Source organism: Eubalaena glacialis, chromosome 5 (genome assembly GCF_028564815.1).
Source record: "Eubalaena glacialis isolate mEubGla1 chromosome 5, mEubGla1.1.hap2.+ XY, whole genome shotgun sequence".
In the NCBI taxonomy this organism is placed as follows: Eukaryota; Metazoa; Chordata; class Mammalia; order Artiodactyla; family Balaenidae; genus Eubalaena; species Eubalaena glacialis.
The window spans coordinates 94009301-94072499 of record NC_083720.1 but is presented as its reverse complement, the minus strand read 5'-3'; the positions used below and the strand labels follow the sequence as shown (position 1 = coordinate 94072499).

At 38.6% G+C, this 63199-nt stretch overlaps 1 protein-coding gene across 4 annotated transcripts; it reads left to right on the top strand.

The window, feature by feature from the left end:
- The first annotated feature begins 12506 nt into the window (after window positions 1-12506).
- On the top strand, window positions 12507-49358 carry CDKL2 (cyclin dependent kinase like 2). 4 transcript variants are annotated; one of them, XM_061192378.1, is made up of 14 exons: window positions 12507-12958; window positions 15199-15397; window positions 24534-24728; window positions 27225-27403; window positions 28803-28915; window positions 30099-30238; window positions 32464-32552; window positions 34387-34522; window positions 35523-35821; window positions 36422-36515; window positions 40316-40439; window positions 40669-40775; window positions 46149-46237; window positions 47230-47317. In XM_061192378.1, the coding sequence occupies exons 2-13, from the start codon at window positions 15230-15232 to the stop codon at window positions 46212-46214; spliced, it is 1710 nt and encodes a 569-aa protein (XP_061048361.1). In that variant the 5' UTR covers window positions 12507-12958; window positions 15199-15229; the 3' UTR covers window positions 46215-46237; window positions 47230-47317. The 4 variants fall into 4 exon arrangements, 3 of the variants coding, with proteins under 3 accessions (XP_061048361.1, XP_061048362.1, XP_061048363.1); XR_009701111.1 differs by lacking the exon at window positions 40669-40775; XM_061192379.1 differs by lacking the exons at window positions 40669-40775; window positions 46149-46237 and having other exon boundaries at window positions 47230-49358.
- The last annotated feature ends 13841 nt before the right edge of the window (window positions 49359-63199 follow it).

Below are 63199 nucleotides of genomic sequence, written 5' to 3'. Positions count from 1 at the left end.
GTCATAGTTATGAATATATACTTTAAATGAGTAATGAAGTCATAAGGCATATGTAATTTCAGAACTTTGTTAAAAGGGGTGATAAAAGTGAATTTTTCCTCATATATTCATAACACTGTTTATGAAGATTCCATAAATCGGTCTTCACAGGTTTGTACTGAAGAAAAGCCAGAACAACCATTATTTAAATACTCCTGGGCAGTAAGACTTAAGATTTTTATAAATGTATATTAAATTCCTTTCAATGTTAATTATAATGTATAATAACATCTAATTTTATGGCTGTGGAAAAAATTTTTAGAAGGGGTAAAATGTATATGCGACACTGATATTGCAAACAGAACCAGATCTGAAGGAGCAAAATATCATTTGGTCCAGGAAATTTATATGGAACAAAATATTTGAAAGTTTTACCCATACAAGATGCTACATTTAACTGTGTTATATGATATAGTCTTTGTATAAAGTGAATGAAAATTTAGTGGATATATGTTCATATTTTTCCTTTAAATTAAGACAGCTTGCTCATCATTTATATTTAACTACAGATGAAGACTTGATTTTTTTTCATTCTGTGTTCATAAGACTTTCTAATTATTAAGTCTTGATCAATTTAATGCCAGAATTCTAAATTATTTTAAATTACTGGATAAATGAATTATTTATTATGTCCTGAAAGAGATTTCCCTTCGTGATGGATTTCAGTGGGTTCATATAGAGAGTAATTGTTTTAAAAAATTTTGCATAATTAAGTCAGAATTCCTAAGTAATGAAGTTTCTGGGTATTTTTGACAAAGACTGAAATCTTCCTATCTATGTAGTATATAAACACCTTATACTTCAGAATAATAGGAAATGAAGTCTGTTTTTAGCATTACCAAATACTGGGCAAAATACTATAAATGTGGGTTTAGGATTAAACATTCACAGAAAGATTACCTCAGAGTTTTGATAAAGCTGATTGCCTACTTGGAATGCTTTGTTTTGTGACATTAATAATATTCTTTTAACTGCTCCTGTTTTCTGTACTCTTTATCACCCCATAACCACCATTATCCCCCCAACACACACACACACACACACACACACACACACACATCTCTTCTGTCCTCAGTCTCTTTCCCCACAGATTTTCTCTGAATGGTTTCATTTAGGCCAGGAAGTACCTTAGCTTCAGTATATTGTCCATTCAGTAGATTCCATATAGTGTGATGGTCAAGAGAAGGGCTTTGGAGACAGCCTGGCCTTGAATGGCAACTCCACCATTCAATGGTTACATTTTCTGAGCTCCTGTTTAACTCATTTGTAAAATGAGGTGGATGATTGTGAGGATTCAGCGAGTTAATACATGAAGCACCTAAAACAATGTATTGGGCACTCAGCAAGTGTTACCTGATACTGTTTTTTACTCAGTTGAATTTCTACTGCCTCCCTATTCTGTGTTTCAAACACTTCTGTTTTTAATCCTTTTTTGCCTTGTCCCCTTTTGAAGTCCTTCAGTAATTCAAAATTCGAAAGTCCAAAACAATGTGTTTTCTCTTTCTAAGTGACATGCATACCTGGTTCGCTGATAATGAACATCTCTATTTTTCTGACCTGTTTAACCTAGAAATGTTTGGAGTCTCATCTGTTCTACTTAATATTTTGTTTGTCTCCCTTCTGTCCATTTTTCAGGCTGCAGGAAGATCTGTTCATGCTCTTCTGATTAACTTTCACTGCCTCATTTAATTCATTAACTATTGAGCTTCTGAGTGCCAGGTGCTGTTCTAGGTACTGTTGATAAATGATGAAATGAACAAGGTTCCCCGCTCTCGGGTTAAAAAGGTCTAAAAGTGAGTGTTTGCATATTTAAGAAGGTAGCTAGGGGGCAGACCATAAGGAGGTTGGTCCTTATCCCAAGAGCAATAGGAGGTTGAAGGTTTTGTTGAGTGGCGGGAAGGTAATTCTACTTTGAAATCTCTGGAGTTCAATAAGTTGGGTCTCTGGGTTAACTGAAGGAGTTAAGTAATGAGTAAATGAGGTGAAAGGATGCAGTAGGAGTTCAGTCAAGAGCTATGAAAGTTGAATGGTTATAGTAGCTTGGACTAGAGTGGTGATGTTAGAAACCTAAAGAATTTGAAAGACTTAGGGTGTAAAACAGCCAAGTCTTGGTGAGGAAAAAGGTGGTATCTAAGAATCTGAAGTTGTTAACTTGCATAATTGGAAAAGTAAAGTGATACGTGGAACAAGTTACTGATAAAAAACCAGGTTTCATGATGGGGAGGCAGGAGTGCTATTGGAACCTCTTGGCTTTTGGTGTGAAATGGACCTGAAAAGAGGAAGCTGTATAGGACGGTATGTAATTGTGACTTGTGCCTTTTAATTTCAAAAACAGTGTATAGGGTGGCAAGTTTTATGTATATTTTATTTTACGACAACACAAGAGCATGGTATGCACATCATAGAAAGTAAAGAGAATCCAAAAGAATGAACATCCACAATTCAGCCTGTAGATGATCCCTATAAATACCTTGGGGGTGTGTGTGTGTGTGTTTTCCTTTATACTATTAAACATTGCTTTAATGAAGACAGACCACTTAATGGTGTTTATCAAGTGTTTATTGAGCACCTCTGTGTGCCAGGCACTGTTCTTGATGTTGAGGATACATGAGCAAGACAAGTCCATTGGTCTCCCTCTGAGCTTATGTACTTTACAATGGAGAAGAGTAGTTGTAAATGCGATGTAAAGTAAGATAAAACAAAGCAACTGAGTGGCAACTTTAGATGCCTAGAGTTGACATGAAACATAGGAGCTCTCCACTCAGAGGGACTACATAACATGTAAAGCTTATAGAATTGGAAAAACTTAATGAGAAGCTGGGATAGGTGGATTTGGGTCAAGGGGGGCAAAATGCTAACAGGTGAACTAGACTAGATCATGTAATTAACCCGCATAAGCAGTTTATTTGGATTTCTTTCTAATTGCAGTATGAAGCCATTAAAGAGAATTAAGCATAGGAGTGATATGCCATGTAGAGGCTAGATGGTAGGATAAGAATGGAAACGAAGCTGTTGTGGTAGTTTAAGACTACTATATCTGAGGGAGGGAAATAGATTTAGGTTATTTTTTGGCAGCTGAATTTAGGTGTCTGAAAGGAACAGTGATTCAAGTTCTGAGTAGTTAGCATAAATGTACAAATCAATTTCCACTTTAAAATAGTGTAACCAGTAAAATAGTTATCTTTACACCCATTTTTATTTCTAAAATGATTTTCCTCCAATATTTGAGGATATACTGTGAATCATACTGCTGGTAGCTTTACATCTGATTTCATATTTAGGCAAACTAAGGTGTAGTTATCTATTTTACAGTCAGGGAGACAGGCTCAGCAAGTTTATTATGGTTACACTAGTACGAAATGATTTGAAATACTGGATTAGCTATAAGAGTTGATCTACTTTAAAAGATGAGTGATTTTAGGAAAAATGGGTTTTAAGCACTAAAAGTTTAAACTTTGCAATGTATTTTATCCTGGCTTTATTTCAGAAAATTGGGAAGTCACAGCCTCCAGCATTAGCAGGCCTAAAATTAATTCAGGAACTACTACATTCAGGAGAAATACAGCGTTAAGCAATGAGGCAGAGTGCAGACTTGGAACAGAAATCAAATAGCTGTTAAATACTGTGAGTCTGAGCTGAGAAAAAGGAATAATTTTTGAGGGCTTGTCATTTCACACATGCTATATCTTAATCTGATAACCCTATTAAGTTCATCTATTTATTGTTTGTTTTTGAAGAGGTGAACTAAAGCTTGGAGAGGTAAAAACAAAGCTCTGCCTGGCGTATGGTGACGAGGATAGTGACTTGGAATAGAAACATGTGAGACATTTCAGTTGGATGGTGACTTATCAGAAAGGAGTAGTGATGTTTCAAAGACAGCACTAAAGTAACCAGTACAGGAAGTGAGAAAGACTTGTATAGCAGTCAGTGAATATTAGCTTCTAATATGTGCCAGAAACCTCCCTAGGTGCTGGCTGGCAATACAGCAAATACAGCCTACCCTCAGGAAGCTTGTAGTTTTCGAGGGAGGGAAGCAACAAACAAGTAATTTCAGTCCTGATTAGTCCTGGGCATAATACAACTCATTTAGTTCCAACAGCAATCCCGTGAGGAGTACTATTTATTTTACAGAAGGATACATTCAGGCACAATGGGGTTAGTTACTTTTCCAGTAGCACCTGGCTAGTGGGGGATAGAACTAGTAGGGAATGTAATAGTAACTAGAGATGGGGCTGTTCCTTAATCACTACCGGGGGTGGTAATGAAAGGCCTCAAGGTACATGTGAGATCTGAAATGAAGAGAAGGCAGCTTTGAGGAGGAAGAGCGTTCCAAATAGAACAGATGCAGAGGCCCTGTATTTGGAAGGAGCTTGGAGTGTTCAAGGGCATTAACGCCAGTGTGGCCACAATAGTAAGCAGCTGATGTCAAGAGATAGGTAACAGCTAAATCGAGGATGGCCTTGTAGTTGGATTTTACTCTCGAACTGGGATTGTAGGGATCTGAGCAAGGAAATGATGTGATCTGAATTAGCAGGGAACCAGTCAGGAAGGGCTGTTGGGTGATGTCGATGGTCGCTTGGATTAGGGTTGGAGCAGTGAAGATGGTGATAAATGGTCAGTTAATAAGATAATTTGGGATACAACCTACAACACTTTATTATGAATTGGATTTTGAATGTGAGGGAAAGATAATTTTCAAGGATGACTCCTAGGATTTTTATGCAACTTGGTGTGGAGGGCAGTACTCTTACTGAGATAGAGAAGGAGCAGGAATGAAATGTGGAGGGAAGATCAACAGTTCTCTTATATCCATGTTAAGTTTCATATGCCAATTGAATATCCAAGAAGAAATGTCAGGCAGTATGGTATGATTTTGGAATTCTGAGGAGAGCTCTGTGCTGTGATTGGTCAGCAGAGGTCTTTGCAGCTATTGGATTAGAGGAGATCATCTAGACAGTGTACAGAAGAGAAGAGGCTGAGGACTGAGCCCTCCGACACTCCCAACATGTAGGGTTCTAGAACAGGAGAACCATGCAAAGAAGACAGACAAAATATGGCAAATATTGGTGTCTTGGAAAGTATAGAAAGTTGTGTCATGCTGCTGAGAGGTCAAAGAAGGTGGTGAATTAATTAGGGTGGACTAACTGCTAAAATAAATAGACCCCAAAATGTCTAATGGCTCAAACACAATAGTTTCCCCCCCCATATAACAAAAGGGGGAGTGGTCATGAAGAGGTCAGTAGTCTGGCTCCCCCTCACTTAATCATTTAGGGACCCAGATGAATGAAGGCTCTACTAACTTCACAGTGTGGCTTCAAGATCACATTATACTCATCTCCATTACAGCTAGCTGGGAGGGAAAAGGAACATGGAGGATCTTTTTTTTTTTAATTTTATTTATGTATTTTTGGCTGCGCTGGGTCTTCGTTGCTGCAGACAGGCCCTCTCTAGCTGCGGCGAGTGGGGACCACTCCTCACCACGGTGCGCGGGCCTCTCACCTCGGCGGCCTCTCCCATTGCGGAGCACGGGCTCCAGGCATGCGGGCTTCAGCAGTTGTGGTGCGTGGGCCTAGCTGCTCTGCAGCACGTGTGATCCTCCCGGACCAGAGCTCCGTGTCCCCTGCATTGACAGGTGGACTCAACCACTGCGCCACCAGGGAAGCCCCAACATGGAGGATCTTGAACGGAGATTTTCATGGGCCAGGTCTGGGAATGGTACACATCTCATATTCCATTGGCTTGAATTCAGTCGCATGATCACCCCTAACTGCAGTGGAGATTTCAGAAAATAAGCAAGCTATACATAGAGAAAAAAGGAACCAGTTTACTGTGAGTAGCTAGTAATCTCTGCCACAGATGGCTTTGTGTAGGTCTCAGTGACTTCTGGGAAGAGCTATTCCTGTGAAGTGATAAGGATGAAAGCCCAAGAGAGAACAGGATGTAGGAAATGAACAGACTTTTTTTTCTGTAGTTTTGCTATGAATACGAACAGGAATGCAGCAGAGGCTGGAGGAAGAGGGAACATCAAGGGAGAGTTTATAAGAGGCTTGTTATCAGTGCAGACAGAATGTATACTATTTTTAACATTTGAGGAATGGATTCCCAGGTTTACATTGTTATGATATAGCTGTGTTGGTGACTGACAGATAAAATATGATGTATGCTGAACTTGACCAAATAAGTGGTGTATTGTACTTTAGGTTTCCAAATCTAATTGTCTTTTTTTTTTCATTAAAATTTTACTTTTTTTTAATCACATGGAATACACTTCAAAAGGTACAGTTTTGTAAGTGAAAAGCCTTCTTCCTCCATCCACCACCACAAAATTCTACCTAGAGGCAACCATTTTTTATCTAATTTTTTTGTACACCTTCCAGAGATCTTTCTATATCCAAGAGAATACAAATATACATTTTTTTCTTTTTAGGCATAAGTGGTGGCCCCCTGTACAAATGCACATTACTTTTATTATTTCACCATATATCATGGAGGTCATTACATATCAGTAAACAAAGTGCCTGCTCATTCTTTTTTACAGGTGCATAGTATTCCATGTTTTTTTAAAAAAATTTTACTAGCGTATAGTTGATTTACAATGTTGTGTTAGCTTCTGCTGTACAGCAAAGTGTATCAGTAATACATATACATATATCCACTCTTTTTTAGATTCTTTTCCCATATAGGCCATTACAGAGTATTGAGAAGAGTTCCCTGTGCTATACAGTAGGTCCTTATTAGTTATCCATTTTATATATAGTGTGTATTTGTCAATCCCAGTCTCCCAGTTTATCCCTCCCCCCTGCCGGCTTTCCCCCCTGGTAACCATGAGTTTGTTTTCTATATCTGTGACTCTATTTCTGTTTGTAAATAAGTTCATTTGTACCATTTTTTTAAGGTTCCACATATAAGCAATAGCATATGATATTTGTCTTTGACTTACTTCACTCAGTGTGACAATCTCTAGGTGCATCCATGTTGCTGCAAATGGCATTATTTCATTTTTTTTTTAATCAATTTATTTATTTTTGGCTGTGTTGGGTCTTCGTTGCTGCGCACAGGCTTTCTCTAGTTGCGGCGGGCAGGGGCTACTCTTTGTTGTAGTGCGCCAGCTTCTCACTGGGGTGGATTCTCTTGCTGCAGAGCACGGACTCTAAGGTGCGTGGGCTCAATAGCTACAGCACGCAGGCTCAGTAGTTGTGGCTCGTGGGCTCTAGAGCACAGGCTCAGTAGTTGTGACGCACGGGCTTAGTTGCTCCACAGCATGTGGGATCATCCCGGACCAGGGCTTGAACCCATGTCCCCTGCATTGGCAGGCAGATTCTTAACCACTGTGCCACCAGGGAAGCCCTATTTCATTCTTTTTTCTGGCTCAGTAACATTCCATTGTATATATGTACCACAACGTTTTTATCCATTCCTCTGTCAGTGGACATTTAGGTTGCTTCCTTGTCCAGGCTATTGTAAATTGTGCTGCAATGAACACTGGGGTGCATGTATTGTTTCAAATTATGGTTTTCTCTGGATATATGCCCAGGAGTGGGATTGCAGGGTCATATGGTAGGTCTATTTTTAGCTTTTTTTTTTTTTTTGGCTGCGTTGGGTCTTCGTTGCTGCGTGTGGGCTTTCTCTAGTTGCGGCGAGCGGGGGCCTCTCTTGTTGTGGAGCACAGGGTCTAGGCACACGGGCTTCAGTAGTTGTGGCACACAGGCTCAGTAGTTGTGGCACGTGGGCTCTAGAGTGCACGCTCAGTAGTTGTGGCGCATGGGCTTACTTGCTCTGCGGCATGTGGGATCTTCCTGGATCAGGGATTGAACCTGTGTCCCCTGCATTTGCAGGCAGATTCTTAACCACTGCGCCACCAGGGAAGTCCCTATTTTTAGTTTTTTAAGGAACCTCCGTACTGTTCTCCATAGTGGCTGTACGAATTTACGTTCCCACCAACAGTGTAGGAGGGTTCTTTTTTCTTCACACCCCAAATCTGATTGTCTTTATCACTTTTAAATGTAGTAATGAGGTCATTGAATCAATTACTAGATTGAGAACAGAATTCTCTCTTCTAAGGCAAATGTCCTTCCATCAAAGAACAAGAACTTCAAAATGAGTCAGTCCATTTTGTTAACAGAATGTCAGAATGTATTCATAGCTGTATGCTCAATAAGATAACTGAAAATAAAGAACCTTACCTTTTGTAGTCTGAAGATTTTATGGCCCTTCCTTTCACTTGGTAACTCAACTGAAGTGTGCCAAAAACCCATGATCAATCAGTATCTCATGAGACCTAAGTGGTGTTTTTTTTTTGTTTTTTTTTGTTTTTTTGGCAAGAAACTGACTGAAGCACATTTTTGGGGGGATGTCCAGATATGTAAAGAATGATTGTTGCCAAGAGTTACTTAACAGAGATGATTGCTAAGGTGAGAAAGAGAATTGGGCTACTCTAAGCTAAAATGTATAAATTTACTGAAAAAAGATTTCTAGGCAGGCTATGTACCTCTTATCTTCCTATATTCACTGTCTAATTCCAGAACATTTTCATTAGCCTAAAAAGAAACCCCAGGGAATTCCCTGGCGGTCCAGTGGTTAGGACTTGGCGCTTTCACTGCTGGGGTCGGGTTCAATCCCTGGTCGGGGAACTAAGATCCTGCAAGCCATGCAGTGTGGCCAAAAAAAGAAACCCCATACCCATTAGTAGTCACTCCTCATTCCCATCTCCCCCTCAGTCCCTGGTAAATACTAATCTACTTTCTGTTTGTATGAATTTGTCTATGCTGAACACTTCATATAAGTGGAATCACATAATATGTGATCTTTTGTGTCTGGCATCTTTCGCTTAGCATACTTTTAAAAATATATATATATATATATTTATTTATTTATTTGGCTGTGCCAGGTCTTAGTTGCGGCATGTGGGATCTTTAGTTGCAGCATGTGGGCTCCTTTAGTTGCAACATGCGGGCTCTTAGTTGCAGCATGAAGGATCTAGTTCCCTGACCAGGGATCAAACCTGGGCTCCCTGCACTGGAAGCGTGGAGTCTTAACCACTGGACCACCAGGGAAATCCCAGCATACTGTTTTTAACATTCATCCATGTTGTAGCATCTATGAGTACTTTATTACTTTTTAAGGGGGAATAATATTCCATTGTATGGATATAGCACAGTTTATCCATTCATCAATTGATGGACATTTGAGTTTACCTTTTTGGCTACTATGAAATCAATTCATATGAATATCAGTACTGCTGTGAACATTCATGTACAAGTTTTTGTATGAACATGTTTTCATTTTTCTTGGGTCTATACCTAGGAATGGAATTGCTGGGTCATATGGTCCTTAGTCTCTTTTTAACCTTTGTTTCTTTGCCATCTCTCAGGCTTTCTTCTTGTTGCCAATCTCATATACTCCCACAGTGTTTTCTTTAGATTTTTAGAACATTTCACTTTCTTTAGTGATTAAAATCTGCATTTCAACCTCCTTCTGTATTGTCCCACTTGTTCATGTTACGATTTTTTAGGAAAAGTTTATGACTTTTCATACTGCGACCTCAAGTTTATTTGAATTCAGTTCCAATGACATTTTTCAATAAACTTCAGCTACCCAAAGGAATGGCCAAACATTCCACTCTTTAGAGCTCATCATCATCATCATTTTGTGCCATTTCCAAAATCTTAAATTCACAACTTGCTTTCTTTGACAGTAACTTTTTCTCCTATTTCACTCCCATTAAACTTACTCTTCATGCCTATGATGAGCTCCATTTTCTCAGTGCCCCTGTATTTTCAGCTTATTAGTTAACTTGTCATAATTTGTCTTCTGATCTAGCTGGAACCACGGCAAACCATTTCAATTGTGCTTTCTCCATCATCCCTGATTTCTTAACTTTTTTGTTTAATCTCCTTGCACTACCACTTCTCTAAGTAGCTTATGTACTGTCTATTTTCTCCATTCTTGAACCTGAGGATGCCAAGTCCTATGAAACAGAGTCAGTTGGTTTCATTGTAAATTCATGGTGTCCATGCTCAAGTGGGCACATTTTACTATTTCGTATTCCTTTCATATCAAAATTTCTTCTTTCGTAACTACCTATTTCAAGGAATTTCTGCTCACATATCCTTGAGCCTCAATCTCACCATTATCTTTTTTTCTGCAGAAATTTTTTTTACAGAGAAGATCTAAGCCAGCTAATGTGTCTGTCCTACACTTTTCTGTTTTCCCTCTTTTCTAGAAACTTCTTCAAGGCTAAGTCCTTTTCATACTTTATTACCTTCTCTTCACTACCTGTCCTTGGTTTTTCATTAATTATTCCTTTTCTTGCCTCTTTAAAGCCTCTCTCTCTCCGTTCCTTTTCCCTACAAAGATTTTCTTGTTTAAAATTTCTTTTTAAAATAAACAATAACCCAATCCCGCTTCTACCTAATACTACCTCCTGTTCACCAAACATGTATCAATAGATGACTTTACCCAGGATGTGTAATTCTCTGCCTCCCCACCCCCGCCCCCCAGAAGATTTGAGTTTTATAGCAAACCGTATTGTACAGACCTGGGGCCCAGGGGCTCAACCCGGCTGGGTCCCCCACTTGTCCCCTGTCAGGTTGCCTCCTCCCCATCCCCCCAAGCAGCCCCATCCTCAAGCCTTTTGAGATCCCCATGACCCCCCACCCCCGGCCTTTGATCTGTGCAGTCCCTTCCCCCATCTGCACACCTCCGTTACCTGAGGTATGTGAATAGATCCCCCCTTCCCTACATGGTACAACCTGGTTCCCGGGGGAGGCCTGGGCTGAGGGGCAGGACTGGGCCACCAGGGATGTGTAATTCTTGAATACCCTATGCCTCCTTTACAGTTGGCTTTCAAACTCAATTCTTTTTGAAATTGTTTTCTCAAGCATTATCTAGTCACCAAATCCAGTTTTTTAGTCTTTATCCTTTTGGTTGCTTGTGGGATATAAACAGGTTATTTTAAACTTCAGGGCCTTTTGCTTAGAGGTACCTTTAAAATGTTTATGTTGTTGAATATTTTTGTAAAGTTACAAAAGTAACATATTTTTACATTCTTCTTCTCAAGCTTCAGGCCTAACAAACCCAGATTTGCCACTTTATAAAAGGGAATCTGCTTCTCATATAAAAGAAGTTCATCACATTCTATTATAGCCTATAGAGATAACTAAATGGGGCATGGCTCCCTCCAACGTGGTCACACCTAAGGATAGAGCTAATTACATCTTGCATTGACTAAAGAATTATATTCTTTCCATACCCAGGTCCCAGGTCTGGTCCTCATTATTACAGTTTCAGGAACTGGACTTTAAGCAGTTTGATCAAGGTGATCCGGCACTGGAAGATTAATTCATTCTAAGCAAACTCACAAAAGCTTATTTATAAACCAGAATGTTTATTTCTTTGTATACAAGAAGGAATTAATACCTTAATATTGACTATGGGTATAAATACCTGCTATCCAGGACACTCTCCTAACTGGATCATGGTATTATGGAAACCAAATAGAATTATAAAATGGTTAGTTTTTATGATTTAACATGAAAATACTGAGTGCTTAAGGCTTCCTCACTGCAGAGGTATGGCTTAAACCCCAAATTCCTTGAAAATGAGGAAAGCCCTGTTTCTTGTGTGACTTCAGCATGTGCATGATTCTGACCTACCAGTCTTACCTAATCATGGATTGAGTTGGTCTGTGCCTTAAACATCGCATCCCCAGCTGCACCCTATTTGGCTGTGTGTCATACGCCAGTATTGCTCATGTCTTTTAGTTCCCCAACCGTCTTAGCCCTTTTCCTCTTACTTCATTCATGTCCTCTCTTCCCCTTCCGTTATCTCCAAGTATTTCCCTCACTTTCATTGCCCAGGCTGTCCTCCCCAGGGTCCCTTCTAACGCCAGTTCTGTCATCGTTTACCTACTTTCACCTTGCCTCGCCTACTTACCACTTCCTAGACTGTCACCCTCATCTCCTACCTGGCAGACTGACCCCACTGCCCAGACCGGAAAGGAAGCGTCGAATCGCCGTCAAGCCCGAACATTCCCGGTTGAGGGGCTTCAGAGCCCACTACCCGGCCCAGCCGAGGAGCTTGAAGAACGCTTCATGGCGCTCTTTGCACGGTCACCCCCTTCCATTTTCACCCAATCCTACAAAACCACCACCACTTTTAGCCTCTCCGTGAGCACCAGAATCGCCTGTTGTCCTCAGTCGCGAAGAGCAGTCTCCCGGTGAAGGCAGAAAGGTGCTTCCTTACTTGAGAAGGTAGGTGTGTGCTGATGCTGGCGTCTGCGCATCAGTGATCAGAACCTGAGCCAAGCCCCAGGTGAACTGGATGGGTGCCTGGCGCTAAGCCAATCAGAGATCTCGACGACAGAACCCAGCCAATCAGAACACGGGAGGCTTGGCGCACTCGGGGGCGGGCCCGGGCGGGTGAGGATCCGCCCCTTGCAGCTTGGTGGCCAAGCCTTGGCCCAGGGCTAGCTAGAGCCGAGCAGGTTCACAGACTGCAGGGACCGGGCGCCTTAGGAGCTGGGAGGCGGTGCCCTAGCACCCCAGCTAACTTCCCTACAGGCCTTGGCCTTAACAGGTATTGGTGCCTGCCGTGGACGCATTTAGACCCCGGCCTTTTCTCTCTGGAGACTTTGTGCCTATGGTTGGGGACAGAGTGAGGTCGTTGCCTTGACGACGACAGCATGCGGCCCGCGGTCCTCCTGAGTGTGAACTTGCGGTGGGTTGAGGCCAGTCGGCCTCCTTGCCTGCTTCACCTGGGACCCCTGACTGTGTCTGCGGAAGAAATCGCGACAGCAGTAGAATTGCTAGTTTGCTAGTCAGCATCTTTTAGACCTGCGAACGAGATGCATTTCACCTCAATTTTGTTTCCAAGTTGAAAACCTTTGGGTATTTCCACGCCAAAGGATTTAAAAGAAACAGTAAGTATAATACTTTTGAAAGCTTCTATTATCTCGTTCTTTTATCTATAAGCGATTTCAACCTGTCTTTAACAAAATAAAAAATAGCATTTTTTTATTATCTAAATTATTAATATGAGAACCATATGCTTCCATGACACATGTCCAGAACTATCACATTGCCAATTGGCCAGGTTTCCTTTTAGTTTGTATAACCCTTAACATTCCCAAGTAGAAGGCATGAGAAGTTATGGTTTATGAGTAACTGTTTCAGGAAACAAGAGGCTTTTTAAGCCTTGATACTTTTAAAGTATTTATGGGAAGTGCCACTTGAAAAAGCAGGTGTGTTCAGTGTGCTGTGACCAAATGTGCAGTTGGTTGGAGAATACACTTGGAGTAGTCAACTTGCAGAATGTTAGCTTGTGACATGCTTCAGAACCTCTTAGACATGCTTAAGGTAATTTTAACTGTGTTCACCTTGCATTTCCAAATATTGCAAATGTTTTAAAATGATCCAGGTTATAGATTCCAGCTATTTTTGTCCTTGGTATGATAAGCCTAAAGTCTAGTCCTTAATAAAATATGCTGTTTTAGTGGAAGGAAAAAAAAATTAAAGAAAGGAGAGAGAGAATACATTGAGAGATTTTTTTCAAACACTGACATTTTATTTAAAAATAGTTAATAGAGGTTAAATGGAAGTTAAAATGTCAAATGTATAGAAAGTAAGTGTCAGAGACACTGTTCTGTAAACAGTTTATAGTAGAACCTACTATCAAAGCTGGTAGTAAAATAAGGAAATAATTGGGTTGGTGTTGACTGGGATTTATTTATTTTTTCCCTCCCGAAGATCAGTCTTCTGACTTTCCATGTATATATACTATATATATATAACTATATATATATATATAAAACTATATATATACTATATTATTATATATATAATAATTATGTATATATCCCCTAAATTGTCAAATGTAAACTGTTGAAAATGTATTGTATACATTGGATTATCACAGTTTGCTAGAACAAAGAGGATATTTGTTTTGTCTTTGTCATCAGTGTACCAATAGGGAAGCAAGGAAAACATCACAATTCACAATCTGGGTAAATTAATTTTAGGTTGCCGTAGGTACACTACTAATGTTATAGGTAAGAATTTTTTTTCTTTCCAAGTTTTATGAATGAGTGTTTTTATATTATCAGGTTAAAAAAAAATTCAACTATGAATCATCATTTGAATATATAGTTACCAATAGACTATTTTTTTCCTCCCAAAACTTTTAGAACCACGTTGGGATTAACAGAAACATTTTTTATTCTTTGCTTCTGGAATTTAATTTCACAATCAGATTGTAAAAATAAATTTAACTTTGAAGTTGTAGTTTATTAGCTTTTATATTTCATGGCGATCAAAACTTATGAATTAAAATCTAACCGTATCTGGGCTGAAAAGTTTTTTGCTATACCAAAATATGTAGTGGAATGATTGCTGGTCCTTCACCAATTATTAGTAAAATAAGAAAGATTTTGTTAGGATTGCCTTCATCCAGAAAATGTCATATAATGGGATGTAAAAGAATTCTAAACACAAAATTCAAATAATCATACTTATAGTGATTAGTCATTAAAAGGATTTTTGAAATACTGTATTTGGTACACTAACATTTAATTATTAAAAATCTGCTTACATACTGTGATGTCATTGCTGTTATTTTATATGTTCAATATAGGAATTTAATTACTATGGTAATAAAAGTAAAGAAAAATAGTTGATCAGAAGTTGTTAGTGTTAACTTGGTAATATTTTTCCCAATAGACCAGAAAGCGCATAAAGATCCTTAACTTTGATCTTTTAAACCTGATGTAAAAAAATAAATTTTATCTTCACTGTAACCAAATACACTTGTGCCTTTTTCACCTTAAAGTGAAAAGGAATTGTGTTTTTCTAAAGTAAACTGTTATTGTTTTGTATAATAGTTCAAGTATTGCTTTATTTTAATTAAAAATACATTGAAATTTCATTAACATGACATTTAGTAATTTAAATTTGAAGTTAATGGCTTCAATTCCATTTGCCTTGTCTATTATGAACTGTATGTGAATATTTTGAAAACATAACTTAGATGCAGAAACATTACACAGGACAGCCATCGATGCAGTGTCTGCTCTAATATGGAAAACAGGTGTGGAAGAATTAATTTGGGAGGGTGAAGGAAATTAATATACTCAACATAATTAACTCTATGTTTTGGTTTCCACAGCAAGAAAAATTCCTACTGGTTTTTAATTAAAATGGAAAAATATGAGAACCTAGGATTGGTTGGAGAAGGGAGCTATGGAATGGTGATGAAGTGTAGGAATAAAGATAGTGGAAGAATTGTGGCCATTAAGAAGTTCTTAGAAAGTGATGATGACAAAATGGTTAAAAAAATTGCTACGCGAGAAATCAAGTTACTAAAGGTAAGTTATCACATATATTGAATTGAAAAAAAAATGAGTTGTTTCTTGAGTGACAGTAATTTTTTAAAAAAAATGCTGTTTTTATATTTGTTTTATTTCCATAACTTGGTTTAAAGTATAAATTTCTTCTTTTTTGGCAGTAAACAACAAGATTACATATACATATTCATTTATCTCATAAATATAAACATGATTTTAATATTATTTGTTGCTTCTCTCTTATCTGCCTATCTATCTATCTATCTACCAACAACTGTGTTGGGGGTCTCTAAGACCACCGCAAGGTTTGATGATTCACTAGGAGGACTCACAGCACTCAGCAAACAGTTGTACTCTTGGCTATGATTTATTACAGAGAAAAGATATAAAGGAAAATCAGCAAAGGGAAAAGGCACATGGGGTGAATTCCAGAGGAAACCTGTCACTTTTCTTCCAGTGGATTAACACAGGATGCACTTATTTCCTCCAGCAATCAGTTATGACAACACGTGTGAAATATTGTCTACCAAGGAAATTCATTAGAGACTCAGTGCCCAGAATTTTCCTGGGGCCTTGTCACAGAGGTACCCCCTGCCTGGCTCATAACAAAATCCCAGACTCTCAGAAGAAATGCAGGTATTCAGCATAAACCATATTGTTTGCACAGTGAGCCACTTTATCAGTTCTGGAAATGAAGGAACACTTCTGAAATCCAAGTACCCAGGTAGCAAACAAGGGCTCACTTTGCAAGCCAACTTTCTAGGGATAGAAGTCTCAGACCTGCTATGTTAACTCCCTCCCGCCACCAACCCCCCATCAGTCTAACCTGAAGTTTATCAATTTTATTTATCTTTAGAAAGAACCAATGTTTGGCTTTCTTGATCTTCCCTGTTGTGTATTTCTTTTCTATTTCATTAATTTTTGTTCTTTAGTATTTCATACCTTCTACTTATTTTGGGTTTATTTTACAGTTCTTTTTCCTAAACTTCTGAGTTATATGCTTACTTCTTTAATTTCTAGGTTTTTTTTCTCATATATGCATTTAAGGTTATAACTTTCCTTCTAAGAACAGCTTGGTATGTATCCTAGAAATTTTGATTAGCAGTTCAAAATACTTTCTCATTTTCCTTAATTGCCAAACATGTGGAAAATTTCTAGGTTTTTCTCCTTGGTTATTTACTTTTGACCCAATTGCCCTGTGATCTGAGTATATGCTATGTAAGATTTTATTCCTTCGAATAAATACCTAATATTTATCCTTTCCACTATTTATCAATTATTCCTGAGTTTCTTTCCTTTTTTTAAAAAAAATTATTTATTTATTTATTTATTTATTTTTGGCTGCATTGGGTCTTTGTTGCTGCGTGTGGGCTTTTCTCTAGTTGCGGCGAGCGGGAGCTACTCTTCGTTGCGGTGCGCGGGCCTCTCATTGCGGTGGCTTCTCTTGTTGCAGAGCGTGGGCTCTAGGCACACGGGCTTCAGTAGTTGTGGCTTGCGGGCTCTAGAGCGCAGGCTCAGTAGTTGTGGCACGTGGGTTCAGTAGTTGTGGCTCATGGGCTCTAGAGCGCAGGCTCAGTAGTTGTGGCGCACGGGCTTAGATGCTCCACGGCATGTGGGATCTTCCTGGACCACCAGGGCTTGAACCCGTGTCCACTGCATTGGTAGGTGGATTCTTAACAACTGCGCCACTAGGGAAGCCCCTGCTATATTTTTACATATCCCTTGGATTCCTCTTACCCCTCTTAGGGATTAACTACCTTTACTAGTTAACACTGATCTACATTAAATTTTCCGTGTCCTGGTACAGGCACACTACCAGCCCAGTGCCTCCTCAGTAAGTTCAAAGTACTTGCTTAGAGTGTCTTGTTTTCTGTGTTCTTCATTATTATTTATATTGGATATTGGTTTTGGAAATTTATTTGTAGAAATGTTTTGAGGCTAAGATAGATAAAAGTTATCTTCTTCCACAGAGGATATTCATTTGCTTCTGCCAGGTGCATGGGGATGCTCCCAGTCTAGTATGTTAATCCAAGTTCAAGGTACAGGTGATGTGAAGCCTGGACTGGTTCATTTCCATTCATTTTCACTGGGGAAGGTGTAGTCCTTAGGGTCCCAGCTTAAACTGGAGGTGGTTTCTGGAAGACCCCGCCTTTGCAAGACATTTAGACTTGACTCTTCCTTCCCTCTTAGTCCCAAGAGGACACAAAAATCTAACCTCAGTTCCATATCTGTTACTTCATAGCAAAATCAGCTTTGAGTCCTGAGATTAATTCTCTTTGCTCTCCTGTTATTGATTTTGACCCAGTTCTTCCTCGCTATCTTCTTAGGTCTATTTCTATATGCTTGAGAAGATTTTCAGTCCTTGTTCTCTTCCCTTTTTGGTTTTTGAGCATTCTACTCAGATATCCTCTAGCTCAGAGATTCTTTCATCAGCTGTGTCCGGTCTACCAATAAGCCAATCAAAGGCATTCTTATTTTGTTACAGTGCTTTTGTTTTTTAAATTTTTTTTATTTTTTAATTTTTATTTATTTATTTGGCTGCACCGGGTCTCAGTTGAGGCACGAGAGCTCTTAGTTGCCGCATGCGGGCTCCTTAGTTGCGGCATGCAGGATCTAGTTCCCTGACCAGAGATCGAACCCGGGCCGCCTGCATTGGGAGTGCAGAGTCTTAACCACTGGACTGCTAGGGAAGTCCCTGTTTTTTGTTTTTTTAATCTCCAGCATTTCTTTTGATTCTTTATTAGGATTTCCATCTCTCTGCTTACATCGCCCATCTGTTCTTGCATGCTGTCTACTTTACCCATTAGAGCCCTAAGCAAATTAATCATAGTTGTTTTAAATTCTTGGTCTGATAATTCCTACATCCCTGCCATGTCTGCTTCTGATGATTTTTCCGTGTCTTCAAATCGTGGTTTTTGTCTTTTGGTATGCCTTGTAATTTTTTTCTTCAGAGCTAGGCATGACGTACCAGGTAAAAGGAAGTGCTGTAAATAGGCTTTTGGTAATGTGGTGGTGAGGTTGGGGGAAGGGAAGTGTTCTGTAGTGCCATGATTAGGTCTCAGTCTTTCAGTGAGCCTATGCCGCTAGCCTGTGAACTTTACAAGTGTTCTTCAGGTTTTTTCTCCCCTCCTTAGGTGGGATAAGATGGCTACAGTAGGCTGGAGTTGGCTATCTCCCTTCCTCAGCTGGTTAGGCTCTGCTTAACTAGTTCCCCCCAAGGGCAGGCCTTGTTAAGGACAGAGTGCTGTGGCATATTTCCAAATGATTCCTTTTTTCCTCTCCCTGTGAAAGCTGAAGGAGATTCTTCTCCGAAATTTACCATCGGAACTTGGCTGAGCTCCTAGAAATAACATCTTACAGTGTTGTGTGGATGCCCCTGTGACAGGGTTTCCCTGAAGTTTTTAACTCTCGGGCTTGGCCACATTGAGCTTCCGATAACTTATCCATTGCAGTTCAGGTTTTGCTACCTTGGCATTGGTTCCCACAGAGCTGTGCCCTCGTGAGTCTCTGTTCCAGTAAGCAGAGACTCCCTGTGTTTGCTGGTTTGTCTCTCCAGTCTTGGAGCCGGTGGTTTGCCCTACGTCCTCTCATCTCTTATGAATCCAAAAAGAGTTGTTGATTTTTTAGTCTACTCAGTTTTTTACTTGTTAGGGTGGAGTGGAGACTTCCAAGCTCCTTACATGTAGAACAGGAAACCGGAAGTCTACATACCTTTTATTATTTTATTATGTTTTAATTTTTTGGCTGCGAGGCTTGCAGAATCTTAGTTCCTCGACCAGGGATTGAACCTGGGCCCTCAGCAGTGAAAGTGTGGAGTCCTAACCACTGGACTGCCAGGGAATTCTCTACATACCTATTAAAATTTAAGTTTACTAGAAGTTTGTGTGTGTGTGTGTGTGTACTTATAATAAAAAACCAAGTGAAACAATAGGCCATTAGACTAAGGTGGCTCTAATGCCTTGGCACCCTATGTAAACAAATCAAAGGAAACCTAAGCCAGACCCAATTCCTGTAAATGCTCAAGGTCAAGACATTGTAAGTTAAGCACAACCAGTCACAAACAGTCAACTAGGCTTTCCCAAGTAAAGCAACCACTTAAGCTGGAACCAATCAAATAATTTACTTGCTTTGCTTCCATGTCTGCTCTATAAAAGCCTTTCCCTTAGCTTCTTTTTTTTCTTTTTAAAATAAATTTATTTATTGATTGATTTTTGGCTGCGTTGGGTCTTCATTGCTGCGCACGGGCTTTCTCTAGTTGTGGCGAGCGGGGGCTACTCTTCGTTGTGGCAGGCAGGCTTCTCATTGCGGTGGCTTCTCTTGTTGCGGAGCACGGGCTCGAGGTACGCGGGCTTCAGTTGTTGCAGCGCGAGGGCTCAGTAGTTGTGGCTTGCAGGCTCTAGAGTGCAGGCTCAGTAGTGGTGGTACAGGGGCTTAGTTGCTCTGCGGCCTGTGGGATCTTCCTGGACCAGGGCTCGAACCTGTGTCCCCTGCATTGGCAGGCGGATTCTTAACCACTGTACCACCAGGGAAACCCTTTCCCTTAGCTTCTACCAGTAGAATGTTCCTAACCTCTTTCAGTATCGTGCTGCCCAGTTCAAATCAATGTTTGCTCAAATAAACTCTTGTCAATTTTAACGTGTTTATCTTTTAACACACTGATACAAATTTTATTTATCTACTTATTTTAATTTTTGAAAAGGTAACATATGAATATGCTATAAAATTAAAATGCATTTCCCTGCCACCTTTGTGTACCAGCTATTTAGTTATACCTTCCATAAGCAACTGTATCCATCAGAGGAATTCTGGTGTGTGTACATATATCAAATGGCAGCATATTCTACACACTGACCTGCATCTTGCCTTTTTTCCACTTAATGTAGCTTAGTGATTATTGCATACCCGTGGACATAAAACTGCCTTGTTCTTTTTAACTGCTGCATTGTATTTCATTGTATGGATATGCGTTAATTCACTTAATATATTTGGAAAGTGCTTTGTGATCCAACCTGGAATCTTTTGTTTTAACAGCTAAGTTTAGCCCATTTATAGTTATGATGTAACATAAGTTTGGTCTTAGTTTTCCTTTTTTTCCCCTCTAGAGTCAGAATGGCTTAGTGGTTAAGAATAAGAAATCTAAAAAAAAAAAAAAAAAAAAGAATAAGAAATCTAAATATTTTGTATACAAGTCAGCTGCAGGTCTGGGTGTGTTTATAAGGCAGATGTTCTGGACATGAAGGAGGAACTAAACAAAACTGAAATGTTTTCAGGAAAAGACAGAGGTTACAATTCCTGGGTTCTAATTCTCCTCTACCAGTTATTGCTGTGTGACCTTGAACAAGTTACTTAACCTCTATGTGCTTTAGTTTCCTCATCTGTAAAACAGGATAATAATTGCAACTATTTTATAGGGTTTTTGTCCTTAAGGTAATGGAACATAGTAAGCATTATGTAGGGGTTAGTTATTATTATTTATAATATTATGTATTTTATTACTACTTTAAAAATATTTTTCTATATAGTCTACTTTTTAAAAAAAATTTATTTTTGGCTGTGTTGGGTCTTTGTTGCTGAGCACAGGCTTTTTCTAGTTGTGGCGAGCGGAGGCTACTCTTCGTTGCGGTGCGCGGGCTTCTCATTGCAGTGGCTTCTCTTGTTGTGGAGCATGGGCTCTAGGCACGCGGGCTTCAGTAGCTGTGACACAAAGGATCAGTAGTTTTGCCTTGCGGGCTCTAGAGCACAGGCTCAGTAGTTGTGGCGCACGGGCTTAGTTGCTCCGCGGCATGTGGGATCTTCCTGGACCAGGGCTCGAACCTGTGTCCCCTGCATTGGCAGGTGGATTCTTAACCACTCTGCCACCAGGGAAGTCCCTAATTACTTTTTAAACATTGGATGTGTTTCCTTTGGTAATTTGGAAAGGCTTTTTTTTTCTTATAAATGCAAATCTTTATTTCTTATTTTAATCTACAATGATTTCCCTGAGTCTTCAGAAGATTAACTTTTACATAAAATATTAAATAACAATTATAAATTATACTTTGTTGGAAAGGTTTTTTTTTTTTTTTTAAACATCTTGATTGAAGTATAATTGCTTTACAATGGTGTGTTAGTTTCTGCTTTATAACAAAGTGAATCAGTTATACATATACATATGTTCCCATATCTCTTCCCTCTTGCATCTCCCTCCCTCCCACCCTCCCTATCCCACCCCTCTAGGTGGTCACAAAGCACCGAGCTGATCTCCCTGTGCTATGCGGCTGCTTCCCACTAGCTATCTATTTTACATTTGGTAGTGTATATATGTCCATGACACTCTCTCACCCTGTCACATCTCACGCCTCCCCCTCCCCATATCCTCAAGTCCATTCTCTAGTAGGTCTGTGTCTTTCTTCCCGTCTTGCCACTAGGTTCTTCATGACCTTTTTTTTTTTTTTTTTTCCCTTAGATTCCATATATATGTGTTAGCATACTGTATTTGTTTTTCTCTTTCTGACTTACTTCACTCTGTATGACAGACTCTAACTCCATCCACCTCATTACAAATACCTCCATTTCATTTCTTTTTATGGCTGAGTAATATTCCATTGTATATATGTGCCACATCTTCTTTACCCATTCATCCGATGATGGACACCTAGGTTGCTTCCATGTCCTGGCTATTGTAAACAGATCTGCAATGAATATTTTGGTACATGACTCTTTCTGAATTATGGTTTCCTCAGGGTATATGCCCAGTAGTGGGATTGCTGGGTCGTATGGTAGTTCTATTTTTAGTTTTTTAAGGAACCTCCATACTGTTCTCCATAGTGGCTGTATCAATTTACATTCCCACCAACAGTGCAAGAGTGTTCCCTTTTCTCCACACCCTCTCCAGCATTTATTGTTTCTAGATTTTTTGATGATGGCCATTCTGACCGGTGTGAGATGATACCTCATTGTAGTTTTGATTTGCATTTCTCTAATGATTAATGATGTTGAGCATTCTTTCATGTGTCTGTTGGCAATCTGTATATCTTCTTTGGAGAAATGTCTATTTAGGTCTTCTGCCCATTTTTGGATTGAGTTGTTTGTTTTATTGTTATTGAGCTGCATGAGCTGCTTGTAAATCTTGGAGATTAATCCTTTGTCCGTTGCTTCATTTGCAAATATTTTCTCCCATTCTGAGAGTTGTCTTTTGGTCTTGTTTATGGTTTCCTTTGCTGTGCAAAAGCTTTGAAGTTTCATTAGGTCCCATTTGTTTATTTGTGTATTTATTTCCATTTCTCTAGGAGCTGGGTCAAAAAGGACCTTGCTGTGATTTATGTCATAGAGTGTTCTGCCTATGTTTTCCTCTAAGAGTTTGATAGTGTCTGGCCTTACACTTAAGTCTTTAATCCATTTTGAGTTTATTTTTGTGTATGGTGTCAGGGAGTGTTCGAATTTCATACTTTTACATGTACCTGTCCAATTTTCCCAGCACCACTTATTGAAGAGGCTGTCTTTTCTCCACTGTATATGCTTGCCTCCTTTATCAAAGATAAGGTGACCATATGTGCGTGGGCTTATCTCTGGGCTTTCTATCCTGTTCCATTGATCTATATTTCTGTTTTTGTGCAGAAAGGTTTTATTTTGTACTTTTTGTTACCTTTATAACTATAGAGTTATATAATATAGTTAATCCTTTGTAAAGTAATTATTATATTTCTGTTTCCTCCTCTCTCCCATTCATCCACCGTCTGATTTTAGAAGCTGTCTTCTTTATCTTAGTGCTTACCATTAAACCTGTAAATATAATTAGACCTTATAATTAAAAATTTCAGGTCAAAAATATAATTCTGTCCCATTGACAAGGAAATCCACATACATACTCTCTTATTTTTTTTTTCATACTCTCTTATTTTGTTTGCATCTTCTCTTCTTTCTCCTAAGTTTGTTACTAGTATCATTTGTACATTGTTAGGTTTTAAATATTCACTCTATTTTGTAACTGTGATACCCACATTTGTATAACACTTAGTCCTACACTAATGGATTTACTGCTCATGTTCAGAAAATTTTCTCTGCTGTCTTTTTCTTGAATGACAATCTTTATGGGTATAAATTTTCTTTCTTTCCTTGAGGATTTTGAGGACTGTATTCTAGTAGTTTCCTCCTCTTTAAAAAAGAGGCAACAGCGAATTTCCTGGCGATCCAGTGGTTAGGACTCTGTGGTTTCACCGCCGAGGGCTCGGGTTCGATCCCTGCTCGGGTAACTAATATCCCGCAAGCCGCATGGTGTGGCCAAAAAAAAAAAAAAAAGAGGCAACATTTTCTGGTGAGTGTGTTCATCTGCCATTTGTGTTTCCTTCTCTTTTCTTATAGTATCTTTGAATAGAGACTGGATCGGTTCCTTTTTGATTGTTTCTTATCTTGTAACAAAGTGAGCCCCTCCTGGACCAGCTATCTGTAGGAGGTTCATTTTCAGGAAAACCTGTGGTCTTGTTCCAGGCTAGCAGGAATCCACCATGGTTCACAACAATGTTCCTTACAACACAAGGCTAAGTGTGGGATTGACTTATGTTATCCTTAATTTCTCTGAAACTTGTAGTTGCAGGTTTGTTCATAATGAATTGTTTTGCCTTCCACTTGGCTTCACTGACAGATTGTTTCCAGCAAATGAGTTCCTATGTGATTATTCAGAGCCCCTCCCCTCCTGTTCCCCGGTGCCATTCAGTTCTAGGGATGGTTTCACTGACAGTCTATGAGCCTTGTTCTCATTATACCAAAGAAGGTTTTTTGTTGTTGTTGTTGTTTTTCTTTTCAGGCTATGTCACCAACTTTGGAAAACTGCTCTGCCAGCTTTGTAGCCACAGATGATCTCTTGGTATCTTCCTAGACTCCTGTTTGACCTTCACAGTGCCACCTCGTTTGCTGTGGGTAGGGGTCATAAATCCTTAGTTTCATCAAAGATGGACCTACATTTCTTTTTCTCATTGGCTTTCTTGTGTTCTCTGAGAGGAAAATAGAGCAGTATGGTCTTTTGACTCTAATTTAAAAACTAAAATATAGTTTCACAATTTATACCGTTTATGCATTTTATTTACATGTTTTTCTCATGCTAAGATCTCTTTTAGACTGTGACTAATTACTAGTAATTTGATCTTGTAAAAACTATTTTGTATTTTTCTTTTTATAACAGCAACTGAGGCATGAAAATCTCGTGAATCTGTTGGAAGTGTGTAAGAAAAAAAAGCGATGGTACCTAGTCTTTGAATTTGTTGACCATACAGTTCTTGATGACTTGGAGCTCTTTCCAAATGGACTAGACTACCAGCTAGCTCAAAAGTATTTGTTTCAGATTATCAATGGCGTTGGATTTTGTCACAGTCACAATGTAAGTGTTTAGTTTAAACAATTATTTAAAAAGTTGAAAAGTTAGAAGAGTGTACAATGGACAACCATATACCTACCGCTGAATTCTATACTTGTTAACACTTTACTATATTTGTTTTATGACATAGTTATATATCTGTTCATCTATTTATCTACTTATTAATCTGTCTTATTTATGCATTTTTTAAGCCTTTATTTTTATTTTTTAAATTTATTTATTTTTAAAATAAATTTATTTATTTATTTACTTATGACTGTGTTGGTTCTTCGTTTCTGTGCGAGGGCTTTCTCCAGTTGTGGCGAGCGGGGGCCACTCTTCATCGCGGTGCGCGGGCCTCTCACTGTTGCGGCCTCTCATTGCGGAGCACGGCTCCAGATGTGCAGGCTCAGTAGTTGTGGCCCACGGGCTTAGTTGCTCCACGGCATGTGGGATCTTCCCGGACCAGGGCTCGAACCCGTGTCCCCTGCATCGGCAGGCAGACACTCAACCACTGCGCCACCAGGGAAGCCCTTATTTATGCATTTTTTAAAGTAAGTTGCAGACTTCAACTCTAAATACTTCAGCTCTGCATGTCATTAACTAGAGTTTGCAGATTTTTTTTTTTTTTGAGGTAACATTTACTGAGTGAAATGCACAAACTTTAAGTAATGAGTTTTGGCAGATACATACACCTAAGAATCCATTTATTTGTTAGTTCAGATTCTCTTGCCTAGTTGTGAAATATGAAAATCCCTGCTATTACTCTGTTGTCTATCACAACAATTTTATATCCTTTGAGAATCATATAAAAGAAATTCTAGGGGACTTCCCTGGTGATGCAGTGGTTAAGAATCCACCTGCCAATGCAGGGGACACGGGTTCGAGCCCTGGTCCGGGAAGATCCCACATGCCGGGAAGCAACTAAGCCCGCGCGCCACAACTACTGAGCCTGCGCTCTAGAGCCCGCGAGCCACAACTACTGAAGCCTGAGCTCTAGAGCCCATGCTCCGCAACAAGAGAAGCCACTACAATGAGAAGCCCGCGCACCGCAAAGAAGAGTAGTCCCCGCTCGCCGCAACTAGAGATAGCCGGTGCGCAGCAACGAAGACCCAATGCAGCCAAAACTAACTAAATAAATTAATTAAAAAAAAAGAAAAGCAGTTCTAGGTAAAATGACACAAAGTATAAAATGAATAACACATTGATTCTGCCAGTTTTACAAAATATTTTAAGTGACATATTTTGTGTGATTATAAAAGTAACAAATGCTAATGGTACATGTGGGGCTGGCCCTGTGACCTTTACCATGCATGTCTAGGATGTAATAGAAATTGGTAGCTTATGCAAAATGCTCAGCAATGCCAATTAGGATGCTGGTCCTCTGAGTTTACAATAAATATATTTTTTAAAATTTCAAAATACAGTTTACTTATATTAGAGAACTAGGCCTAATAATTTGTTTTGCCCAGCTCTAGAATTTTTAACATTGTCTCCCAGTGTCCTGTTTTCTCCTTCCATAGTCTCTCTTTTAGAAATCATAACCAACTGACCTTGTTTTAGCCTCTTTACGTTTATAATTGCTTGATGAGTGCCTCCACTTGGATACTCAGAAATCCACTTAAAAGCCTATACGGCTAAAACTAAACTACTAATTATTCTTAATCAAACCTAACTTTTTCCAGACTTTTCTATTTTTGGTAATGGACCCAGTGTTCTTTTAGATTCCCAGGTTTAAGTAAAATATCTGAGATTACTTCCTAAATTCTGTTGATTCTTGATTTAAAATATTTCTACACTGTACCTCTTCCTTTCCATTCCTTTGAGCCCCAGCCTAGTTTAGGCCCTTATCACCTCCTACTTGCCCCACTGCTCTTCTCCCCACTTCTGGTCCCCCTCTCTGCTTTACCTTGTTCATGGCCAACATCTTCTTTAAACACCTTGTTGGTCATGTCACTTCCATGGGTTCCCATGGCCCTGACACAAGCTCAGACTTCCCAGGGTGGCAGTTGAGGCATAACCTAGTACATAACCTCTACTCCAGAAAAAACATTTCCCCAATATCTCCTGATCTATTCCCATCTTCACTCTTTTGCTCTTTCTGTTACCCTCACTTGGATTGCCCTTTCATTTCTACATTTATCCAGGTCACACTAGTGTTACAGACCTGTCTTAGAGCCCACCCTTTTCCACAAAAATTTTCCCTGACCAGCCCAGTCTTCAATGACAGCTTTACTCTCTTAGTCTTGAGAGCAGTCCTTATCAGAGCAATTGATTTGGTAATTAATAATATATATTTCATCCAATGTCTTTGATTGTTTAAATAAAATTTTAAGCATAAATGTTCTTTTTTTCCCAACTAGGTCCCAGGTTCTTTAAAGCCAGGAACAGTTTTATACACTTTTATTTGTACTTATTATAGGGACAAAAACAGTGCCCTGCATATGACAGGTGCTCAAAAATAATTAGTTTGCTTAACTTGATGTGCCAGTATATGTCATACTCTGCTTTTTGTCTCAGATCATACACAGAGATATAAAGCCAGAGAATATATTAGTCTCCCAGTCTGGTGTTGTCAAGTTATGTGATTTTGGATTTGCGCGGACACTGGCAGCTCCTGGGGAGGTTTATACTGATTATGTGGCAACCCGATGGTACAGAGCTCCAGAACTATTGGTTGGTGATGTCAAGTATGGCAAGTAAGACATCAGCAAGGTGGGCGGTGGGGAGGGCAGATTTAATTCTCTTTTCTTGATAAAATGGAACTTTTTTTTTTTTTTTTGAAGTTGAACATGTTTTCATGTGCTTATTGGCCATTTGTACATTTTGTTTGGAGAAATGTCTATTCAACTCCATTACCCATTTCTTTTTTTTTTTTTAATCAGTCATCAATTTTATACACATCAGTGTATACATGTCAATCCCAATCGCCCAATTCAGCACACCACCATTCCCACCCCACTGCGGTTTTCCCCCCTTGGTGTCCATAGGTTTGTTTTCTACATCTGTGTCTCAACTTCTGCCCTGCAAACCGGTTCATCTGTACCATGTTTCTAGGTTCCACATGAACATGTTTTTAATATGATGAAAGATCCCTCTAACACTGAATGGAAGTTTTCAGTTTAGAGAACTTTATAAAGTTATTTGTAAACATTTTTGGTGCTTCCCCTTTAAACATTCTTGTGAAACAAGTTGGCGTGAGTATAATTATTTTAAAGGTAGGGAAATCAAGGTAAGTGGTCTGTTTTTAATAGTAAGTTAGAAATAGGTATATTTATCACTTGTAAAGAGAGGTAGCATTGACCAGGTAAGTCTGACACTTCCAGTGAGGCAAAGTAGCGTGGGCAAGGGTGAGGGTAGAAACGGAACTGTGTGAATAGTTTTAAAAACATAAATCGCCTTCATAAATGAATTCTTCAAAGAAGAAGGGATTGGAAGTTTTACTGATTTTGATAGAAATCGTTCTAAAATATTTTTTTGTGATTTCTCTGTTTTCAGAGTACACGTCATTTAATATTTTCTTAATTACTCTGAGCTCTCATTTTACCGCCATACTGTCACTTTTGTACCATGTTATAATTCCACTATGGCCTTAAGCAATTTCAAGGTAGTTGTCCCTATGGTAATGATGCTGGAATATTCTTTAAGTTTTTGTGACCGATTTTTAAGACAATTTCCCCCTATTAGCTTTCAGTTCTCCTTGTTGTTTGTGTTCGCAACATCCGTCTCCTTCTGGTATGCTGTTTTCAGCATATAGTGGGATAGACTGATGAACCTTGTCAAAATCATGTGTGATCAAAAAATGAATAGCCACTGAATGGAAACCCAAAAGGCTTATTTTCAGAATAAAGTATACTTAACAACTGTTTTGACTCTTCAGAAGTCATGTCACGTGATTGAAGTTTCTGGAAATTTGATTTATGTAAAATTGGAAGTTAGTACTTTAAGTTTATAGGGAAATGTATTTTGTGGAGTAATTTAAGGCTTACTACTACTTTTGTCAGTACCAAGAATACCAAATAGTAATATGCAGAACAGATTCAGTCATAGTAAACATATTAGGATGCCAGGTTTTACACCACATTGCTTTTCTTTCAGGGCTGTTGATGTGTGGGCCATTGGCTGTCTGGTAACTGAAATGCTCATGGGGGAACCCCTTTTTCCTGGAGATTCTGATATCGATCAGCTATATCATATTATGGTGTGTTTGGGTAAGATTATACGTCTGCATTTTAAATTTTAGTGATTTTTTTTTCCCTATGTTTTTGTTGGTTATTTTACAAGCTGTTGGTACGTTAAAGATGACACGTGTTTTGAATGGATGTAGAGAGCAAGTAGGAAAACCTCATCTATCTCTCTCTTTATATATATTCATTCATTCAGTCATTCTCAGTCTGGCTTTTGTCTATCTGACATATGGTCCTAATCATGCTCTCACCTGCCCTCCTGCCAACTCCCCCCCTAAAGAAAAGAGCAAACATTGTACATTCTCTCTGTACTTTTGCATTCAATAAATCACATGTAGAGAGAATACAAATGATCATATTATCTTTGGGTCAGCAAGCATTTGGTGTTATATGACTATTACCCTCATTCTCATCTTCAAACTGAGAGACACAGGGACTTCCAAAGTAATTTAATCTTGCTGCAGTTCTGACTTTTGTTGCTAGTGCTTTGGACAGAATTTCAAAGCTAGACTATCAAAGTCATCTTACATTTGTTGAAATATCAACTTTCTGTTGGGTGATGGAGTTTGTAAAATGGAAATAATGGGTAATTACTTGAGGGTTATTTAACTCTTAGATTTTAGTTTCCAGGTTAGAAGTTCAATAAACAATACAATGGTTTCTTATTGCAGAATTTTCATATATATTTTATATTAGGTTAGGTATTAAAGTTGAGAGAAAAGATAAAAGTGATCAAATCAGCCCTTAGATACAGATACACTGGGTAAAAATTAAATTCTCAAAGGGTGGAACTTATTTATCTAGATTAGATTCTCACCATATGACTATTAATATTTTCATCTTTGGTCAGCACTTTATGCTTTGTAGTTAGAAATGCAGTGCTGGTACTTATATCTAAGAAATTATACAATGTTCTTTACCTGTGCTTTTCCTATGCTCCCTTGCGTCTTCAGTTCTATGTATAGTAGCGTGTGAACTTTTCTGAATGAGTATGTTGAGATAAGAATGTTAATTTCTTTCGCGTTGACTTATGTCAAAGCCACCTAAAGACTGCCAGGCGCCACCACAATAAGAGCACTGTTGTGTTCGGTTGGTTTTGCATGCGGAGAGAGTCCCCGCTCTACCAGCTGTGTTACACTCATCTCTACTCCACACCACCTGTCCCATGATGCGTAATGACAGAGATGTGTACCATTCTCACTGCCAGGTAATCTCATTCCAAGACATCAGGAGCTGTTTTATAAAAATCCTGTGTTTGCTGGAGTAAGGTTGCCCGAAATCAAAGAAACGGTTCCTCTTGAAAGACGCTATCCCAGGCTCCCTGAAGTTGTGATAGATTTAGCAAAGGTAATCGAACTTTTTCTTTGCGCTTTCTGACAGGGAATTTACATTATGGAGATTTGAATTTTTCTTCTTTTTTTCTTGTCCAGTTGATCTTTCAGGACAACAGTTTCCTCCGATGATTTAAATTTTTGTACATTAAGAGTTTTATTTGGTGGGCATGAGGATGGAGGGACTTCAGAGATACAGACCTGAAAATTTTGCTTGTTTTAAGAAACCATTTCATATTATCTGGCAAGTCTTAAGTGTGAAAACATTCTCATAATGATATGTTTTTAATGTTTAACATTTAAAATGCAAGCCTTGCGTAAGTGGAAAAGAGAAGAAAAATAGGGTAAGAAAATAAAAAGAAGGATAGAGAAGCAGGAAAATATTAAAGTCTAAGGCATAGGATCATGGCCTGTAGTGTATTGTTAAAAAGGGGCTTTTGCTTAACCACTAGATTCACTGAAGCTAATTTTTAAATGATCATCACCTTTGCCTTGTATTTGATTGAGGAAGATATTAGGGAGATTCTCACTGGATCAAATTGTCTCTAAAAGTGGACCTTTTGGAATTATTAGCTCAAAAATTTCTTATTAGTTAGGATTGTCCTAAAGTGTTGATAAACTAAGTATCTCTAAAAGAGCAGGGTCACATAACATTTACCCAAGATATTTTTTGCTTTTTTACTTCTTTGAATAACTCATTTAAAAAAAGCTTAGTAAGCTTATAACTAATTATAACAAGTTCTTAGAATAATACATTGTTACTTTTTTTTTTTTTTTTTTAATAAAGACAGTGAAATAGAGAGAAAGTCTTTATTTATTTATTTATGGCTGAGTTGGGTCTTCGTTTCTGTGCGAGGGCTTTCTCTAGTTGTGGCAAGTGGGGGCCACTCTTCATTGTGGTGCGCGGGCCTCTCACTGCCGCGGCCTCTCTTGCTGGCGGAGCACAGGCTCCAGACGCACAGGCTCAGTAATTGTGGCTCACGGGCTTAGTTGCTCCGCGGCATGTGGGATCTTCCCAGACCAGGGCTCGAACCCATGTCCCCTGCATTGGCAGGCAGATTCTCAACCACTGTGCCACCAGGGAAGCCCTACATTGTTACTTTTCTACATAATCTAACAGATACAAATATTTTTCATTGAGACAAGCTTTATGATCTGTCTGTGAAGAGATTTAAAGGAAATAAAGGTAAAACAATATTGTCCAACTCATGTCCCTTATGGTAGAATCATATAACTTTTTAAACATTTTATTATAGGAAATTTCAAACATAGAAAAGAAAGTAGAAAAAGCAGTGGTGTAATGAACCCTCACGAGCTAGTCATTAGCTACAACAATTAACAATATTTGGAAAATATTTCATCTATCCTGTCCACACACTCAGCAACTTTTTTTTGGGGGGAGTATTTTGAAGCAAATTCCAGATATTATATTATTTCACTTATAATTATTTGTAGAATTTTCTTATTCATTTAAAGCTACTTATTGAGTCCCTTCTATTCTTACTGGCTGAGTGGTTCCAATGAATCAGAACAAGATATAATAAAATCTATAATAAAATGAAAGAACATAGATAAAATAAAATCATCTATGTCAAGTATCTAGCACAGTAATAAGCACAGAGTAGGTTCTTTCCCTTCCATTCTGTAAGTACTTTAAATTTTAAACATTCACAAAAATTCTTTAATATCATAAAATGTCTAATCAGTGCTCAAAATTTCATTAATTTTCTCATAATTTCTTTTTATAGTTTGAATTAGGATCCACATGAAGACTAGAGTTCGCAATTGGTTGATATGTCTTTTAAGATTCTTAATTTACAAGCTCTTCTTCATCTCTTTGTTTTTTGTTTAAACCTTGCCATTTATCTGTTAAAGAAAATAGGTTGTTTGTCCCTTAGAATTTTCCACATAGTGTAGTTTAATATGTTCCTTTGTGTCCTGTATTTTGTATAAACTCACAGCAGAGCTAGAGCTTGATCAGAGTCAGGTTGATTTTTTGGCAAGACTACTTCATAAGAGGTTTGTATATTTCTGTCCAGAGACACTGAATGTCTGGTGTTCTTTCTTTTTGTGATATTAGCAATCATTGGTAGTCATTGTCTAGATTTGTGCTTTATTCTTTATCATTTATTATAGATGTTTAAAATTCATTGACTGTGAAAAGGAATTTTCTATATTTAGAAATATAAACGTAGGCAGTTTTTCTTTGATATGAACTGTATGTATTCCTTGGTTTCCCAGAAATGCTTACATATTGACCCAGACAAAAGGCCCTTCTGTGCTGAGCTCCTGCACCATGATTTCTTTCATATGGATGGATTTGCTGAGAGGTACAGTACTGTGTTTTCTAGGTCATATCAACGTAGAGTTAAAGTAAGGCCCCCATAACACTACATAACAGTAACAAACAGTATTTCTTTTATTACTCTACCCACCTACTATTACAGGAGCTCAAATATTTACCACCCTACCTCCATCCACCCTTAGCAATAATGCATTCCTAAGAGTGGTCCCCTGCATTCAGTGAATTAGGGCTCTTGGTTTTCACGAAGCAGTCCCTCCATGCTTTCTTTCTGTCTCCCCCGGTGACATCTACCACTCAGGTCACTGATTTCTATGTTGCTACCAGCTGTGTGATGCCGTCATCTTGGGTGCTGATGCATTTGCAAAGGTGCCATCTCCTGTTGCTGCTGAACTCATACCACACCCAGTCCTATGACACTGCTGACGCTGCTGATGTGCTGGAGACCTTGATGTGCCAAACCTGTAGGTGCCAGAGCGGCTGGCATGGTCTCCTGTGCTGTTCCAGCTGCTGGCATCAGTGCAGCTGACAAAACAGAAAGTAGTGAGATGAGTGGCAATGACATTGCTTTATATTTTTGCAAATCTATTTACTATCTAGCTGAATAAAAGATAGCTGGGTTCTCATATTTGCTTCTGCATTCGATTAGTTGTGATATGTTGTTTTGGTTGAAATAAATGGAGAAACTCTGGCCTCACACAAATATGTAGTTGGAAAATGGAAGAGTATTTTAATAGCCCTTTTAGATTACTGTGGGTATTCTTCTTTGATTCTATACCAAAACTGACAGTGGTAGTTTCTTTAACGTTGCTTGCATTGTGGAATCTGAAACCATATCAATGAACTTCTTATCCCATTACATTAAAATCCACTTATCTAACTTGCACTTTGAATTGACCTTTTACCCATGCATGCTTTTGTAGCATGATGCATTAGTCATTTGGAAAATATTGTTTTGCTAAGTTATGCAGAGCTTTAAAATGTTGACATTTCATTATACAATATCAAAAAGTCGTATTCTCTCTCATCAGAGAAGTCTTTAGTATTAGGAATCTGCTAAGTTCATGGTAGTGGAGACAAGTTGAACAGGATTCTAATTTTGCATAAAAATTTGAATTTTATCATTGATGCAAATATTATCAGTTGTTTTCCTTGAAGTAACAATCTCCTTTGTTCATTTTTTAAAAAGAAAATATCTGCTGAATACCCCAAGCCTGAATAATAATAATAATTTTTTTTTCTGTCAGTCTTTCAGGTAATAATGTTGTCCCATGAAAAAAGTGGCTAGTTTAGCTTGTATCTCAACCAGTTACACAAGTGCTTTTCTTCAGACAACCATTGCACTTTGATTTGTAGCAGAGGTACTTTATGCGTATTCCTATTTTGTCACACAGAATGTGGAAAAAGATATGTTCAGGGGTTTAGATTTAATTAAATAAATATATATATTTTTTACTGCTCCATCAGGGACATTCTTAAACAAAACTGCCCCCCACCTTTTAACCTGAGAATGTGTGGCTAGGAAGGATACAATAACTGCTAGTAAAGTTTGGTGCCACTGCTTCAATTCTTGGTAAGGCACCTGCAATTTTACCCCCCATTGCTTCTTATACCATCAGTGCAAATGTCAACATGGTGAAAAAGAAGTCGCCTTCGTAATAAGATAAGAGCTTTGACCTCGTGAACCTCCTGAAATGTTCTCAGGGATTCCCAGTTCTGCAGGCTACCTCATTTCTTGTTTTGAATAACACAGTTGAGTTTAATACTCAATTTTTAAAAATAAATATCTTGAAAACCATTTTTTTTCTTGATTTATCTGTCTCATACAATCTTATTTTATTGACAAATGTATTTTTATGTAGGTTTTCTCAGGAACTGCAGTTAAAAGTACAGAAAGATGCGAGAAACATTTCTTTATCTAAAAAACCCCAGAACAGAAAGAAGGAAAAGGAAAAAGATGATTCCTTGGGTGAAGAGAGAAAAACACTTGTGGTACAGGTAAATTTCCATGTTTTAATGTGTATTAAATTCTAAATTTAATATATCCTTAAATTGGGGGGTGGGGGGCAGGGAATAATGAAGATCTTAAAAGTTTCTTGAGTGGCTAACAAGTTAACTTTTAGCTTATTTGTAAAAATGTATCTTTTCTGTAGACATTACCTGTTTAAAAAAAATCTTAGCATATCATGTACTGAGTGCCTACTGTATGCCAGTCTGTGCAATAGGGCTTGTCAGGAAATCACACTCATCCAAGAGCATTTAGACACACGTGTGCACACCCACATGCAAACACATGGACACAAACACATGCACACACCATTTTTTTGCCTTAAATGATAGAAGAGAAAAATACAATTTTTAGAATTTTATATAAAGTAGAGCATTTAAAAATTGAGATTTGGGCACTCAATTTATTTGAAGTTTACTTTTCTTGGTAATTTATCCAGAATCTATTCTTGGTAAGATAATTCAAATCTACCACCAACCCACTCCCATTTTCTCAAGTGAACCCAAAGAAGAAAGAGTCCTCAATTCTGTGTTCCCTGACTCTAAATATATGAGAACAAAAGCGAGCATGCCTGAGTCCTCTTCCATTGTTTTCCACTGAAATATAAATGTGATATGTGTGTATATCATTAAATCTGATATATATATATATCTCAGAGCTAGTGTGAGTCTCATTTTCATTTGAAATAGATGTCTGACTGAGAATCCTGGGTTTAATTATAATTCCATAGGTAGAATAAGAAAAACTGGAGCACAAGCAGGTGATATCTCGGACTTCCCTGGCAGTCCAGTGGTTAAGACTTCCAATGCAGGGGGCCCTGGTTTGATCTCTGGTCAGGGAACTAAGATCCCACATGCTGCATGGTGCAGCCAAAAATTTTTTTAAAAAGTGATATCTCTGGAATTCTGCTTTCGTTGATAAGTACTTTATAGGAAAAGGTGATTTTTCATTCTCCTCAGATCATTAATGTTATTAACATTTTTGTAACAGGATACAAATGCTGATCCCAAAATTAAGGATTCTAAAGCATTTAAAATAAAAGGATCAAAAATGGATGGAGAAAAAGTTGAAAAAGTCAGTCGAGCTTCAAATGCCAGCTGTCTCAATGACAATGGGATGAACCACATCAAAACAGTGCCTTCAACAAGCCTCCGAGATTGCAGCAATGGCAGCATGGGCCACACAAGAAATCCAGGCATGGCAATTCCTCCACTTACGTACAACCTTTCTGCAGTGGCTCCCACTATTAATTCTGGAATGGGAACTATCTCCAGAGTTCAGAGTTACAGGTATGAATTAGGAAAATAAGAACAAAATGTTGTTTAGGGAAAGGACATCTTTACAAATTGCAAATATTTATCAATTCAGCCACATGTATTATTACTCTCAGGTTTCTGAATCCTTTTCATTCTTGTCAGGTTACTGTTTCAAAAGACTTCTTGGCTAATGTGATAAAAATTATTAGCATTTGATCAAAAAATTTACCTGAGTCCTAAGAAAATAGGGGTGTATTGTTTAAGGTGAAGAGCATCTATAGCTATTTAGTCTAATAACACAAAAGGGGTTTGTCATTATAAAAGAGATAATTGGTTTTGAGCATCTGCTGCCGCATGGCATGGCTGTGGGCATTTAATTGTACAAAGAAGCTCCTGTTGGGAATTTCGCGGAAAGGAAGGTAATTTATTGGCATTGAAGGCTGGGTGGGAGGCATGAGGGTAGTGGTAAAGGACAGAATGTTTCACCAGATCTATGAGCATCATATATTTAAGAATAGGCATTAAATTCTGATTAAACTGCATGTCACTTGGTGTTGGGTCTTTTGATTTTGTGCTTGAAAAAAATAATTACTCCTGGATCTAACGCAAATTTTTTTGTTGCTTTTGTTACAGAGTGGATGAGAAAACCAAGAAGTATTGTATTCCATTTGTTAAACCAAATAAACATTCTCCAGCAGGAGTTTATAATATTAATGTGACCACATCGGTAAGTGAACTATTTCAGAGGCAGAAGAGCAAACATCAGTCATTTCTAGACTTTCATTAATAGTAAATATAATAGTGAAGAACTGAGAGTTTTATTGGGAGACGTATCATAAAGTGGAAACTTAATTATGGATATATCATCCCAGCATGTCAAAATCATAAATGTGAAAGACAAGTTTAAGTTTCATAAGTCTGGAAATTTAAATATAAGATGTTATTATTATATAGAATGGATAAACAACAAGATCCTACTGTGTAGCACAGGGAACTATATTCAATATCCTGAGATAATGGAAAAGAATATAAAAAAGATACATATATATGTATCACTGAATCACTTTACTGTACAGCAGAAATTAACCCAACATTGTAAATCAACTATACTTCAATTAAAAAAAGATGTTACTATTAAAATGACATCTGTTTTAATTTTTTCAGTAATGGTAAAGTTTCTTAACCTAATGCTTGGTGATCAGTTCTTTTTTAGAGTAGATGAGAAGATAAGTTGTCTTATCTCACCCACACCAGGTTTCTGGTGGAAATATTCTATTTATTCATTTAATAAATATTGATTATCTATTATGTTTAAGTCACTGAAGAAGAATAAGTCAGTCTTTCTCTTCAGGAATCTCGTGGTTTAGTAGAGAATCAACAAATTAAAACAGTGTCAGATTGCAGTAGTAGAAGCATGTCAAGATTCAGAGGTCTTCTGAAGGTTCAGAGGAGCATTAGTATGCTGAACACAGCTGCCAGAATGCTTCTTTTTAAAGTTAAGTTGAATCTTCATCGTTCTTCCACTCAAAACCCTCCATTGGCTTCTCATCTCTGAGTAAAGACCAAAGTGCTTTTAGGGCCTATTAGTCCCTGAGTGACTCACTCCCTCATCCCTCTATCCCACCCCTGGCTACTCTCATTTTTGGTCACTCCATTCCAACCACATTGATTTCCTTGTTCTTCCTGGAACATGGCAAGACATGCTCCCACATATGGGTTTTTGTACTTGCTATTTCCTCTGTTTTAGAACATTCTTTCCCCAGATAATCCAAAGAATTTGCTTTTTCTCCTCCTTGGCTTACATGAAACCTTATTGTGAGGTCTTCCCAAATATTTTAACTCATTTTGTCTCCTATTATTCTCTCCCCTCCCCTTGCTTAATTTTTTTTTTTCCGTTGCCTTACCCGGCATCCTCTATTCTCTTATTTATATATTGTCTGTCTCTCCCTCCCCCTGCCCACCACCCCGAATGTAAACTTCCAAGGAAGGATTTGTGCTTGGTTTGTTTTCCTCACTGCTCTGCCCCACACCTAGAACAGTGTCTAACGCATTGAAGCTGCTTAAGAAATGTGGTGAATAGATTTTTCTGACAGGGAAAGGGAGGTATGGATGTATTCCCAAAAGAGTATTTTTCTCACAAGTTTCCCTTCTCTACCTCTCCCATTATCCTCAGAGCTGAAAAATATAGCCTTCTTTTCGTATCTCTCATGATTGCAATTGTTTTTCTTTTAACTATTCTTAGCCTATAATTTCTGTACCCATAATACTTTCCTTTTTGATATACCCTACTCATTTATTTGTGGATATTTTTGTGTTTTACATTCCTGGTCTGCTTTGGAAGATTATTTTGATCGGCAAGGCTTTTTAAAGTAGCTGGCTCAATACCATTTTGCTGGAATTGATATTAGCCTTCTTTCAGGCATTGCATAATCAATGCTGGCTGATCATTTTAGATCTCATTTCTGTTTATCCTTCTTTGGAATAGGCAATCAAGAAAGGAGGTAAAGATTAGTGGGGAGAAGACCCACTGGAGTCTTTTCTTAATGAAAATTAACAGAGGAAGAACTAAGGCTAAACTTTCCTCAACTTCTAGGTTGAACATCAATAGCCTTCTCCCATGCTTTATGCCCTGATTCTGAGATGTGAATACATATATTATTATAATCATCTCTTATGTATTTTATGTGTCACTTTTTTTTTTTTTTTGGTAAATTTATTTATTTATTTATTTTAGCTACGTTGGGTCTTCATTGCTGTGCGTGGGCTTCTCATTGCGGTGGCTTCTCTTGTTGCGGAGCACGGGCTCTAGGCACGCGGGCTTCAGTAGTTGTGGAGCACGGGCTCAGTAGTTGTGGCTTGCGGGCTCTAGAGCGCAGGATCAGTAGCTGTGGCGCACAGGCTTTGTTGCTCTGCAGCATGTGGGATCTTCCCGGACCAGGGCTCGAACCCGTGTCCCCTGCATTGGCAGCCAGATTCTTAACAACTGCACCACCAGGGAAGTCCGTGTGTTACTTTTTGAGTATATAAATCTAGTAGTTTGGACTCATTTTATTTTATTGTTTTATACTTACAGATAGTTTTTTTAAACTAATTATTTTATTTTACAGCTGATGTGAACCTTGAGCCTTAGCACTCATTCTATTAAAAGAGCAAATAGAGGGGGCTTCCCTGGTGACACAGTGGTTGAGAATCCGCCTGCCAATGCAGGGGACACGGGTTCGAGCCCTGGTCTGGGAAGATCCCACATGCCGCGGAGTAACTAAGCCTGTGTGCCACACTACTGAGCCTGTGCTCTACAGCCCGTGAGCCACAACTACTGAGCCCATGTGCCACAACTGCTGAAGCCCACGTGCCTAGAGCCCGTGCTCTGCAACAAGAGAAGCCACTGCAATGGGAAGCCCACGCACTGCAACGAAGGGTAGCCCCCGCTCTCTGCGACTAAAGAAAGCCCGTGTGCAGCAACGAAGATCCAACGCAGCCAAAAATAACTAAATAAATAAATTTATTTAAAAAAAAAAAAAGGAGCAAATAGAAACAGCCAAAAGAAAGACACTCAAAAGCTCACTACAGGACTTTTGAAGACTTTCTGGGAGGCAGTGTAGTATAATTCATAGAATATTAAACTCGAGGTATCTGGAATCTCAGTGGCTTAACATTGTCATTATACTCTTTGTGTGTATATTTCAGTATACATACATATATGTGGATATACATGGACATACATAGGATTTCATTATCTATATGCGGTTTCTTTTCTTTTAGTAAATCATATAATCTCTCTATGTATCATCTGTTTTGAAAATGTGGAAAAGAATGTAGAGTTTCTGTGATTCTCAAATGAAACAGATTGGGAAAATGTCAAATTCATAAAGGTGCAGAATTGAAGTGCTACTGTGCTGTTCTTCTCTTTATTATTTTTCCAGACTTTATCAAATATGAAGTAATAGTGCTTAGAAAGATTAGGAATATAATTGAAGTTATAATTTTATACTTAATAAACTGTATTTCTAGGAAAATAATATTTGCTAACAGTAAGGAGCAAGACAAGGACAGATGTAAAAAAATGAGTAACAAGATTATTATTGGGAAAGCGAAAAATGTGCTAGGAGATGTGATATACATGACAAGATGAACTATTCAAAATTCACGTGGCAACAGCAACTATGCTGAAAAGCCCAGCAAGTGTCATAAGACCTGACCTTGCTGGCCTGAAAGGCCAGGACACTGATGCCCATCTTTTAACCTTGTACTGCTTGCCAGGACTTACACTGAAGGTTGGTGGAGGGAGTAGGAGAAACTCATAGCAACCAACCAATCTGCTTGTTAGTAATTTTAATAGATTTAAAGAGGAAGAGGTTTGAAAAAAACTGGATGAAGTTGTTTTGTATGTTATTAGTGTTCTTCAAATTTTGTATTATTCTAGCTTTTCAATTCTATAAATTTTAGGATATGAACATAGTAGTTATGAAAGGGGGCAAGCTTACCTGGAAGCTAATTCATTTGTGTTAACCATTCCGATGATATTAGGTTGCTAGTGAAAAGAGTCTACTTCAGGCAAATAAGAAAAGAAGGGAATACTCAAAGAGAGATGTCCGTTTGCCTGAACTAAACTATAATCATCTGCCTGAACTAAAAGCCTTGGAAGGCATCGGTATGTTTGTAACGCTTTTACTTTTTCAGCCCTTTTGTTTACATTATTTAAAATGTATGTTAAATAAACTAATCGATTATTAAAAATGTATAGTAACTTTACATATTTAAGTATGTGAAAATGTACAGACTTATGTACAATAAGTACATACCAAGGGACAGATACGGAATGTGAAGAACTAACAAAAATGTCTGATTTTCTCACTGTGTTTATGGTTATTTTTATCTAGCTCGAAATTCCAGGCTAATAAAGAAGGAGAACAAAAATCTTTCAGTATCTCGAATTCCTTCTCTGGTCGCTATTGACTTGCACACCTTCAATACTGCATTACATCAGGTATAGAAATACTCTCTGTAGGATGCATGGAACTCAGGTCTCTCTCATATTTCCTTTTAAAGTGTCCTATGGAGAGTTTGCTCTTAAGGATTGGGCAGGTTTATTAGTGGGATCTATAAAATTTTGCTTGTTAAATTTTGTTTTATGGTTCATTGCATTAAAGTACCCTTATTACATATATATTTACATAAACATTTCCCAGCTTACAGTGATCAATTTTTTATAGATTAAAAAATTGTGTGTGTGTGTGTGCACGCATGTGTGTAGCCCAGCTATGGCTTTAATATAACTATAGGCTTTATGGTAGTTTATGATATTTCACTGCATTAATACCAAAGTTATTACCTTTCAAAGAGTGAAACTCTGGAATAGTTTTTATTCTCTTAAAATGTATTCTCCATTTGACACTTTTCCCCGGGGCAATCCATTCCATCCATGCTAAAGATTTTCTATTCCATATAGTCTTTTGCTATAATTCCTCTTATCTCTTCAGAATATTTATGTTTCTGCTACTTTTATATCAACAACAGTCATATCACTAAGAAAACTGGCAAACTTTTTAATCTCCTGAGCCATCCATAACTAACTACAAACTTGGGATATGAATCATTGAACATTCCCTTTACTTCTTCAAACAGATTTTCACCTTTGCTTGATGCTAGGCAACTTTTGTTTTGGGATTCTCCATCCTCATGGTTTAAGGATTTCCATTTCATAGACAGCCCCTGTATGTAGCCTCCTTCTCTATGCCGATGCTTTTTCCTACTGTTACTCTTTAAATTATTTTGTAGAGCTCTGCAAACAAGGGGAATGATATTGTTGAGGGTAACAAATTGCAGAGGCAGTTACCCAGTGATTCTGAAAAAAAACATTTACAGACTGCTGCTGCTTTTGCCTTATCTCTTGCCAGCAATTCCGGGGGCAACATCATCAAAGCTAAACAAATTCCTGTCGTGTGAAGATGAACCACTGCCACAGATTTTACATTTAGGGACTACAGAGTCTCAGGAAATTCCTGTATACTTCTCAACTTAAATATGGATTTTAAAGCTGCAGAATTTTCCACTTGCTCTCTGTGAGCACACTATTATTCAAATCGCTTTTCAGGGTTGACATAGCTCAATCTAGTTTCATGCAATGGAAGAAAGGCTTTGGCTGCCTTCCCACTTCTTCAATATTTTTATTTCTTGTTCGGAACTAATCCTTTTATATTTATAAACTGGTTCTGCACTTTTACTCTCAGTTTATTTGTTGAATTTCCATTTGCATTTAAAATAAAGAAGAAAGTAGGTGTAGTGAAAAACACAAATTAACAGCAACGTAACACGAGCTTATGTGTGGAAAATCTGAGTGGAATGAGAACGGGAGACTGAAAGCAAAAGGCCCGCTGGCAGAGGCTGTGACCTGCCTTGCAGTCTTACTTTATGGTATTCATTTATGCACTGAACTACATTTTGTTTCTGTACCTAACACAAACATTTTCACATTTATAAAACTCTATTATGTACCTCTGGAACAATCTGTAAGATAGATTTTGTGAGTAAAATATTACTTAATCCATGGAATCTGTCTCCACTCCCTCACCCCCCTACATGCTTACACGTCTTATGTACTTACAGACATAGCTTCAGATTTTTTCCTCTAAACACTGTTTTCTTCATCCCACAAATTTCGGTATGTTGTATTTTCATTATCATTCCATTCAAACATTAAAACATTTTTCCTTGTAATTTCTTCTTTAACCCAGTAATTATTTAGAAATGTGTTGTTTAATAGTTAGATATTTGGGCGTTCCTTAGATATTTTATTATTAATTTGTAATTTAATTCCATATGGTCAGAGAATATACTCTGTATGATTTTGATTTTTTTAGATTCACTGAGATGTGTTTTATGGCCCAGCATGTGGTCTATCTTGGTGAATGAACCTTGTTCTCTTGAAAATAATGTATATTCTTTAGTTGTTGGATATAGTATTCTATAAATGTGAAATCCAATTAAGGTTGATAGTGTTGTTCAGACATTCTATATCCTTGATGATTTTTTTGTTTAGTTCCATCAATTCCTGAAAGAGTGCTGTCAAAATCTTTTACTATGATTGTGGAATTGTCTATTTTTCTCTTACATCTGTCTATTTTTGCTTCATGTATTTTAAATCTGTCTTATTAGGTACATACACATTTATACTTGCTTTGTCTTCCTGATACATTGTCCCTTTTATCATTATGAAATGTCTTTCTCTCATGGTGCTCTGTGCCTTGAAGTCTATTTTATCTGAGATTAAAGTAGTCACTCCAGCCTACTTCCACTTATTTGTTTCCATAGTATATCTTTCTACTTTCATTTACTTTCAACCTATCTGGTTTTATATTTAAAGTGTTTTCTTTTGCCAACAGCATATAAATTAGGGTCTTCCCTTGGTAGCTATTCTCTCAATTCTGATTCTTTTAATTGGAATGTCTGTTTGTTTTCTATTTCTGCTAACAAATTACTACCAATTTAAAACAATCTCCATTTATTATAGGTTCCATAGGTCAGAAGTCCAGGCACAGCTGCTGCTGTCCTTAAGAGTCTCATGGGCTGAAACCAAGATGTCAGCAGGGCTGCATTTCCTTCTGGAGGCTCGGGGGGGAGGGAGGGTATCCGTTTCCAGGCTCATTCAAGTTGTTGTCAGCATCTAGTTCCATGTGGTTGTGGGACTGAGGTCCCTCTTTCCCTGCTGGCCGGCACCTGGGAGTTGTTCTCATTCTCAGCTTCTTGAGGCCACTCACATTCCTTGGCTCCTGGCCTAATTCCATGATCCTCAAAGCCAGCAACAGTGGTTGAATCTTTCTTACTCCTTGACTCTCTCTTACATCCCCTTCTGCCTCATCTTTCTGACATTCTTCCCATTTTAAGGGCACATGTGATTTCTTGGGCCCACCAGGATAATCTCTGTATCTTAGGGTCAGCTGATTAGTAGCATTAATTGCGTGTGCAAAGTCCCTTCACAGCAACAGCTAAATTAGTTTGATTGACTAGCCAGGGACAGGAATCTTAGTGGAATATCTTTAGAATCCTGCCTACCGCTAAATATTTAGGCCATTAACATTAATGTGATTATTGATATGTTTGGATCTAGCTCTATCTTTTTATTAGTTGTTTTTTGTTCCTCTGTTTTCCCTTTCCAGCCTTCTTTTGTATTTGAATATTTTTAGTATTGGCTTTTTGGAGATACCTCTTTGCATTATGTTTTAGTGACTTCTCAAGGGATTACAGTATACATAACTAATCTTTCATAGTCTACTTAGAGTAAATATTGTACCACTTGTAAAATGTAGAAACCTTGCAAATGTATTTCCGTTCCTCCCACCTGAACATTATGTTACAGTTTGCATTTGTATTTTGTTCACATACATTGAAAACCTCACTATACTATGTTATACTTTTTGCTTTCAATAGTCATAAGTGTTTTATGAGAAGAAAGTAGTTTTCTATGTTTACCTAGCTACTTACTGTTTCTGTTGTTCTTCGTTCTTAAAGATTACGGTTTTATTTTCTGGTATTATTTTCCTTCAATCTGAAAGACCTCCTTTAGCATTTCTTGCAGAGCAGGTCTGATGGTGACAAACTCTTTTAGTTTTCTTTCATTTGGGAATGACATTATTTTGCCTTCTTTCCTGAAATATGTTTTCACTGGATATAGAATTTGAGTTGGTAGGTTTAAAAAATTTCTTTTTCTCTCAGGACTATAAAGGTATTATTTCTCTGTCTTCTGATCTCTACGATTTCTGGTGGGAAATTCTCAGGTATTTGAATTGTTACCCTGTAAGTAATGTTTCATTTTTCTCCAGCTGCTTTCAAGATCTAATCTTTAACTTTTGTGTTCATTAGTTTGAATATGATATGTCTAGGCATAGTTTTCTCTGAGTGGATCCTTTTGGAGTTTGCTAAGCTTCTTGAATCTGTAAATTTATCTCTATTACCAAATTTGGGAAGTTTTTGGTCACTATTTCTTCAAACATTTTTTTCCTGCCTAATTTCTTTCTCTTCTCTTTCTGAAGTTCTAATGAATGACATATATGTTAGACCTTTTGGTAGGTATTTTCTCACAGGTTCCTGAGACTGTTCACTTTCTTCAATCTTTTTTCTCTCTGTTTTTCAGATTGAGTAATTTCTATTGATCTGTCCTCAAGTTCTCTGACTACTTTGTCATTTCCATTCTGCTATTAATTTTAAAATTTCAGATAATGTATTTTTTAGTTCTAAAATATCCACTTAGTTCTTTTTTAGAAATTCTATTTCTCTACTAAGAATTCCTGTCCCTTCATTCATTTCAAGTATGTATAAATTTCCAGCATCTGGGCCACCTCAGGATTGCCTTTATCTTTTGACTACCTTTTCCCTTGAGAATGAATCACACTTTCCTGGATCTTTTTATGTCCAGTAATTTTGAATTGTGTCTCGGATATTGTAAACGTTGTATTGTATAGTCTCTGGGTCTTGTTATAATCTTCAGGAGAATGTTGAAATTTTTATTTTAGTAAGCAGTCACCCAAGTTTTTTTTACACTGTAAATTCTGCCTTACCTTCTGTGAGAGGTGGTTTAAATCTCAGTTCTCTAAGTCTTTGTCATCCTAGTTTGCATCTGTCCTACACTTGTGTAGTTCAGGGCTTAGTTGGAGGCTTGTACAAGTGATTCAAATCTCATTCACTTCTCTAAATTGAATTTAGAGAATTGCTATGCTGTTTGGAGCTATCCCATGCATGCATACCTCAGTATCTGGACTGAGACTTCTGTGGGTTTATACATAGAATTAGAGGGTCCCCTTCTCTAGTTCTCTTCCCTCTGGAGTCCCCCCCCCCCATAGTTTTTGCCCTGCAGGGACCCCTTTTTCTGGTTTCTCTGACTATAAAGACGGGGTTCCTTTCAGACTTTTAGTTTCTTGCACTTCTTTACGACTCTGAGACTAGGGCTTGCCCTTTGGGCAAAGTCACAGAAGTGAAAAACAAACAAAATTGGAAACCTACCCCCTTGTGAAGGGATACATCTCCAAGTTTTGACTCTTGTCCTTAATCCTCAGTTGTTTTTCTATTTTTTCTAAAGGGTTTTGTTTTGTTTTGTTTATTCATTTATTTTGGTGATAGGTAGACATGGGTTATAGTGGGTTTACATTGCCCTGGCACATCAGAAGTATCTTTTAACATATGTATCAACAAAGAGGTCAAAGAATAAGATGAAGCCCTTACTTCATCTTCTTCTGTGTAAGCAGCTTGAGCTATGAATAGTTCTCAAGTTCTAATCCATCTGGTATTTGAACAAGAATTGGGATTTTGAGGAAGTAGGACTTTTACAATTACTGAGACTCTATAATGCTCAATTATTAACTTGTAGGTATCAGGATCTCCCCTGTCAGATGATTCAGAGGCCAGTTTGCCTCGAGTGGAACAGCAGCACTGACTGTCATTTTGGTTCTGAGCTGGGTAGGTCTGATTTCTCACCCTTGAAGCTGTGTGACCTTTCATGGGAAATATTTTGTAGCTTGCTGAAGCAACAAATTCTACAGCTGAAACATTCTCCAATGATTGACTCTGTGAGAACTCTTGATAGACAAAGAGTTGCACTAAAAAAAACAGGAGTAGCTTTTGTCTCTGGGATGAAATCCCTTTTCATAGTGCTTGCATCTCTTGCTTTTAAACTAATCTCCTGTATTTTATTGGATACAGTAATGTGAACTTAGGGTGACAAGTGCTCCAGAAGGATATATACTTATCTCCCGTATCAGTCATTTGCCCTTTGGGTTTGTAAAGCAAGAAACAATAAATGATTGCTTGGTAATCTTTTTCCTAATAAAGAGGGATCAGCACCATACCAAGTGATTGCCTTCCTTTTAAGTATAACTTTTTAGTACTAAAAAACTAAAACCAAAAAAAAAGAGAAAAAAATCAGACCTTTTTGGGTGATAATTTGCTATGTGAGTTCACACAGTCATTCAAAAATAAAATCCTGCAGTCTTATAACTGTGTTGTTGGAATTAACCTGTTAACCTCCACAAAGCATTTTGAATGTCTGTGACATCAAATGTGAATTTACTGTGACGTGCACAAATCTTAAGTTTTAATTTCTCATTTTTACAGGTCCCTTCCAAGGGCCTAGTAGAAGTCATTGCAATGCATTTGCTATACATACTGTGTAAACTGCAAGCTCTATAAAACTTGTATCTATTTTGTCAAAATTAGTCATTATTTACACAAAAGGAGATGTGCTACACGTGATAGTTTTGGTGGATAATTATCCTGAAGACTGTCTTTAAAATCTTGTTTTTGATACATATGATCTAAGGTTTTCTTAGACCATGTAATACCTACCAATACTGTCAATATATACAATATGAGAAAGCAAGTGGGGTAGAAATCAATTTCTAGAAAGAATATATGTAAACTGTTTGGTGGCATATATCCCCCTTTGCTTTTAGATGCTGCCCTAGCACTTGAGATGACATCCTTGTGCAACAAAAGTGCTGATATCCTAGAAGCAGACATTTGTGGTTTTGAGCCTTGACTTCTGAACTGCCTACATTTTCTGAGAAAGGCCTTGCAGCAGAAGAAAAGACAAAGACATCCATGTGTTTCAAAGGAAGATTGAACAACTGTCCCTTCCCAACTGTTATCCCATCACTTTTCAAGTCCACTGATGCTATTTCAAGATGTATCCAATGAAAGAATAGTGATAGGGTTCTTGTTACATGAATGTGCATTTAATATTAGTAGATCGTGTATTTAAAGTGAGTGAAAAAAAAAGGGAGAAAGAGAGAAGCATTTAAAAGGTCATGTTATTTATGCATTGAATCTTGTGTGTTATTTGTATAAATGTGTACATTTATTTGGGAGTGGGTTTGGTGGTGGTAGGTGATAAAAACTAGGATCAGTTGAAGAAAATGAAAAAAAACCTAGGATCAGTAGGAGAAAATGTTTCCTTTACCCTAACTTAACTATAAAACACATTTAAAAATCTTGCTTGTTTCTAGGCTTTAAGGAGAAATGTAACTGCTCTCTATGGATAGATGTATATCTTTGGTTTCGGTGATTATTGTTGATGTTTGATCAGTGTTGTTGTGGGAATCTTGCCTCTCTGCTGATCTTCTAAGAACCACACTAAAGCAAATGTCGCAAAGAAACCTTTTATTTCTAATGACCTAGTATGACTCTGGCATTGGATAGTCCTCTGTTTTATAAGATTCTGGTGCTAATGTTCTTGTGTGTAGGAATGTGATTGGAACAAGAGTGGTGAAGGAGAATTTTGTACGTTTACCTTGGAGCTGCGTACTGTGCTTCTCATTAAAAAAAAGAGGTAGACATACAAAATTTGGGGATGGAAGCTGGGTTACCAATTGACTAGGGCTGATTACTCTTTTTCTGGGCCAGTTGCTGTGGAACTCCCCAACTGGAGAAGTTTTGGGGAGGGAATATCCGCTGTTAGGACTTCACTCTTGTCCCACTGATAGTTTGAAGGTGATATCAGACAGAGCCTAGAGACGTTCCTGTCTCCTTGGGTCCTCCAAGGCCTTCCCCAAAGCTTTTCACAAGGTGCAAAATCATTTACCTACAGCCCACGCATCTTTTCTAATGCACTGGTCCACAACTTTTAGGTGGGAGAGTGAAACCAATTGGACTGCAGGTTTTGGTTTCTGGGTTGTAAGTCGTGCTCTGCATTCATTATCTTAGAGGATGGTTGTTAAGGGGACCAGAACTTGTGTGGACTTTTTTTTTTGCCTTAACCAATGAGCAATATGTTGTTTTTTCTAAAAGGCATTGGCTAGAACTTAGCCCAAACATTTAACTAGCACTTTTCTCTATTACTCTAAGGAGCTTAATATTGAAATTCTGACCTTAGACACTTGGGCTTTCAAAAGAGTAGGACATTCCAGAGGAGGCAAAATAAGGGGCTCCAATGTAGAGTCTATAGGTGGTTCAACTGAAATTTGGTCTTGGTTTTGAAGCTCTATCTTTACACTCTGACCAGGTGTTTGACTAGATTGGTGTGGCTAACATGCTGAACAAAATTAGTGTATAAGTATTTGTAGGCTTCACATTAAAATATTATTATTTTATTTTTACTCTGAAAAATATTGTCAACAGACTCTAGCATGGAAAGCAGATAATACTTAAAAGCCACGTGTTTCTCTAGCTTATTTCAATGTTATTTTTATTTAAAGATCAGTGTGAAAATATCACCCCAGTGTCTGAGGGTCCAAGATCAATTACCTTCTCATTTGCTTTTGGTATTTTTTGTTTATTAAAACATTTTGTGAACTTTAGAATTAAAGAACAAAAAGTTCTTCACTATAAGTCCAACTTGAGACTTGAGGATCATATCTGGTTAGAACCTTGGCAGAACTTGAAAAAGAAGATTTTGCAAATTGGGGCCATAGACACTGAACCAAAATAATCCCTTTTTTCAGTTAAAGATTACTTTACTTTGTCTCACCTACAAGGATATGATTAAGCCACTTACTAATAGAAAATATGTGTATGTACTGGTGGGGGGAAGTGGGCTTGCTGTGTGTATGTATGTTTTAAAATTAATAAATATTATATCTTACTGAGCTCCATACATGGTTTTTACTTGAATTTATTTAAGAGACCATGAATAATGTGTACAACACTGTACAGTTTTAACAAATAAGTTTGAAATAATCTGTTAATTCTCTTTTTGAAATTTTGTATATAGGGGTGGCAAGTTAATTTTCTTGTACAAGCCAGTGATACAAGCAACCTGGTCCTAAAGCAGCATGTCTTGTGAAGATGACCTGGTAAAAGTTGTGACAGACTCACGCTTAGAACCTGGTTCTCCTGATTGAGAATCCTTGCTTGGTTAGAATAGCTGACTTCCTATAGAAATGGGGACACGGAAGATGTGCTTTCTTATGTGACTCTCTCATTATTGGTTCCTTTATTTTAGTTGTGCTACAATATAAGGCTGGATCTGTACTAAATTATGAGTCAGACTAGATGGAAAAATGTGCTTCACTTGTTTTCTAAATACTCCTCTATATAACCGAACCACTGGCAGGAATTAGAAACACCAGCATCACTGCTTGTAAGGTTTTAAGTCTAGTCCTAGAGAATTGGACTAAATGGATTTTTCTCTATTGTTTTGTGTTGTGTTTTAGAATTAGAAATGGGTCCTTAACACTCCTCTATGTGAATGAAAAATTATGTTCTCACATTGCTTTTTAAAGGGTCTTATTTTCTCTCTTTGTAGCTTCAGACATGAAGTAACTTGAAAATGTAATTACCATAAAGCTTATCTATTTCTTAACATGTCTTCCCACAAATCACTCATCATCACTTGTAAGTAACTTGTGATTTAGAGCTTTGTGTTTGTAGATGTTTGTGGATATCTGATATCAACTCTATTATATGCTGAGAAACAGAAAACAAAACAAAAACCCATCCACCAAATGTCATTTTCCTTTGCTTTCAGTGAAATTTTATTTCCCCCCGTTGCGTAGCCTTATTTAATCCCTACTTGTTCTACTTTGGCATGCCAGATCATCTCCTGTAGAAGTGAGGAAGGTTCTAGCAAAATTTTGAAAACTGTATTGTTGGTTAATGTGAATTAAATAAGAGTCGGGCTTCCCTGGTGGTGCAGTGGTTAAGAATCCGCCTGCCAATGCAGGGGACATGGGTTCGAGCCCTGGTCCGGGAAGATCCCACATGCCATGGAGCAACGAAGCCCGTGTGCCACAACTACTGAGCCTGCGCTCTAGAGCCCGCGAGCCACAACTACTGAGCCTGCGTGCCGCAACTAATGAAGCCCACGCGCCTAGAGCCCGTGCTCCGCAACAAGAGAAGCCACCGCACGCAATGAGAAGCCCGCGCACCGAAGAGTAGCCCCTGTTTGCTGCAACTGGAGAAAGCCCGCGCTCAGCAACGAAGACCCAACACAGCCAAAAATACATTTTAAAAATTAAAAAAAATATAAAATTAAATTTTAAAAAAAAAGAGGGAAATGAAACCAAAATATTTCAATTCAGCATGTTTTCCTGTCCCTACACTAGGGTAGGCTCTCTTATCAGTCAAGAGAACAGGTTTTTAATGTCAGTTTATCTCCATTTAGCTATCTCCATGCCTCTAGTTCTGGAAAGCAATCTCCATTAACATTGCCACTAGAATTTAAAACAATCCTTCCATCCCACAGCAGTGTTTCCATTGGTTACTTGCCTCCTGAACCTGCGTTTAGTCTTCTTCCTTAGATCATCACTCTTTTTGCTTACATGTATACCTACCTGTCTGTCTCCTCCACTGTATATTTTTTAAGTAGAAAAGCTGTTTATTAAATTGCTCCTAGACCCTCCAGAAGAGTCAGGGCCAGATTCTGAAGGCACACGGGCAAGAACAATACCCAGTGTCACTGCCCCCACCAAAATTTCTGTGTCTCTAAAGATTGGGAACTACATCTTATTTGTCTATTTCTGTTCCACACCATCTAGCTCTGTGCTTTCTACGTGACGATAGTAATAGTAACCCTGTGAAGGTAGGAATGTTAGTCATGGTTTAGAGGCAAAGTGCAGTAAGTCCTCTACCTTCAATTTTTGAACTTTCAAAGTTGTGAACGTGCGTTCGTGTGTCCAGTCACGTAAGTTAGTTCACGTGCCTGGCGTACATTGTCACGTGAGTGCATCCACTACAAGTGGTTGTGCTTTTGTGTACTTCACTGTACAGTACTGTATAGAGTACAGTAGTACAGTATCTTTATTTCAAGCCCAGGATGTCTGGAAGCAAGTGTAAAAGCAGCAGTGATGTAGCTGGTACTACTGTACTTTTCAAGGTACTGTACTGTAAGATTTAAAATGTTTTATTTTTTGTGTTTGTTTTTTACGTATTATTTGTGTGAAAAGTATTATAAACCTATTATAGTACAGTACTCTATAGCCAATTGTGTTAGTTGGGCACCTAGGCTAACTCTGTTGGCTTTATGAACAAATAAGACTTAACGAACGCGCTCTTGGAAGGGAACTCGTTCGTATGTAGGGGACTCACTGCATAGGCTTTGAAAGTTAAGAAGGTTATTCAGTGTCACTCAATAAATGATAGAGCCATGGGTGTTTGTTGAAGTAGATATACGGTCATGATTACTTAGATCTGGAATCAATTAAAATTTTTTTTGTTTAGATAATAAAAACTTTGGGAGCTTAGGCTCCTGGAGCTACACGCACCCTCATCCACTTACAGAGGAGGAAGCATGTTTCTCCAGCCATAAACAAAACTTCACTTTACTCTTATTAAGCCAGATTTGGATACTGCTCACCTTGAATCAAACACTGTAGCCGGGGGAATGGTGTGCACTGATTGGCTTGGGTCTCTGTTAAATTCCTTTGCCTGAATTAATAACAAGAGCAAAAGGAAACAGGATTATACTGATTGGGTTAGGCTAATGACAGCCTACCCATGGAACCACCAGGCTTCCGCATAGCTGGGGAGACATACAGGACGCGGACGCTGGAGAAACAGTCACAGTGCTCACCGGATAAGGATGTTTTGAAGCTGCAAATGTATGCTTCCTTTTAGATTTTCACCCATTCTGCCAAATTGTCCTCCAAAAATGCCGTACCAATTTCCATTCTCACCAACAGTGTCTGAGAAAGTACCTCCCCACGCCTGGACCATGTTAGATCGTACTACTAATATTTTCCATGGGGACCAATCTGCTGAGTGAAAATTGTCTTGCTTTAGTTTACATTTTCTTGATTACTACTGAGTTTACACATATTTTTGTATATTTTTTCTTTTTACATATTTATTGGTCATTTGGGTTCCTTCTTTGAATAAAGGATACCAAAGGTCTTAAAAAGTGAGGCAGATTTTAGCTTGAGTATTGGAGATTTTCCTTTGTAGATGTGTTTCACACTTCCTGAAAACAAAGGTAAACACCAGATTCAGATAATACAGTTTGGCTCAAAGTATATTGTAGATCAAAAATTATTTTAAACTGGGAAATGCAACCCAGCCAGAAGAATGTATTTTAAATTATACTTGTCATCCTAAGTAAGGTGGTCAGATCCCCTTCCTTCTGCTGAGTCTTGGGAGGAAATAAGTTAATGCGAGAGAAGCACTTTTTCCCTTCTAGGGCAGAGGGATGAAGACGTCAACTCTGTTTGGATGGACAGGAATTATTTAAGGAGGGTTATGAAAGGTCTGAGCTCGCGCGTTGCTGCAGCTGCCCTTACATCCAATTCACTACGACGACACCTTACTCCTTTGGCTCCGCCCAGGACTGCCCAGGGCTGCCAAGCGTGATCCAAGAGGGGGCAGTAGAGCCCCATTTACTGTGAGCGATTTCCTTCCCAAGGAGAGAAGCGCTAAAACCTGCGATGAATTTCACCTGAGGGGTATTATCTGCTCTTTCGTCCATGCAATAAGGCGTCTTCTTTCCCCGTTTTTAAGGGCCCACTGTTAAGGACTGCGTAATCTATTTGAACCGCAGGGGTGGCCAGGAAGAACTGTAATAGACGGGCCATCAGATGATGCCGGCCGTGGAGTGGCGCGCCCTGGTGGACATTGATAGTTAAACTCTCTGTTAGTCCGGTCCTAAAGGTTCAGGAAGCATAGTGGGAGCAGAGGAGACCCAACGCACGTGGCCTTTGTCTCTGTGATTGGATCCGGGCTCCCCTACTGTCAGCAGGTGGCTGGTGACTCAGAGGTCAGCAAGGCAGAACCAGTGGCTGGAGGAGAGCTAGGCTGGTGGGAGCGTGGGGGTGATGGGGAGGAGCTGTGGACTTCACTGAGAATCCTGAGTAAAAGACAAAGAACTTGAAGAATTATGAAAGTAAGTTTGCCTCACAGCGATGAAATGGGAGCAGATGGGCAAATGCAGAGCGGCAGGAAGGCTGATCAGACTACTTCCAAGAGAGCTAATCCAAAAAAGGGTGCTGAACATCTTTGGAATGAATTGGAAATATGGTTTTCAAGTGTGATTTACAAGCAGCAAAATGTAAGTTGATGCTCACAAGGAATGGAAATTGGAAAATTAGTCCACACTGGCTCTGGCTATTTTTCTTGATTATATTGGAATGCAGCATAGGGAGTCCGCATGGTACAGCCCGAGGCACATTTCCAACCTTGGTATCAGTCAGCTAACATGTATGTTAAGTCAGCAGTCAGTCCACTGGAGTTCTGAATTTACAAAAGTGTAGGGCATGTTGTTTAGGGGAAACAAGTTATCTATTATGTGTCTAAAAATAAAGTCCTCAATATACCTCTCAACATGTTGATTTGAAAAAAAAAAAAATCACCAATGAAAACTGAAAAGAGGCTATAGAAAAAGAGAAATACTTTGCCAGCATGGAAACAGAAACTTAAAACACATTTTATACACAATTTTATGACTATATGAAATCTACCTTTATTCTGAGGGATGGTGGGCATCTAATTCCCCAAGTGAAGGAACATGGTGAAAGATATTTCCAAAAAAAGTAAAAGTGTTTACTATGTGCAGAACATGTAATAAATCTCCTATTTAGAACATAAGCCAAGATATCTATAAATTTTGTTGTCAGAAAATCAGTTTCTCCTTGCCTGTTGAACAGATATTTGAAGAATAACAGGTTGAAGAGGCATCTCAAATAATAGCTTTCCCAGGAAATCTATATGTCTTGACCTAGCCTGGAGAGATTTTACAAAGAGGATTGGACTCAGATTTTGAAAAAAAGTGATAGATTCTACTAATAAAAGCCTGAAAAAATTACAAAGTTAAGTGAGCAATTAAATTGGCGGATTCTCTGTCTCTGGTTATCATTCTGACCTATTTTCTAACGAACTACTGAAAGAGAAAAAATTTATCAGCACTGAAAAGAGAAAGACTCATGTTAAAATTCTTCAAAGAAGTTTGAAAGCATGCACCAGCGGCCAGTAACTGTTTTATCTGAGAGAGATGTTTATACCTTATCTTTCTCTCCTCAATAGAAGTTCTTTTTTTGCTGGAGAAGATTTTAAAATCCTGAGACTTCCTCTGACATGTGGGAATTAATTTGGAAGCAAATAGGGTTAAAATACCAGGAGCCTTAAAAGTTCATTTATTTAACAAATATTTATTGAATCCCTACTATATGCAAGGATTGTTTTAAGTCCTGGAGATAAAGGAATGAACACAATAGATACAAATCACTGCTTTTAAAGAGCTTACTTTCTGATGTGAAAGACAAATAATAAAAGAGGTAACTACAAATACATATAGAATGATTGAATGTGATTCATGCTAGGGATAAAAATAAAGCCAGGAATGCGAAGAGGAAGTAGGTCTGTGCATGCACATTTTTTTAAAAAAATTTTATTATTTATTTATTTATTTATTTATTTTTGGCTGTGTTGGGTCTTCGTTTCTGTGCGAGGGCTTTCTCTAGTTGTGGCGAGCGGGGGCCACTCTTCATCGCGGTGCGCGGGCCTCTCACTATCGCGGCCTCTCTTGTTGCGGAGCACAGGCTCCAGACGCGCAGTGGCTCAGTAATTGTGGCTCACGGGCCTAGTTGCTCCGTGGCATGTGGGATCTTCCCAGACCAGGGCTCGAACCCGTGTGCCCTGCATTGGCAGGCAGATTCTCAACCACTGCGCCACCAGGGAAGCCCTGTGCATGCACATTTAATTAGGGTGGCCGGGAACTGAGAGGTGGCATTTTATGAAGGTCCTGAAAGAAGTGAGGGGAGGACCCGTATGGATAACCTGGATTATCTGGGTCAAAGGCACCGTAGCCAGAGGGACCGCCAGGGCACAGGTCCTCAGGAGGGAGTGCGTTTGGTGTGAGGACCAGCAAGGAGGGCAGTGTGTCTGGAGTGGAGTGAGAAGGGAAAAGAGTAGTGTGAGATGAGGTCAGAGAGGAAGAGGCTAGGGATGAGGCGTGGGGAGGCCGAGTCATGCACGCCACTGTTAAGGACCTGGACATCTGTGTCAAGAGGTTTCAGATGTATTAGTATAGATGGCCCCTTCTATACAAATCGTTGAACTGCTACTGTCCAATTCATGCTTATCGTAAATTTCCAGTGTCGACATTGTGGGAGATACCTTCTGTTCGGAATGTGTGTTTCTCTCTTTTTATGGTTCTTTTGATAGCCAACTACAGGGTTATATTTGAGGCTGTTAAAAAATTTCTGGTTTAAATTTGCCTTAGTTGGGAAAGACAAATACATATTGCTTCGTGCTAAAAAATATGCAAAGTCTTCTGCTTACTGTTTTTTTTTTTTTTTTTAGTATTTATTTATTTGGTTGCGCTGGGTCTTAGTTGCGGCGTGCAGGTTCCTTAGTTGTGGCATGTGAACTCTTAGTTGCAGCATGTGGGATCTAATTCCCTGAGCAGGGGTCAGAACCTGGGCCCGCTGCATTGGAAGCATGGAGTCTTATCCACTGCGCCACCAGGGAAGTCCCTTCTGCTTACTGTTATGAGGTGATATTTCAGTGAAATAGTGCCTTCCCCCCGCCCGCTTTATTGAGATGTAATTGACATATTACATTGTGTAAGTTTAAGGTGCACAACATGTTGATTTTGTAACACTTACCTGTTGCAAAATGGTCACCACCAAAGCATTAGCTACCACCTGCATCCCATCACACAATTACCATTTCTTTTTTGTGATGAGAACATTTAGGATCTACTCTTTTAGCAACTTTCAAATACATACTACAGTATTATTAGCTATAATCACCACACTGTACATTAGCTCCCCAGGACTTGTTAATCTTATAAGTGGAAGTTTGTGCCTTTTGACCAATATCTCCCCATTTCTCCCACCTCCCCCAGTCACTCTACTCTCTGTGAATCTGGCTTTTTTAGATTCCACATATAAGTGATATTATACAGTATTTGTCTTTCTATGTCTGACTTATCAGTGAAACATTACTTAATATAACCTTGCTAACTACCAGTCAATGAAATATTTGAAAGCTTGTTTAACAAATGAAATCTACAGTTACAATTAGCATACCTTTACTGATTTCCTCTGCACTGAAACATTTAAAACATTTTCAATTGATATATAACTTACATATTGTAAAATACATAAATCTTAAGCATAGAGCTTGATGAAATTTTAGAAATGTATACACCTTGTGTAACCATCACCCAGATTAAGAAATGGAATATTTTCAGCTCCCAGCAGGCTCCCTCTTGCCCTTACTCAGCCAATATCCCCTCAAAAATCATCACTATTCTGACCTCTATCACCATGGGTTGGTTTTGCTTGTTCCTGAATTTCATATAAATGGAATCTTATTGTATGTATTCTTTTGTGTTTGGCTTATTTCACTCAACACGAAATTGTGAGATTCATTTATGTTGTTGTGTGAAGCAGCAATCTGCTGTTTTTCATTGCTGTGTTGTATTCTAGGATATGATACGATAATTATTTACCCTTTCTACTGTTGGTGGACATTCATGCTGTTTCCAGTTTAGAGCTGTTTTATGATGACTCAGTGGTTTTACTTGGTGATAACTCTAGGAGTTGCTCAGGTATACAGAATCGATTGCCCCAAATACATTGCTTCAGTGGTGTCTGCTCGTTTGTACCTCCCACTCCTCAATTCTTTGGTCCTTCTGCTGTTTAGAACAAGGAGGTTCCTATTGGAACCTGATATTTACTTACATTTTATTATAAAAATTAGTCAAATATGCTCTGTGCTTGAAAAAGGAAAGAAGTGGTTTTCTTTATTTTTTTCTTATGTATAAAAGTACCTGAGCATTCATACAATTCAACATCAAAGAAACAAACAACTCGATTAAAAAATGGGCAGAACTGAATAGACATTTTTCCAAAGAAGACATGCAGATGGCCAACAGGCACATGAAAAGATGCTCAACATCACTAATCATCAGGGAAATGCAAATCAAAACCACAATGAGATATCACCTCATACCTGTCAGAATAGCTATCATCAAAAAGAACACAAATAACAAATGTTGATGAGGATGTGGAGAAAAGGGAACCCTCCTACACTGTTGGTGGGAATGTAAATTGGTGCAGCTACTATGGAAAACAGTATGGAGGTTCCTTAAAAAACTAAAAATAAAGCTACCAGATGTTCCAGCAATCCAACTCCTGGGTATATATCCGAAAAAAACAAAAACACTAATTTGAAAAGATACATGTACCCCAATGTTCATAGCAGCATTATTTACAATTGCCAAGATATGGAAGCAGCCTAAGTGTACATCAACAGATGAATGGATAAAGAAGGTGTGGTGGGACTTCCCCGGTGGCGCAGTGGTTAAGAATCCACCTGCCAATACAGGGGACATGGGTTCGAGCCCTGGTCTGGGAAGATCCCACATGCCGTGGAGCAACTAAGCCTGCTCGCCACAACTACTGAGCCTGTGCTCTAGAACCCGCGAGCCACAACTACTGAGCCCGCATGCCACAACTACTGAAGCCCATGTTCCCTAGAGCCTGTGCTCCGCAACAAGAGAAACCACCTCGATGAGAAGCCCACTCACTGCAACGAAGAGCAGTACCCCTTCGCCGCAACTAGAGAAAAGCCCGCATGCAGCGATGAAGACCCAACACAGCCAAAAATTAATAAATAAATAAAATAAATAAAGAAAGAAGATGTGGTATATATATACACAATGGAATACTATTCAGCCATAAAAAAGAATGAAATTTTGCCATTTGCAGCAACATGGATGGACTTGGAGAGCATTATGCTAAGTGAAATAAGTCAGACAGGAAAGACAAATACTGTATGATATTACTTATATGTGGAATCTAAAAAATACAACAAACTAGTGACTATAACAAAAATGAAGCAGACACACAGATATAGAGAATGAACTAGTGGTTACCAGTGGGGAGAGGGAGCAGGGGAGGGGCAATATAGGGGTAGGGGAATAAGAGGTACAAACTACTGGTATAAAATAAGCTACAAGGATATATTGTACAACACGGGGAATATAGCCAATGTTTTATAATAACTATAAATGGAGTATAACCTTTAAAAATTGTGAATTACTATATCGTACACCTGTAATTTATATAATATTGTACAGCAACTATACTTCAATAAAATAAGTGCCTGAGCATTGTAACCCCTGTTTTCTTTAGAATCAGGGGCAGCTCTCTCTAGATTATGCAGCTATTCTGAGAGTTTGTAGTTACTGCTATCAAAATTGGATACCTGCTGCATGGGTTGAATTTATCCCTTTCAAATTCACATGCTGAAACCCTAACCACCAGTACTTCAGGATGTGATATATTTGGAGATAGTACCTTTGAAAAGGTGATTCAGGCCCATTATGGTGGGCCCTAATCCAATCTGACTGATGTCCTTATTAAGAAGAGAATATTTGGACACACAAGAGAGACACCAGGGGCACACAGGCATAGAGAAAAGGCCATGTGAAGAGGCAGCAAGAGGGGGGCCACCTGCAAGCCAAGGAGAGAGGCCTCAGAGGAGACTCATCCTGCTGATGTCTGGATCTTAGACTTTCAGCCTCCAGAACTGTGAGAAAATAAATTTCTATTGTTTAAGCCACCCAGTCTATGGTATACTGTAAAAGCAGTCCAAGCAAACTAACACACCTCCTCAAATAATTTTCCAAACGCCATAGGGTAACATTTACAAAATAAGATGGCTCTTTCTTAATTTTTCATTTTTAATCAGGAACTTAGCAAACCCCAGTGTTTGAATGTGCCACAAACCAATCATTCAGTAGCAGATCCATGCAGCCTGCATAGCCTTCCTTTCTGATTTGGCTGTCCCTTGTCGACACCTGCTGCCCACAAAGCCCCAGAAGGCGCTTCATCACTGCTGAAGTGGACAGCACACCACGCTGCCCCCCAACCGTGATGAAACCACCACCTAGTACGAGAATGCTACTGTCTCCTGACCTTCCAAAAGTAGCGGCTATCTTCCAGAGAAGGAGTGAGTTCTGTGCAGAGGTGGGGAGAAGGACCCCCTTCTCAAATCTGTGTGACACTTTGTCACGTTGGCCGCAAAGCAGCTCTGCTATGTTCAGAGGCTCCTAAAGTTTCTTTTAAAGACATTTTGATCAGCTTCTGCTGCTGACTCTGACTACTCAGCTCCAGTTCAATCCAAGTGGTGGTTGTGGAAGTACGTGCCATCTTATACCTTTTATTTCTCCCATTGAGACCCAAACTACCAAACAAACTCCCCCTCCTTCCCCAATTAAAATCTACCCTCCACAAATATCAGGGAACATGAGTCCCAGCTCAACCAGTCTACATGCCCTGTAACTCTTATAACCAATGTGTGAATCATTACAAGGTTGGTGGTATTGTGGGCTGTAGGAATAGGATTATATTTTTTAAATTTTATTTATTTATTTATTTTTTGGCTGCGTGGGGTCTTAGTTGCAGCACGCGGGATATTTCATTGCGGCGCACGGGTCTCTTCCTTGCGGTGTGTGGGCTTCTCTCCAGTTGTGGCATGCGGGCTCAGTAGTTGCGGCGCACGGGCTTAGTTGCCCTGAGGCATGTGGGATCTTAGTTCCCTGACCAGGGATTGAACCGGCATCCCCTGCATTGCAAGATGGATTCTTAACCACTGGACCACCAGGGAAGTCCCGTAGAATTTTATTTTTAACTTATCTTTAAGGCATGGATAAATTCAAGATTAATTTTTTGTGTTTTATTCTGGGGGTGGTTTAGAACTCAAACGTTTATTTATGCTGTCAAAGGGAAGAAAATGATTAGTAATTACGTTGAAAGAAGCACTTTCAACGCAGCTTTTCCCAGGATATTTCCCCCCAAGATCTAGTCTTCTTTTTAACCTTCCTTCTCTTTGTCCCCCACCACCCCCCAGTCTCTTCTAACTCTGTCACCTCCCTGTCTGTCCTCTGAGGTCCTGAACTGGCCACTTCCTCCTCCACAACTAAACCCCTGTTGCTAAATCCTGTGTTGTTTTTAATAATGTCTTTTTACTTTCATTTTGAAATAATTTCAAACTACAGAAGAGTTGCAAGAATGGTACAAAGAAAGGCCATATGCCTTTCACCCAAATACATCAATTGTAAAAACATCTTGCCACTTTTTTTACTTTCCCTCCCTCCCTCCCTCCCTCTCTGTCTCTGTCTTACTTTCTCTCTCTCTCTTTCTTTCTCTCTCTCTCTCTCACACACACACAGGTTTTTTTTCCTGAATAATTTAAGACAGTTGCAGAAATCATATTCCTTTACCTCCAAATACTACAGATTTTTATGTAAGGATCTTCTCTTACATAATTATCAAAAAATTTAGCACTGGTATAAGACTATTACCTAAAACATGGTTCACATAAAAAATTTGCTAGTTGTCCCAATAATATCCTTTATGGCAATCCCTTTCCTCCTCACCTCCAGGACCATGTTACATTTAGTTGTCACGTCTCTTTAATCGCCTTTGAACTTTGTCTACCATGACATCTACATTTTTTGGAGATTACAGGGCAGTTGTTTTATAAATGTTTTCAATTTGGGTTTGCTGGATGATTCTATTCAGGTTATGCCTTTTTAGCATAATTAGAACTTTAGACTTACATATGCTATTTCTGCCACAAAGCAAAAGATGCATTTAAGCGTGTATAAAAGATCATAAAAGATGCATAAAAAAATCACACACTCCCAACAGGCTGCCATTACTTCAAAAGCAGACAATCCCACCTATATGCTAAGAGGAACACATGTGATAAACTAGTTCACTTTGACATATTAGTGCTTGAAAACTATCCCCCAGAGTCAATAAACCTGCTAGGTACCACTGTATTTTAAAAGAAAAATTTACTAACCCAAAGTCACAAAGGCATATGCTTTTCATTGCAGTTGTGGGCTGCTTTTCATGTAGGCAACTCTCTGCATGTTCAAGGGCGGGAATGATGTAATTTTACCTGGAGTTATTTTGAAAAAGGCCCTCACTAGGAAACACGCCAGGAGTAGCCCACTTTCTATAACAGATGCACCGAAGCTGTTACTCCCTCTTTAGTTTGTCTTGGTTTTCCTGAGGTTTATATATCACCTAGCAAGGTCTTTAGGGACTGGACTGCAGAGCAGTTAAATTTTGGGTTGCAAAAGTTCGAATGTTTGGGGAGAGGAAGCCCAGTCAGAGCCGGGCTAGTTTTGGGCAGTGGAGAGCCATGAACTCACTGAACAGCTGTGAGAAGTGAGCCTGTTGTAATGAAGGAGGGGTCCAGGGAGGGAGGTGAGCTTCAAACACAGCACTGAGCTGTCTTCAAGTTTGCCCAAGGTTGGCCCTTTTCTGATTATGCCCCACGAACCAAAAAGAAAGCAAAAGAGAGAGCAAGTTTATTACAAAATATAGAACTTTATACTTAGTGAGGATTTCAAATACAGGTTTTATTTAAGCCTGGCTGTTCTTGGAATGAAAATTTGCTATGAAGTGAGTAAAGGAAATATTGTTTTTCTTTTTATCTTTTAATATCGTGAAGAAACAGAGCACGATGGTTTTCTCTGTCTCCATTACCCAGGCAACATTCCCAGCGTCTTCATGTCTTTACGTCCCCTCCCTCCCTTTTTTTTCCTTTGTAGAAGCAGCAGCAGCAACTTTGCACACAGATTTTGGGAGCAACAGGTGTAAGCCACTGACTGCATATGAGAAACCAAAGTTCCTATGTTACAGGCAAGGTGAGTAGCACAGACAGGAGGCAGTATTGTACAGAATGGCTAAAGAAATCACCAAGGAATGCAGCCTGTGGGATTTGTTGCTTATATTGCATCCTCAGAATACAAGGTTCCTATAGCTGAGTGAACTTGTGTCTGTGGAGTTCTAGAGTTATAGGAACATCCCTGTAAACTTTTTTTTTTTTTAATTTATTTGTTTATTTTTGGCTGCGTTTGGTCTTCATTGCTGTGCGCAGGTGTTCTCTAGTTGCGGCGAGCCGGGGCTACTCTCCGTTGTGGTGCGCGGGTTTCTCATCGCGGTGGCTTGTCTTGTTGCAGAGCACGGGCTCTAGGCACGCGGGCTTCAGTAGTTGTGGCACGAGGGCTCAGTAGTTGTGGCTCAAGGGCTCTAAAGCTCAGGCTCAATAGTTGTGGCACACGGGCTTAGTTGCTCCGCGGCACGTGGGATCTTCCCGGACCAGGGATCGAACCCGTGTCCCCTGCATTGGCAGGCGAATTCTTAACCACTGCGCCACCAGGGAAGTCCCATCCCTGTAAACTTTTAATTGGAATTTTGAGCCTGGAATCATGTTGAAAGTTTTAGGGGAAGCACATCATTTAAACTAGTATCTATATGATGATAACGGGAGAAAGAGTGAGATACTTGTCAAACTAATTTTCATCAGTTGCTGAAACAGTTAACATTGAAGTACATATTACAGTTAAAAAAGAGTTTTTTGGTTAGGTAATTTAGTTTATAATATCTTTAAAGTATTACCTATAGTCAGACTCCCCATAACTTTGTTTTGTTTTAATCTTTATAATTTCTTTTGTTGTTGTTGTTGTTA

Excerpts from the sequence above, each read along its gene's own strand:
- CDKL2 (XM_061192378.1), top strand. The coding sequence starts at position 15,230 with ATGGAAAAATATGAGAACCTAGGATTGGTTGGAGAAGGGAGCTATGGA. Across the intron at positions 24,729-27,224 it reads GATTTTGTCACAGTCACAAT|ATCATACACAGAGATATAAA; the intron begins GTAAGTGTTTAG and ends TTTTTGTCTCAG. Across the intron at positions 32,553-34,386 it reads ATGGATGGATTTGCTGAGAG|GTTTTCTCAGGAACTGCAGT; the intron begins GTACAGTACTGT and ends ATTTTTATGTAG.